General features: G+C 46.1%; 10 non-coding genes and 1 pseudogene across 10 annotated transcripts; 6 read left to right on the plus strand and 5 right to left on the minus strand.

Moving 5' to 3' along the window:
• Positions 1-31,911: 31,911 nt before the first annotated feature.
• Positions 31,912-32,843, minus strand: LOC137302261 (zona pellucida sperm-binding protein 3-like; annotated as a pseudogene).
• A 3,658-nt stretch (positions 32,844-36,501) lies between these two features.
• On the minus strand, positions 36,502-36,575 carry trnak-uuu (transfer RNA lysine (anticodon UUU)). The gene has a single exon. It is a non-coding gene; the product is annotated as a tRNA-Lys (tRNA).
• A 5,449-nt stretch (positions 36,576-42,024) lies between these two features.
• trnah-gug (transfer RNA histidin (anticodon GUG)) lies at positions 42,025-42,096 on the plus strand. The gene has a single exon. It is a non-coding gene; the product is annotated as a tRNA-His (tRNA).
• Positions 42,097-44,545: 2,449 nt separating this feature from the next.
• On the plus strand, positions 44,546-44,618 carry trnaf-gaa (transfer RNA phenylalanine (anticodon GAA)). The gene has a single exon. It is a non-coding gene; the product is annotated as a tRNA-Phe (tRNA).
• A 9,533-nt stretch (positions 44,619-54,151) lies between these two features.
• Positions 54,152-54,224, plus strand: trnaf-gaa (transfer RNA phenylalanine (anticodon GAA)). Its single transcript has one exon. It is a non-coding gene; the product is annotated as a tRNA-Phe (tRNA).
• An 11,873-nt stretch (positions 54,225-66,097) lies between these two features.
• Positions 66,098-66,169, plus strand: trnad-guc (transfer RNA aspartic acid (anticodon GUC)). The gene has a single exon. It is a non-coding gene; the product is annotated as a tRNA-Asp (tRNA).
• A 1,001-nt stretch (positions 66,170-67,170) lies between these two features.
• Positions 67,171-67,242, minus strand: trnad-guc (transfer RNA aspartic acid (anticodon GUC)). Its single transcript has one exon. It is a non-coding gene; the product is annotated as a tRNA-Asp (tRNA).
• A 972-nt stretch (positions 67,243-68,214) lies between these two features.
• trnad-guc (transfer RNA aspartic acid (anticodon GUC)) lies at positions 68,215-68,286 on the plus strand. The gene has a single exon. It is a non-coding gene; the product is annotated as a tRNA-Asp (tRNA).
• A 1,001-nt stretch (positions 68,287-69,287) lies between these two features.
• trnad-guc (transfer RNA aspartic acid (anticodon GUC)) lies at positions 69,288-69,359 on the minus strand. The gene has a single exon. It is a non-coding gene; the product is annotated as a tRNA-Asp (tRNA).
• Positions 69,360-70,331: 972 nt separating this feature from the next.
• On the plus strand, positions 70,332-70,403 carry trnad-guc (transfer RNA aspartic acid (anticodon GUC)). Its single transcript has one exon. It is a non-coding gene; the product is annotated as a tRNA-Asp (tRNA).
• Positions 70,404-71,404: 1,001 nt separating this feature from the next.
• trnad-guc (transfer RNA aspartic acid (anticodon GUC)) lies at positions 71,405-71,476 on the minus strand. The gene has a single exon. It is a non-coding gene; the product is annotated as a tRNA-Asp (tRNA).
• Between the last annotated feature and the right edge of the window lie 253 nt (positions 71,477-71,729).

Genomic DNA, 71,729 nt, shown 5'->3' on the forward strand with positions numbered 1-71,729 from the left:
ACTATGCAATCATCAGCCGAACATCCCCATTTCTGACCCTATGATTGAGGGAAGGTCATTGATGAAGCAGCTGAAGATTGTTGGGTCCAGGACACTGCCCTGAGGAACTCCTGCAGCAATGTCCTGGGGCTGAGATGATTGGCCTCCAACAACCACTATCATCTTCCTTTGTGCTCGGTATGACTCCAGCCACTGGAGAGTTTTCCCCGATTCCCATTGACTTCAATTTTTCTAGGGCCCCTTGGTGCCACACTCGGTCAAATGCTGCCTTGATGTCAAGGGCAGACACTCTCACCTCACCTCTGGAATTCAGCTCTTTTGTCCACATTTGGACTAGGCTGTAATGCGGTCTGGAGCCAAGTGGTCCTGGTGGAAGCCAAACTGAGCATCGGTGAGCAGGTTATTGGTGAGTAAGTGCTGTTTGATAGCACTGTCAACAACACCTTCCATTACTTTGCTTGAGAGTAGACTGATGGGGTGGTAATTGGCCGGATTGGATTTGTCCTGCTTTTTGTGGACAGGACATTCCTGGGCAATTTTCCACTTTGTCGGGTAGATGCTAGTGTTGTAGCTGTACTGGAACAGCTTGGCTGGAGGCGCGGCTAGTTCTGGAGCACAATTCTTCAGCACTACAGCCGGGATGTTGTCGGGGCCCATATCCTTTGCTGTCCCTGAGTTACTTCAATGGCTTAAGGAAATGAGGCTGCACAGGTTTAGGTATAAAATCTGCATTGCATGGTTCCATTATGCTGAGAATGGCAGTCTTTGTTCCAGTCTGACTAAAATGCTCAAAAAATCTTGGAACATCTGCATCATTTGGTGGTGGGATATTGTGAGTTTGCCGTCGTCTCTGTGCAACTGGGTGTGGTACTGTTGGTAGGGAAAGTTGCATCCGGGCATCAAATCTCTTTTTGCCTTTGACAGATGTACAATCAATGTCAGCAATTGGTGAATATGTAACATCTTTTGCAGGAGTTGGAAAATAACCAACATGGCCACCGGAAGTTAAAGAGTGATGTCATTCGAAATACCCTATAGTGCCTTTAATGTAATTATATGTCCCAGAGCACTTCACAGGAGCGATTATCAAACAAAATTTGACACCGAGTCACATAAGGACATATTAGGAGAGGTGACCAAAAGGTTGGCCAAAGAGGTAGGTTTGAAGGAGCGGCTTAAAGGAAGAGAGGTAGAGAGGTTGAGGGAGGGAATTCCAGAGCTAAGGGCCGAGGCAGCTGAAGACACAGCTGCCAATGCTGGAGCGATTAAAATTGGGGATGCGCAAAAGGCCAAAATTGAAGAAGCACAGAGATCCCAAAGGGTTGTGTGGCTGGAGGAGGTCAAAGACAGGAAGGGGTGAGACCATGGAGGGATTTCAAAACAAGGATGAGAATTTCAAAATTGAGGCGTTGCTGGACCGGGAGCCAATGTAGGCCAGCGAGCTCAGGGGTGATGGCTGAACGGGACTTGGTGCGAGTTAGGATACGGGCAGCAGAGTTTTGGATGAGCTCAAGTTAATGGAGGGTGGAAGATGGGAGGCTGGCCAGGAGATTATTGGAATATTCAAGTCTAGAGATAACAAAGGCATGGATGAAAGTTTCAGCAATAGATGAGCTGAGGCAGGGGCGGAGACGGGCGATGTTACTGAGGTGGAAGTAGGTGGTCTTGGTGTTGGAGCGGATTTGCTGTCGGATACTCATCTCAGGATCAAATAGGACGCCAAGGTTGTGTACGCTCTGGTTCAGCCTCAGACAGTGGCCAGGAAGAAGGATGGAGTCGGTGGCTAGGGAATGGTGTTTGTGGTGGGGACCAAAGACAATGGCTTCAGTTTTCCCCATATTTAGTTGGAGGATATTTCTGCTCACCCAGTACTAAATGTCAGACAAGCAGTATGACAAATCAGAGATAGTGGAGGGGTCGAAGGAGTTGGTGGTGAGGTAGAACTGGGTGTTGTCAACGTACATGTGGAACCTGATGTGTTTTCGGATGTTGTTGCCGAGGGGCAGCAGCATGTAGTTGAGGAAAGGGGATTGGCCAAGGATAGGTCCTTGGGGGACTCCAGAGGTAACGATGCGGGAGTGAGAAGAGAAGCCATTGCAGGTGATTCTCTGGGTACGAGTGGTTAGATAGGAATGGAACCAGGTGAGGGCAGTCCCACCCAGCTGGATGGTGGAGGAGAGGCGATGGAGGAGGATGGTGTGATCAACCCTGTCAAGGGCTGCAAACAGGTGGAGAAGGATGAGGAGAGATGGTTTACCACAGTCACAGTCACACAGGATGTCATTTGTGACTTTGATAAGGGCCATTTCAGTACCGTGGCAGAGGCGGAAACCTGATTGGAGGGTTTCAATGAGTTGCAGGAAAGATGGACACGGATTTGGAAAGTAACAACATGTTCAAGGACTTTGGAGAGGAAAGGGAGGTTGGAGATGGGGTGGTAGTTTTCAAGGACATAGGGGTCAAGGGTGGGCTTTTTCAGGAGGGGGTGATGATGACAGGGACACGGGGGTACAGGGCCAGGGACACGGGGTCAGACACAGAGGGATACAATGTCCGACACACGGGGATACAGAGCCAGACACACAGATTTTTAAAAAATAAACAAGGCTCCAGTTAGCTCAGATCCTGTAGACAGCAGGTTGCACACACTGGGCGTTATCACTGATATATGAATAACCCTCTTCGTTACGAAATGACGAATTTCAGGAATTTGTTGGATCCCTTTTGTACAATGTGTGACTTTACCAGTAAGGGTTTGATCTGTGTAAGAAATCTCCATGTTCTGTGTTGATAAAACTCTGCTTCTGGTGTCACTGGGGACCTGCTCTCCATTTACTATAATAAATCTCCAGGTGCTGACACACCCCGTACTGGGTTCATGAAACTCTCCATCCCACTCCAACTGGGGCTCGCTCACTGTTGTTTCCAAAATTTTTTACAAATGTGTACACAGAACGAAACTACACCCCAGACCCTGTAAACTACATTCCATGTCCTATAAGCAAAATTGCAGATCCTCCCAACTAAATCCCAGATCCTGTCACCCTATCGATTGAGCCAAGTCGGAGACAGGCAGAGAGAGACAGACAGGCAAGACACGCAGACAGCTGTGCTCATGCTGCAGGTCAGCCATTCTTTAAGATTATCTGGACTCTGGACACTGCACATGATCCGCTACAGAAAATCGATGAACCTAATTTAGCAAATGAGATCACTTGCAATTCAACATAATAAGTGCCCTGTATCTCAATAAAATGAATCATCTGTGAATCAAAATAGCTGAGATAATCTTAAAGAATGGCTGACCTGCAACATAAGCACAACTGTCTGCGTGTCTGCCTGTCTGTCTGTCTATGACCTTCCCGTTTGCTTCTCTTTCTCTCTCTGATGCGGCCTATACCTGTCTTCATCCCTCCCTGTCTCTCTCTAGTTCCCATTGCCTATCTCACTATTCCTGTTTCCACTGCTTTCTTGCCTCCAACTCCCTGTGTACTTGTGTCTCTCTCGTTCTCCCTGTCTGTTTCACTCAAACGTCATCCCTCTCGACCTTGCTCCCCATCTCCTATTCTATCCCAACCCAGTTCTCCTCTCTGTGTCCACTTCAATGAGTCCCTATCCCTCCCTCTCTCCATTTCTTTTCGTCCTTCTCGATCATCCCCATCAATCGCTGTCTATCCTTTCTCTTCCCCCTCGCTCCATCCCGATACACTTTCTCTCTGTGCCTGGCCCTGCTCTCTCTAATTTCACGGACATTTTTTTCGATGCAATCCCCTCATTTTGGCCCGTCCATCCCGTTCTGCTTAAGTCACTCCCTTTCTTTTTCCACCCTCCCTCTTTCTGACTTTCCGTTTCTGTCTCTCCACATTCCTCCCTCTCCCTACCTGTCTCTCTCTACATATTCCATTTCTCTGCCTTTAACTGCAGCTGCCACCTATTGCTTCACTCACTCCATGGTTGGTGTTCAGAGGTTATATTTTCAGGCTGGTGATACATCAACACAAGTTGCTCAGTTTCCATTAAATTTTAGGGACAGTAAGTTGTAATTGTAATCACAGGGCCTGGGTTCATTATTTATAAACTAAACAAAGATTTGCTGTGTATATTGGAAGATTAAGTGAGTGAAGTTTCATTACTGTTGTAACCATACACCCCAATAGCACCAACATTTTCACCAGTCTGACACTCATTCACTTTTGACACCGGCCATACTCCAGCCTGTCTGAGTGAGATCATTAGTTAAAAGCAATATTTGCTGTGGGCCCATTCCCAGTAAGTAATGGATTGACGCTGCCCAGACTGATTCAATGCAGGATTCTAACAAGCAGCAGGTAGAACAGATTTGCCTCGTCAATGTGGGCTGTGTCCAAACACAGGCATTCGAGGCTGAAATTACCAACATCCAGCCCACAGGAACCCACAGACACCTCCACAAGAACAGAAACTCACACAGTAATAGTCTAAAATACAACAAGAGAAATAGATTGTGTGTCACAACACTATGTGACGTGGATACAACATTAACAATCCTTAGTGTTCGATTGGAAGGATTTCCCCATTGTGTAGTGATATGTGGAATAAATCCTCAGTTAAAGCTGTGACGATTCACTGGATAAATATTGAGGTGGAAATGATATTGAAGATTTCCAAACTGAACCTGAACCATAAACTGACCATAACTACAAAATGACCCAGAACCCGAAACTCATGTAAGACACTTGCACGACAAGGCAAACATATAATGATACAATCCTAAACTGACACTGAAACATAAATTGACCTAAATTCCCAAACTAACCCTTAATCAGATGCTCAATCATTCCCCCAAACTGAAGCAGAACCAGAGCAAGTCACAAACCTAAACTTAACCAGAACCCAACAAAGACTCTGAACAAAACAAGCAACAACTCTCAATCAGATCCTCAAATCTAAACAACACGAAGCCCAACACTGGAAGACCCTAAACTCATATACAAACCTCAAATAAACCAGAAACTGTAAAATGACCCAGAGACAAAAACTCTACCTGAACCCAAACTAAACTGAACTGAACATGAACGCCCAAACCTCTGAACAACCTCAACCTGATCTTAAAGTTAAAAGTGCCCTGGAACCCTGAAGATATGCAGAACTCTCTATGAATAAGAGCCCTTCGCTGTTCTTAAGAGCCTCTGATCCAAAGCATTTCAGAGACCAAGAACACTAAGCTGAGCTGAACCCTAAATTAGCTGACAATCCCACAGTGACTTAGAAACTTAAACTGACCTGGAACTCTAAACTGATCCAGAATCCCAAAAGGGACCAGGTTCCCTGAACTGGCCATCAACCGAGTACTGAGTCAGAACCTCAACATGACCCAGAATCTTACACTGACCATAACTACAAAGTAACCCAGAATCACAAACTCACATTAAGCCCCAAATTAATATGTAAATTGAAATGACTGGATACCCAAAACAACCCGAAACCCAGTGACACAAAACCCTAAATCGACATAAAACCCTAAACCTGTACAGAAACCAAAACTGAACCAGACCCTCAAACTGACACTTTCCGTGGCCTAAATTGTTAAAGCTCCAATGAAACCCTAGTCAATCCAAGAGCTCCGGTCCTCTGGTTTCCCCTCTCACAGTGGAAGAACGTTAAACTGTTCCAGAATCCTAAACCGACCTGGAACCCGGAATCAAAGCAAAACTGCAACCAACTCAGAATCACAGGCTGATCTAAACCCTAAACTGATCCATTATCCTAAACGGACTCAGAATATTAAAATACGGCAAATCCTAAACAGACCCGAAACACCAAGCAGACCTGGAAACCCGACCTGGCCCAGAACCCTCGCTGACTCCACTGGTTCACTTGTTATTTCTGTAGTTTGTTTCAGGCTCTTCTGCTGTTTTTAGATATGATGTAATGTTAGGGGTCATTGAGATCAGTCTGTGAGGATCAGTCTTTGCCGGGGTCCTGTGGAATATTTTGTGGGGCTGGGCGTTTTTGGATGCGTGGAGAATGTTAGTCTTGAGGGTCCTGAGTTAATTGGAGCTCTTGTGGTCAGTTTGTGTGGAGTATGTTACAACCAGATACTGAGCCAGAAACTCAAAACAACACAGAATCTCAAATTGACCAAACTGATCCAGAATATAAAACTGAACTGGGACCACTAACCAATCCTAATTCTGAAGTGACCAACTCATGTAAAATGAATTATAAACATAAAGAAAAGCCAAGAACTCAAATTTGTGTTGAAACTCAAAATAAGCCCAGAATCCAAGACAACCAAAGTCTTACACTGATTCATCAGCCTAAAAATACTCAATGCATGAAACATATCTCGAACCCAGAATGAACCCACATGACGAGGCTGACACCGAAGGCTGAGCGTCAGGGGTTTCTACAATCCCTCAGTGTTGGCATCAGTCTGGGCGTGTTGAGTCATCAGAGATCATTGTCTATGTTTGTTGTTCTGTGTCTGTTTGTGGGTGTTGTGGTTTGGGGTTTCTCTGCTCAGTATTGGGGTAATGTGCACTGTTTAAGGTCCGTTTACAGATGCTGTGGTTTGCTGTGACAGTGCAGTTATCATTTTACAGGAGGCAGAAGCCCAACGTGTGATGCCATCGTTAGCTTTGGGTGTTTGATCAATGTGTGGATGGTGAGGTAAGTGTGTGGGGACTGGGTCAGTTTCTGGGTATTGTGTTTTTTTTTGTGGATGATGTGATCGGTTTGGGGCGTATTGTGGACAGCTTTAGGATGCTGACTCATTTGGGGAGATGGGATAGTCAGTCATTGAACACTGCCTCAGTTATGGTCCCTGAACCCAGTTTGCAGTACCAGAGTCAGTTTCAGGATGCTGTGGTCAGTTTCAGAGATACATGGTATTAGCTTGAGGTGCTGGGCCAGTTAGAGGTACTGTACTACTTGAAGAGCTAGGTTAGGTTAAGGTGCTGGACTAACTTGAGGTGCTAGGTTAGCTTGAAGTGTTGGATTAGTTTGGAGGCTGTATTATTTTGAAGTATTAGGTTATTTTGAGGTTCTGGGCTGGTCTGAGGTGCTGTTTTTGCTTGAGGTATTAGATTATGTTGAGGTGCTGGATTACTTAGGGCAGCAGCTTTAGTTTGAGGTAATCTATTTGCTGCAAGTGCAGTTTTAGCTTAAGTTACTGGGTTAGTTGGAGGTGCTGTATTAGATTGAGCTGCTGGGATAGTTTAAGCTTTTGTAAATGTCTGAGGTTCTTGATCAGCATGTTTCCAGCCTAACGAGGAAGGAAGCAGTGCTGGATCTAGTTCTGGGGAATGAAGTGGGGCAAGTTTCAATGGGAGAGTGTTTTGGAAACGGTGATCACAATATGATTAGGTTTAGAGTAATTATGGAAAAGTACAAGGACAATGAAAGTTGAAGATACTTAACCGGAAGAGGGTTAATTTCAGTGAGTTGAAAAGGGATCTGGCCCTTATGGAATGGGAACAAAGATTATCAGGTAAAACAGTTAAAGAGCAAATGGAGGCCTTCAAGGAGGAGATAGTTCAGGTACTTCATCTAACCCTATCAGCATATCCTTCTATTCTTTTCTATGTTTGACCAGTTTATCAATTATCTCCCCTTTTCTATCATAAATGTCTTTACAACTTTTTTGATTTCTGCTTCTAATGTCTTATCCATCTTGTTCGTGTCAATATTGAGGCAAAGTAATGATTCCACATTTCTGCCGTTACCTGTGAGTTTACCTTGTGCATCCCATAGTGGCCCTACCCCGATCATGATTTTCCTTTTGTTATTTATGTGTCTGTAGAATACTTTACTTTTTAAAAAGTATTTTTTGATAATTTAATTTTGTAATTCCTCTTTGCCTTCCGAATAGGTTTTTTTAAAACTTATTTCCTAACCTCTTCGTATTCCCTTTTGTCATCCTCTTCTTTATTGTCCAGGTGCTGAGTATATGCCTTTTTCTTTAGTTTCAATTCTGATCTTATCTCTTTATTCATCCATGGTATTTCATTATTCGTGTCAGCGTCCGTGGAACAGTATCCCAGTGAGAGACCGTGTCCGTGGAACAGTATCCCAGTGAGTGTCAGTGTCCGTGGAACTGTATCTAGTGAGAGTCAGTGTCCGTGGAACTGTATCCCAGTGAGTGTCAGTGTCCGTGAAACTGTATCCCAGTGTCAGTGTCCACGGAACTGTTCGCAGAGTGTGTCAGGATCCATGGAATAGTATTCGAGTGACAGACAATGTCCATGGAACTGAGAGAGTAGGTCCTCATGGAACTGTTCCCCAGTGAGAGTCAGGTTGCATGGAACTGTTCCCCAGTGAGAGTCAGGGTGCATAGAACTGTTCCCCAGTGAAAGTCAGGGTGCATCGAACTGTTCCCCAGTGAGAGCCAGAGTGCACAGAACTGTACCCCAGTGAGAGTCAGAGTGTACAGAACTGTACCTCAGTGAGAGTAGGTGCCCATGGAAATGTACCCAGTGAGAATCATCGCCCATGGAACTGTACCCCAGTGACTGTCAGGGTCCATGGAACTGTACCCCAGTGACTGTCAGGGTCCATGGAACTGTACCCCAGTGACTGTCAGGGTCCATGGAACTGTACCCCAGTGACTGTCAGGGTCCATGGAACTGTACCCCAGTGACTGTCAGGGTCCATGGAACTGTACCCCAGTGACTGTCAGGGTCCATGGAACTGTACCCCAGTGACTGTCAGGGTCCATGGAACTGTACCCCAGTGACTGTCAGGGTCCATGGAACTGTACCCCAGTGACTGTCAGGGTCCATGGAACTGTACCCCAGTGACTGTCAGGGTCCATGGAACTGTACCCCAGTGACTGTCAGGGTCCATGGAACTGTACCCCAGTGACTGTCAGGGTCCATGGAACTGTACCCCAGTGACTGTCAGGGTCCATGGAACTGTACCCCAGTGACTGTCAGGGTCCATGGAACTGTACCCCAGTGACTGTCAGGGTCCATGGAACTGTACCCCAGTGACTGTCAGGGTCCATGGAACTGTACCCCAGTGACTGTCAGGGTCCATGGAACTGTACCCCAGTGACTGTCAGGGTCCATGGAACTGTACCCCAGTGACTGTCAGGGTCCATGGAACTGTACCCCAGTGACTGTCAGGGTCCATGGAACTGTACCCCAGTGACTGTCAGGGTCCATGGAAGATGGGTTGGTCAGATGGGCGGAACAGTGGCAAATGGAATTTAACCCGGAAAAGTGCGAGGTGATGCACTTTGGAGGGACTAACAAGGCAAGGGAATACACAATGAATGGGAGGACCCTAGGCAAGACAGAGGGTCAGAGGGATCTTGGTGTGCAAGTTCACAGATCCCTGAAGGCGGCGGAACAGGTAGATAAGGTGGTAAAGAAGGCATATGGGATACTTGCCTTTATTAGCCGAGGCATAGAATATAAGAGCAAGGAGGTTATGATGGAGCTGTATAAAACATTGGTTAGGCCACAGCTGGAGTACTGTGTGCAGTTCTGGTCGCCACACTACAGGAAGGATGTGATCGCTTTGGAGAGGGTGCAGAGGAGATTCACCAGGATGTTACCAGGGCTGGAGCGCTTCAGCTATGAAGAGAGACTGGGAAGATTGGGTTTGTTTTCCTTGGAGCAGAGGAGGCTGAGGGGGGACATGATTGAGGTGTACAAAATTATGAGGGGCACAGATAGGATGGATACTAAGGAGCTTTTTCCCTTCGTTGAGGGTTCTATAACAAGGGGACATAGATTGAAGGTAAAAGGCGGGAGGTTTAGAGGGGATTTGAGAAAGAACTTTTTCACCCAGAGGGTGGTTGGAGTCTGGAACTCACTGCCTGAAAGGGTTGTGGAGGCAGGAACCCTCACAACATTCAAGAAGCATTTGGATGAGCACTTGAAATGCCATTGTATACAAGGCTACGGACCAAATGCTGGAATATGGGATTAGAGTAGACAGGGCTGATGGCCGGCGCGGACACGATGGGCCGAAGGGCCTCTATCCGTGCTGTATAACTCTATGACTCTATGACTGTCAGGGTCCATGGAACTGTACCCCAGTGACTGTCAGGGTCCATGGAACTGTACCCCAGTGACTGTCAGGGTCCATGGAACTGTACCCCAGTGACTGTCAGGGTCCATGGAACTGTACCCCAGTGACTGTCAGGGTCCATGGAACTGTACCCCAGTGACTGTCAGGGTCCATGGAATGTACCCCAGTGACTGTCAGGGTCCATGGAATGTACCCCTGTGAATGTAGGCACCATAGAACTGAATCAAGTGAGAGTAAGGGCCCATTGAACTGCACTCTCACCCTCAGGAGTGGATCATTCATTCCCGCGATTCTGTTCTGCCATTCATTTAGATCATGGCTAATCTGTATCTTAACTCTTTTTACCCATCTTGTATATAATGGGCAGCATTTTAGCACCCGCTATCGGGTGCATTCCTGGTGGGGGGGCCCCCGAAAATTGGGAAATCCCGGAGTGGGACCACGCACTTCTGGGTTCCCCACTGATGCGCCAGCGTGCGCGCGCAGCCCCCGCTGGTGGGAATCCCGCAGGCAATTATAGCCAGCGGGATGCCACTTGAACGTATTTATTTTGCTTGTTCAGGTCATTAACTGACCTGATTCAGGGATTATGTGAGGAGGGGTGGGATTTTAAAGGAAACTGGGACTGTTTCCCAAACTGGGGGAAACACTCCCAGTTCAAATGGACCTGTTGCAGCTGTCAGCCTGTGGCAGCTGCAAAGGTCCATTTGACAGGTTGGGGGTGGGGGAGACCCTCACCCATTGCAGGAGGCCACTCAGTCACTTGGGACAAAGTTTGGCCTCCACCACCCTCCTCCTGACAACCAAAGTCACCAACTTGCACACTTACCCCGGGGTCCAGAGATATGTACCTACCTTGCGGACCCCCTCAGATGTACATCTTCCGGATGGGGGCCGCCGTAGCTGCAGTCATGACCTCCTTGGAGGGCGAACAGCATCACCAGCCTCACCGTCCACCTCTGACACGTGGAGCTCCACAACAGTGCGCTGTGACACATCCACCTGTACAGCAGGAGGGAGGACTACCGCAGAGAGAGATGCGTCGCAGAGGGCACTACCCTCGCCACAGGGTCCACAGACCGAGGCTCAGCTTCCTGGACCTCTCTGAGCAGCAGTGCACACGGAGGCTCAGAGCCACTCGACATGTAGTCGTGGACATCTGCAGCCTCCTTCATGCCAAGCTGCTCCTGGCTGGCCCGAGCACCATCTTCTTACCTGTTGCTGTCAAAGTCACCACTGCCCTCAACAACTTCTCCTCCGCATCCTTCCAGGGTGCAACCGGGGACATCGCCGACGTCTCTCAGCCGTCTGCACAAAAGAGCCCTGCAAATGCACCTACACCCACTCTGCAGTGACACAATGGGTGGCATCAGTTGTGGGTCTTAGTGATCCTCAGGAAAGGGCATTATTGCACAAACCAGACAAGATTCGCGAAGACATGGCAGCAGTGGTGCCAATATAATATGTGATGTGAGTTGCTCAGAAATTAAATACAGGTAAACACCATGACAAACCCTCAAACACGCTTGTGCATCCCCTTCATGCTCACGACACGTTTGCCTTATGCTTCCTGCTGCACATATGTGATGCATGCCCTGTGGCTGCAGCACAGGTAGTGGCAGGTTGAGTGAGGCTGACCGTGAAAGAGATGCATGAGAGGGTGAGGATGAGATAGAGCCATGATATTGTATGAGGATTGGGTTGAGTGGTAGTGGCGGGATGAGTACTGGCGAGGTGAGTAGGTGCAGGTAAGATGAGGATGAGGTTTGAGTGGGTATGAGGGGTGATGTGACAGAGTCGTGTTGGCAGTGCAGAAGGAGGTGTGGGCGGTAATGTGGCAGATGGAGTGTAGGGGAATGAGTAAGTGTACTCACTTTGGCTGACCTACTGAGGTCATTGGAGCGCCTCCTGCACTGTATGCAGGTGGGCGATATGTTGGTGGTGCTGGTGACCTCCTCTGCCACCTCGAGCCAGGCCTTCCTGGTGGCAGAGGCAGGCCGCTTCCTCCCGCCCGCCGGGGGTGGGGGGGAAGATCTCTGTCCTCCCCCTCCACCTCACCCCATGTATTGATACCTGGAGTGAGGCAACATTAAACTGGGAGCAGCCTTCCCCCTGGGCTGCTCCATGCTGTAATTTTTTCTATTTGTTGCAGCATCTGTCAGTGGAGGACTGCCCCTTTAAATAGAGCTCCTCCAGCTGACGGATCTGACTGTGCACGCGCAGTCCGCCCGACGCGCAGATCAGCAGTGGGGAACCCGGAAGACCAGGTAAGTGGATCCAATTATGCTACGATCGCGCGGGGAGCTGACTGATTTCACCGGGCGCGTTACCCACGTGCCCGATAGCCCCCCCGCCGAGAACCCGCAGCCCTGATAACACCGGGCCCAATGTATTCGGATTAGATGTCAATTATCTTCAATCTGTTTTTTTCTGGTTATCAACCCTCCTGTCAGTGGAAACAATTTCTCCTTATTTACTCAAAGGTCAGTTTATTTTTTAAACTTACCTCAATGTGTCTTGCAGGCTTCTCGACAGGTTCCCCCTGCGGGGTGGCCTTCCTGCTCAGAAGTGGGTTAAATTTCAGGGGTTACGATGTGACCGAGGAGTCCAGCGGGAGACTCGTTAAAAGCCAAGATGAGTGGCGTTAAAACGGCCGATTGACGGGAATGGAGCAGGAAATGGAGCTGCTCCATTTTAACTGCTCCTGCGATCAGGGAGAGTTAAAATCACCCTGTTTCACATTGCATGATAGTCCACATGTGCCACTGGAGGGAAAGCTATAACTGCAAGTTATTCTTGCAGGTGTTATGAATGAGTTCGGGTCTATTAGTAACTATTCACCACATTACTAGTCAATGAAACAATGCATTACTTTGCTTTTAAGTCATACTCCATCTAAAACAAGGGTACGTTTTAATATCTGCGTCTGTCTCTCCCATGTCTGTCTGTCTGTCTCTCTCTCCCCGTCTGTCTCTCCCGTGTCTCCGTCTGTGTCTCCTGTCACTCACACATATATTGTGGGGAAAGGCCTGTCGCAATTAAGCCTCAGGCCCTCTCCATCCAAAATAGTGCCATGGTATTTGCCACCTTTTCTGAGGGTGCCTCTGTGTATAAATGTGCCAAGGATCACATGCCAGGCACTGTACTTATGTGGCACATCACCTGTTCTCATTATAATGGACACATTTCAGCTGGCAGAAAGGTACAGGGAGAAATATGTGTTGCTAAATCACCCCTCTGCACCAACAATGTTTCAGTGAGTGATGGGGAGATGGGCTGAGATTTATAAATAGACTTGCAGTACATTCTGTCTCTCTCTCTGGTGTATAATAGAAATGAGTCACAGTGACAGAAAACTGCTTGGATAGAGGATCTGACACAACACATTCAAGCTGGCGATGACTGGTGTGGCAGGATTGTAAATTTAAAGGGACATTACCATTTGGCTGGAGAGTTTTTAAGGGAAACGCGACTCCTCGAAGAGTTCACTTCTACCCGCCTGATAAGTTGGCTGCGGTGGACAATTTTCTCCGTGTGGACAATATATTTGCTGAATTGTAAACTACTCCACAGTGATGAACACTGAGCCTCGGTCATTTCTATATCTGAGGCCGTTTCTCCCCTTCTCTGGGTCTTAGACCTCCACCATTGCTGGTCTGAATCCAGCCACGAGAAGAGGGTGTAAGAGCAACCTGGGCAATTCTCCCTTGATCTCCCCCCCACCACCTGTGGAGAGTCCCTGCCTCCCTGGCCCAGCCTTTGTTTGGTATCTTCCCCAGTGGTAAGGTCGGGTTTAGAAACATTGCAGGTGGGTGAAAACCTGTATCTTACTGCTGGACCGGTCTTTTAAATTCAATTATAATTTTTATCCCTCAACCAACATCACTAAAACAGATGATCTGGTCATTATCACATTGCTGTTTGTGGGACCTTACTGTGTTCAATGTACTGCCGTGTTTCCTACAGTAAAGCAGCAACTAGACTTCAAAAGTACTTAATTGGTAGAGGAACCACCAAGGGAACAGGCTATTTTAGATCTCGTATTGTGTAATGAGACAGGGTTAATTAATAAACTTATAGTAAAGGATCCTCTGGGGGAGAATGAACATAATATGATAGAATTTCATATTCAGTTTGAGAGTGATGTGGTTAAGTCCGAAACTCGGGTCTTAAATATAAACAAAGCCAATTATGGAGGTTTGAGGGGCGAGTTGGCTGAGGTAGATTGGGAAATTAGATTAAAAGATATAACGGGAGACAAACAATGGCAAATATTTAAAGAAATGATTCATAATTCTCAACTAATATACATTCCCTTGAGGAATAAAACTCCACGGGAAAAGTGGTACAATTGTGGCTAATTAGAGAATTTAAGGATAATATTAGATGAAAAGCAGAGGCTTACAATGTAGTCAAAAAGCGTAGTTAGCCTGAGGATTGGGAGAGTTTTAGAAATCAGCAAAGGATGACCAAAAATTCATAAAGAGGGAGAAAATTGAATCTGACAGTAAACCAACAAGAAATATAAAAACAGATTGTAAGAGCTTCCACAAGTATGTGAAAAGGAAGAGATGAGTGAAAGTAATCGTGGGTCCCTTAGAGGCAGAGACAGAAGAAATTATAATGGGGAGTAAGGAAATGGCAGAGATGTGAAACAAATATTTTGTATCTGTCTTCACAGCAGATGACACAAAAAACATACCGGAAACAGTGGGGAACCAAGGGCCTAATGAGAGTGAGGAACTTAAAGTAATTAATATTAGTAAAGAAAAAGTACTGGAGAAATTAATGGGACTAAAAGCCGAGAAACCCCCTGGACCTGATGGCCGACATCCTCGGGTTTTAAAAGAGGTGACTGCAGAGATAGTGGATGCATTGGTTGTGATCTTACAGAATTCCCCAGATTCTAGAATGGTCCCTGTGGATTGCAAGGCAGCAAATGTAACCCCGCCATTTAAGAAAGGAGTGAGAGAGAAAAGAGGGAACTATAGGCTAGTTAGCTTGACATCAATAGTAGGGAAAATGCTGGAATCTATTATTAAGGACGTAGTAACAGGGCACCTAGAAAATCAAAATATGATTAGGCAGAGTCATACGGTTTACTCTTCGAGTCATAGAAAGATTACAGCATGGAAGGAGGCCATTCAGCCCATCCAGTCCATGTCAGCTCTGTGCAAGAGCAATCCAGCTAGTCCCATTCCCCCGCCCTATCCCCGTAGCCCTGAAAATTTTTTACTTTCAACTACTTATCCAGTTCCCTTTTAAAGGCCATGATTGAATCTGCCTCCACCACCCCCTCAGGCAGCGCATTCCAGATCATAACCACTCGCTGTGTAAAAAAGTTTTACATCATATCACCTTCGGTTCTTTTGCCAATCACCTTAAATCTATGCCCTCTGGTTCTTGACCCTTCAGCCAATGGGAACAGTTTCTCTCTGGACCCTTTATGATTTTGAATACCTCTATCAACTCTCCTCTCAACCTTCTCTGTTCCAAAGAGAACAACCCCAGCTTCTCCAGTCTATCCACATAATTAAAGTCTTTCATCCCTGGAATCATTCTAGTATATCTCTTCTGCACCCTCTCTAAGGCCTTCACATCTTTACTAAAGTGCAGTGCCCAGAACTGGACACAATATTCCAGTTGTGGTCGAACCAGTATTTTATCAAGGTTCATCATGACTTCCTTACTTTTGTATTCTATGCCTCTATTTATAAAGCCCAGGGCTCATCTGCTTTTTTAACCGCTTTCTCAACCTGCCCTGCCACCTTCAACGATTTGTGCGCAAATACCCCCAGATCTCTCTTTTCCTGTACCCCTTTTAGAATTTTGCCCTCTCGTTTATATTGCCTCTCCTCGTTGCTACCGAAATGTATCACCTCACATTTATCTGGGTTAAATTTCATCTGCCACGTTTCCGCCCATGCCACTAGCCTGTCCATATCCTCTTGAAGTCTATCACTATCCTCTGCACTGTACACTACCCTTCCAAGTCTCGTGTCATCTGCAAATTTGAAAATGTGCCCTGTACATCCAAGTCCAAGTCCTTAATATATATCAAGAAAAGCAGTAGTCCCAGAACCAACTCCTGGGGAACACCACTATGCACCTCCCTCCAGCCCGAAAAACAACCGGTCACCACTACTCTCTGTTTCCTGTCACTTAGCCAATTCTGTGTCCATGTTGTTATTGCCCCCTTTATTCCATGGGCCACAACCTCGATGACAAGCCTACCATGTGGCACTTTATCAAACGCCTTTTGAAAGTCCATATACACAAAATCAACCGCATTTCCCTCATCTACCCTCTCTGTTACATGATCAAAAAACTCCATTAGGTTAGTTAAACACGATTTGCCTTGAACAAATCCGTGTTGGCTTTCTCTGATCAATCCACACTCGTCGAAGTGACTGTTAATTCTGTCCAGTATTATTGTTTCCAGAAGTTTCCCCACCACCGAGATTAAACTGACTGGCCTGTTATTGCTGGGTTTATCCTTACACTCTTTTTTGAACAAGGGTGTAACATTTGCAATTTTCCAATCCTCTGGCACCACTCCCGTATCCAAGGTTGTTTGGAAGATTATGGCCAGTACCTCAGCAATTTCCCCCCTTACTTCCCTCAGCATCCTCGGGTGCATCCCATCCAGACCAGTTGACTTATCTATTTTAAGTACAGCCAGCCTTTCTAGTACCTCTTCTTTATCAATTTTTAGCCCATCCAGTATTTTAACAATATCTTCCTTTACCGAGACTCTGGCAGCATCTTCTTCCTTGGTAAAGACAGATGCAAAGTATTCATTTAATCCCTCAGCCATGCCCACTGCCTCCATGAGTAGATCTCCTTTATGGTCCATAATCAGCCCCACCCCTCCTCTTATTACCTGTTTACTGTTAACATATCTGTAGAAGACTTTTGGATTCCCTTTTATGTTGGTCACCAGTCTATTCTCATACTCTCTCTTTGCTCCTCTTATTTCCTTTTCACTTCCCCTCTGAACTTTCTATATTCTGCCTGGTTCTCACTTGTTTTATCAACCTGATACCTGCCATACACCGCTTTTTTCCGCTTCATCTTATTCTCCATCTCCTTTGTCATCCAGGGAGCTCTGGCTTTAGTTGCCCTACCTTTCTCCCTCGTTGGAATGTACTTTGTCTGTACCCGAATTATCTCCTCTTTAAAGGCCGCCCACTGTTCAATTACAGTTTTCCCTGCCAATCTATGATTCCAATTTACCCGGGCCGGATCTGTTCTCATCCCACTGAAATTGGCCCTCCTCCAGAAAGGGATGGACTGCAGACAGAGAGATCTAGGGACGGGGCAAAACACGGGGATTGGGTAGAAAATGTGTCCGAGAAATTAAAAGGAGAGCAGGGTCAGGCACAGAGAGAAAGTGGATGGGGACGGAGCGGGAGGGAAGAGGGTAAAGAGCGATTGATGGGGGATGACAGAGAGGGATGAGAAGGAATGGAGAGAGAGAGGGGTAAGGAAACAGAGTAAGGTGGACGCAGAGATGAGAACTCGGTTGGGAGAGAATAGGAGATGGGGAGCAAGGGAGAGGGATGTGGAGCAAGTGAAATGGGACAAGGAGGAAGTGAGAGAAACCAGCATGCAGAGACTGGGCGGTACAAAAGCAGGGGAAACAGGAATAGTGAGAGAGGTCAAGGGACGGACCGACCGTGGGTGAGCGAGTGAAGCAAACAGGCAGGTTGGAGACAGAAAGGGAGACAGACAGGTAGATAGACAGACAGGCCCACACACAGCTGTGTTCATGCTGCAGGTCAGCCATTCTTTAAGATTATCTCAGCTATTTTGATTTACAGATTATTCATTTTATTGAGATTCAGGGCATTTATTACGTTGAATTGTAGGTGATCTCATTTGCTAAATCAGTTGATCCATTTTCTGTAGCAGATCACGTGCAACGTCCACAGTAACACTTGGCTCAATTGGTCCCCACCAAAAACACCGTTCCCTCGTCACCGACTCCATCCCTCTCCCCGGTCACTGTCTGAGGCTGAACCAGACCATTCATAACCTTGGTGTCCTATTTGACCCCGAGATGAGTTTCTGACCATATAGCCGCTCCATCACGAAGTCCGCCCACTTCCTCCTCCATAACATCGCCCGTCTCCACACCTGCCTCAGCTCATCTGCTGCTGAAACCCTTATCCATGCCTTTGTTATCTCTAGACTTGACTATTCCAATACTCTCCTGGCTGGCCTCCCATCTTCCATCCTCCATAAACTTCAGCTCGTCCAAAACTCCCGTATTTTATCTCGCACCAAGTCCCGTTCACCCCATCACCCCTGTGCTCGCTGACCTACGTTAGTTCCCAGTCCGGCAACACCTTGATTTTAAAATTCTCATCCTTCTTTTCAAATCTCTCCATGGCCTCACCCCTGCCTATCTCTGTGACCTCCTCCAGCCCTACAACCCTCCAAGATCTCCACGCTCCTCTAATTCTGGCCTCACGCACATCGACGATTTTAATCGTTCCACCATTGGCGGCCGTGTCTTCAGCTGCATTGATCCTAAGCTCTGGAATTCCTTCTCTTTCTCTCCTCCTCTAAGACGTCCCTTAAGCCTATCTCTTTGGTCAAGCTTTTGGTCACCTGTCCTAATACCTCCTTATATGGCTCGGTGTTAAATTTTGATTGATAATCACGCCTGTGAATCACCTGAGGGTGTTTTACGACATTAAAGGCGATATTGGCCAAGGTGCTTACCCTGAGGAAGGGAGGAACCATCACAGGCCGAGTCTCACTGGGCAGCTGTCCGACATCTCCTCGCGGCTGATTAGATTCCAGAATCTGTCACTGGAATACAACAGGACTATTTTTGAGACGATGATTATATTTAATTTGAATATATTTGTCATTAATGGCATTTGATTGATTTACTTTAACATTAAATTGTTCTTTTCTTTCCGCTCTTTACATGGATTAAATTCACTCACAATATCAGCTGCCAACTCCAGTTTGTGAGGGATATCAAGGACAACACTAAAGGTTTTTACAAGTATATTAAGAGAAAGAAGGTGACTCAGAGTAATGTGGTCCCTTAAAGACAGACGCAGGGGATTATAGTAATTGAAAGGGAGAGAGGGTGAAGAATTTGAAAAATTTGTACAGGAGAACTTTCTTAATTAGTATATTTCTAGCCCAACGAGGAAGGAAGCAGTGCTGGATCTAGTTTTAGGGAATGATGTAAGGCAAGTGGAGTGTATTTCAGTGAGAGAACATCTGGGTAATAGTGATCATAATATAATTAGGTTTAAAGTAATTACAGAAAGGGACAAAGAAAAATCAAAGGTGAAAATATCCAACTGAAAGAGAGCCAATTTCAGTGATTTGAGAAGGGATCGAGCACAGGTGGACTGGAAACAAAGATTGGCCAAAAAACAGTAAATGAGCAATGGCAGGTCTTCAAGGTGGAGATAGTTTGGGTATAAACCAAGGATTTTCCCATAAGGAGGAAAGATACGGCATCCAAAGCTCGAGCTCCCTGGATGACAAAGGAAATAGAGCTTAAAATAAAACAGAAAAAGGTTTATGACCACTGTCAGGTACAGAATACAGTACACAACCAGGAGAGTGTGCAGGGGGAAATTGAAAAGGATATAAGAAGGGCAAAGAGAGAATATGAGAAAAGATTAGCAAGTAACATAAATGGGAACCCAAAAACTTTTATAAAAATATGAAAAGGAAAAGGATAAAAGGAATGGTGGGGCCGGTTAGGGATAAAATAGGAAATCTGCTTGTGGAGGCAGAGGGCATGACTGAGGTACTGAATGAGGACTTTGCATCTGTCTTCACAAAAGAAGAGGATGAAGTTAATGTCGCAGTAGAGGAGGAGGGAGTAGAGATATTGGATAGGATCAAAATAGATAGAAAGGAGGTGCTAAATAGGTTGACATCACTCAAAGTGAACAAGTCCCCCGGTCCAGGTGGGGTGCATCCCAGGCTGCTGAGGGAAGCAAGGGTGGTGATAGCAGAAGCTCTGACCACAATCTTTCAATCCTCCTTGGATATGGGAGTGGTGCCAGAGGACTGGAGGATTGCAAATGTTACACCCCTGTTCAAAAAAGGAGAGAGGGATAAAACTGGTCACTACGGGCCAGTCAGTCTAATATCAGTAGTGGGAAAACTACGAGAGACCATTGTCAAGGACAAAATTAATTCTCACTTGGAGAGGCATGGGTTAAGAAGGAACAGCCAGCACAGATTTCTTAAAGGCAAACCATGTCTGACCAACCTGATTGAATTCTTCGATGAAGTAACAGAGAGGGTCGATGGAGGTAGTGCAGTAGCTGTTGTATATATGGACTTTCAAAAGGGATTTGATAAAGAATCACATAACAGACTTATTTGGAAAACAGAGGCCCATGGGATCAAAGGAAAAAATTGGTGGTAACTTGGGTACGTAATTGGCCAGGGGAAAGGAAGCAGAGAGTCGTGGTGAACGGATGTTTTTCGGACTGGACAGAAGTATGCAGTGGGGTCCCCCAGGGGTCAGTATTAGGACCATTACTTTTCTTGTTATATAAAAATGACCTGGATTTGGGTTTCGGGAGCACAGTTTCAAAGTTTGCGACTGATACAGGACTTAGCAACGTAGTAAACAGTGAGGAGGATAGTAGCAGATTTCAGGAGGACATAGACAGACTGGTAAAATGGGCAGACACAGGGCAGATGCAATTTAAGACGGACAAGTGTGAAGTGATGCACTTTGGGAGGAACAAAGCGGACAGGCAGTATAATCTAAATGGGACTATTTTGAGGGGAGTGCAAGAACAGAGGGACCTGGGGTACATAGTCACAAATCTTTGAAGGTGGCAGGGCAAGTTGATAAGGTGGTTAAGAAAGGATATGGGAAACTTGGCTTTGTAAATAGGGGCATTGAATACAAAAACGAGGAAGTCATGCTGAACCTTGACAAATCACTGGTTAGGCCTCAGCTGGAGTATTGTGGACAATTCTGGGCACCACACTTTAGGGAGGATGTCAAGGTCATGGAGAGGGTACAGAGGAGGTTTACCAGTATGGTACCAGGGATGAGGGACATCAGTTATGTGGAGAGGTTGGAGAAGCTGGGATTGTTCTCCTTAGAGCCGGGGATAAGGGGAGATTTAATAGAGGTGTTCAAAATCAAGTGGGGTTTTGATCGTTTCTCCCTACTTGCTCTGTTTCCTCTGGCAAGCGGGTCGGTAACCAGAGGTCGTAGATTTAAAATAATTGGCAAAAGAACTAGAGAGGAAATGAGGAGAAGTTTTTCTTCATACAGAGAGTTGTTAAGATCTGAAACGCACTCCCTGAAAGGGTGGTGGAATCAGATTCCATGGGAATTTTGAAAGGGCAATTAGACATATACTTGAAGAGGACTAATATGCAGGGTTATGGGGAAAGAGTTGGAGTGTGGGACTAAATTGGACAGCTCTTTCAAAGGCACGATGAATGGCCTCCTTCTGTTCTGTAAGTTTCTCTGAAAAGTGGGTAAAATAGTGTGAGAGAGGGAATGAGTCTCGGAGAATCTGTGTGAGAGAGGGAGTGAGTCACAGAGAGTCTGTGTGAGAGAGGGAGTGAGTCACAGAGAGTCTGTGTGAGAGAGGGAGTGAGTCACAGAGAGTCTGTGTGAGAGAGGGAGTGAGTCACAGAGAGTCTGTGTGAGAGAGGGAGTGAGTCACAGAGAGTCTGTGTGAGAGAGGGAATGAGTCTCGGAGAGTCTGAGAGTGTGTCTCGGAGAGTCTGCATCTGGATGAAGGAGAGTCTGAGAGGTAGGGTGGGAGGGAGATAGAGAGGGAGAAAGGGTTTGTGAGAACGGGCAAGAGAGAATATTGGAGACAGGAAAGAGAAACAGTCTGTGTGTAAGAGAGAGAGAGGAAAGGGGAAGAGAGCCTGTTTGTGCATGAGAACTAAGGGATAGAAATGTGAGAAGTTGGAGAGAAATGAGAGATTGCATGGATAAAAGGACAGAAAACTGAGAGTTGTGATTAACAGATGTTTCTTGCACTGGAAGGATTTAAACAGTGGCGATCCCCGGGGTCAGTGTTGGCACCATTGCTTTTCTCAATATCTGTGGATAGAAATGATCAGGACCTGGGTGTAGGGGGCACAATATCAAAATTTGCAGCTGCCACAAAAATAAGGAGTGAGATTAACCATGAAGAGGATTGTCAACAACTTCAGGAGGAGGCAGACAGGTGAGGAGATTGGACAGGTAGATGTGAGATGGAATTTAATGGGGAGAGATGTGAGGTGAGAAGAATAAGGAGAGGAAATAGACACTATACTGTAAAACTGTAAAAGGAGTAGAGCAGCAGAGAGATTTAGGGATTCAGATACACAAATCTTTAAAAAAGTGGGAGGACAAGTTGATAAAGCTGTTTTGCAAAAACCCCCATGGGATCCTAGGATTTATAAATAGGGGCATAGAGTATAAAAGGAAAGAGTTAATGCTACACCTGGACAAATCATGGGTCAGGCCACAGTCAGAATATTGTGTCCAGTTTTTGGTGCATTACTTCAGGAAGAATGTCGCGGCCATGGAGAGGGGCAGAAGAGATTCACTAAGATGATCCCAAGGATGAGTCTTCACATAACTTTTCATGAGAGCAGAGAAGTTTAAATAAGATCAGAGAGAGGGGATCAAAATTATGAGGGGGTTTTGATAAAGTAAATGAGGGAAAACTATTTCCACTCGTACGGGTACGGGAGCACAGTGGTTATGTTACTGGACTAGTAATCCTAGAGGCTCGGACTAATATTCCGGAGTCATGAGATCAAATCTACGGCAGCTGGGAAATTTAAATTCAATTAATTAAATAAAATCTGGAATTTAAAAAAAACTAGTATCAGCAATGGTGGCCATGAAACTACCGGATTGTCGTAAAAACCCATCTGGTTCACTGATGTCCTTTAGGGAAGGAAACCTGCCGTCCTTACCCGGTCTGGCCTATATGTGACTCCAGACCCACAGCAATGTGGCTGATTCTTAATCACCCTCTGAAATGGCCCAGCAAGCCACTCAATTGTTCAAGATAGGTGGCACACCACCACCTTCTCAAGGGCAACTGGGAAGGGCAATAAATGCTGGCCTTGCCAGTGACGCCCACATCCCAGTTCGTGAGTCGGTAACTGGAGGGCATCAAATTAAGAGAGGTTGGTTTTCTTTTTGATGCAGAGAGTTGTTAGGACAATGGAATGTCCGACCAGAAACACTGAGGGAAGCAGAATTTAAAAGGGAAGTGAATCAATATCTGAAGAAGAAAATCTTGAAAGATCTTGAAAGGCCTTCGATGAGGTACCGCATTGTAGATTCATGACCAAGGTCAGAGCTTGTGGAGTCAGGGGACAGGTAGCAGAATGGATAGCAAGCTGATAACAAAACAGAAAACAGAGAGCAGGGGTTAATGAGAGTCACTCAGACTGACAAAAGGTGGGAAGTGGTGTTCCACAGGGATCGGTGCTGGGAACACTGTCGTTCACCATTTGCATCAACGGTTTGGACTTGGGAATCGGAAGAACAATTTCAAAATTTGCGGACAACACCAAATTGAGGGATATCGTTAATAGTGAAGAGGACTGCGATAAAATACAGGAAGACATTAATAAACTTGCAGAATGGGCGTGTAATTGGCAAATGAATTTCAATATAGACAAGTGTGAGGTGGTACAAATTTAGTGGGAAGAATAAGGAGGCCACATACTTCCTGGATAATAAGAGTCCAAATGGGATAGAGGAGCAAATTGGGGTCTAGGGGTACAGATACACAAATCATTAAATGTAGTGACTCAGGTTCATAAGGCCATAAAAAAGTAAACAAAGCACTGGGGTTCATTTCCAGAGGAATAGAATTGAAAAGCAGGGAAGTTATGTTAAACTTGTCCAGCACCTTGGTTAGACCACACTGAGCACTGTGCACAGTTCTGGTCTCCATGTTACAAAAAGGATGTCGAGCCACTGGAGAAGGTGCAAAAAAGATTGACAAGGATGATACCAGAACTGAGAGATTATAACTATCAGGATAAACTCAACAGGCTGGGGCTCTTTTCTCTAGAAAAGAGAAGGCTGAGGGGTGACCTGATAGAGATCTTTAAAATTATGAGGGAGTTTCATAGGGTCGACATAGATGTGTTTCCACTTGTGGGGGAGTCCAAAACTATGGGCCATGAATAGAAGATAGTCACTAATAAATCCAGTAAGGAATTCAGGAGGAACTTATTTACCCAGAGAGTGGTTAGAATGTGGAACTTGCTAACACATGGAGTAATTGAGGCAAATAGCATAGATGCTTTTAAGGGGAAGCTAGATAAGTACATGAGGGAGAAAGGAATAGAAGGATATACAGATAGGGACAGATGAAGAGAGGTGTGAGGAGGCTCGTGTGGAGCATAAACACCAGCACAGACCAGTTGAGCCGAATGGCCTGTTTCTGTGCTGTAAATTCTATGTAATTCTAAACGGTCCATAAATACGGAGAATAAAAGTGGGCCCAGCACTGACCCCTGGGGAAACCACTTCCAACCCTTCTCCAATCACTTCCACACCGCCTGAGGAAGGGGAAAGCCCCCGAAATCTTGTGGGATTAAAAATAAAATCGTTGGACTATAACTTGGTGTTGTAAAATTGTTTACAATTCTCCAATCTCAGCAACTCCCATTAACCCGGACCCTCTGTTTCCTGTCCCCAGACAACTTTCTCCCCACACTGTTCCATTTCCTTTTAAACAGCCCACCTGAACAGACTGGACATTACCCCGGGGATCCCGTAGTTACCTTCACACCGTTGCTCGCCATGTCCCTGATTTCACTTGACATCCTTCACAGTCTCATCGAATTGTCTTGTTGCCTCCCGGCCGTGTGAACATCCAAAGGGGTTTCCAGTCGGCCTCAAGTATTTTCCAACAGATTGATTCAAATCCGGTGCGGTTTTCCTCAAAACTCCTGGAAGTTCAGGCACGAATTCTCCTGTGGAAGAAAGTCACATCGTGTTACGGGACGGAAGAATTAACGACCCTTCTGAAGTACTCGGTGTCGGCCTTGGCTCATTTGTCGCACTCTCTCACCTCCAGAATCATAAAGGTTGCGGGTTAAAGCTCCCCTCCAGAGACCTGAGCACAAAATCTCGGCTCACACTCCAGTGCAGTACTGAGGGAGTGCTGCACTGTCGGAGGGGCCGTCTTTTGCACGAGCCGTTAAACCAGTCCGGCCCCTCAGGTGGATGTAAAAGATCCCACGACACTATTCGAAGAAGAGCAGGGAAGTTCTCTCCGGTGTCCTGGCCAATATTTAATCCTCCACCAACACCTATAAACAGATTATCTGGTCATTTATCACATTGCTGTTTGTGGGATCTTGCTGTGCACAAAATGGCTGCCCACATTACAACAGTGACCTCATTTCCAAAGCCCCCCATTGGCTGCGAGGCTTTGGGGCGTCCTGAGGATGTGACAGGCGCTGGAGAAATGCAAGTTCCCCCTCCCCGGGGCCGCCCTCCGCTCTAATCCCATTGCCCGTCTCTCGGTCCTGACCCCGGGCTCGGGGACTCTCGGCCGGTCCAGGGCCCTTTAAGAGGGACGCGCCACACTGCGCATGTGCGCCGTTTATTTAAATTAAACCGCGCGATTCAAAGGAAAAGTGACGTCAGTTTCCGTCACAATAAAAACCGCTCGTTCTCAACCGAAAAAACGGAAAGTTTGTCTCGCGACACAACAGGAAGCGGTCACTGATCCGGCGGGTGATGTGCGCATGTGCGAACATTCTCCCAGAGTGCAGCGCGGCCCGTCTCACAGATGGGGCCTTTTCTCCGCCGCTCTGCATTGTGGGAGATTCGGCCGCCATGACGGGCCCGGGTCACCGAGTTCATCCAATCACAGGTGAAGCTTCCCGGATTGGTGGAACCGACAGAGTGCAGGTGGTCTGTGGAGCGAGAGAATCTCTGAGAAGAGGGGCAGCCAATTGGGGAAATCACAGGAGGTGGTGACCGGTCATAAACCCAATCGGTGAATGACGGATTGAACCAAGGAAAGGAATGAAGAAACTCGACTGGGACCTGTGGGAACAGGCGGACTAATAAATTTAACCCGTGTCCAGTTCAGGTCACCCCATTACAGGAAAGATGGGATTGGACCAGAGAGGGTGCAGAGGAGATTTACAAGGATGGTCCAGGACTGGAGAATTTTAGCAATGAGGAAGGATTGGATCGGCTGGAGTTGTTTTCATTGGAACAGAGGAGGCTGAGGGGGATTTAATTGAGGTGTTTAAATTATTGAGGGACAGACGAACTGCATCACTTCCAAAACAGCAGCTCACCACCACCTTCTCAAGGGCAATTTCGGATGGGCAATAAATTCTGGCCTTGCCAGAAAAGCCCACATCCCATGAACAAATAAAAAAAGGATATTAAGGTCCTATTTCCCTTAGCAGAGAGGCCAATAACCAGGGGGCATATATTTCAAGTAATTGGTAGAAGGATTAGAGGGGATCTGTGGATAAATTTTTTTCACCCAGAGGGTGGTGTGACTATGGACCTTACTGGCTGAAAGGGTGGTAGAGGCAGAAACCCACATCGCTTTTTAAAAATACTTGGATGTGCACTTGAAGTGCCGTCACCGACAAGGCTGCGGACCAAGACCAAGTGTGCGATTAGGCTGGAGAGCTCTTTTTCAGCTGGCACTGACACAATGGGCCGAATAGCCTCCTTCTGTGCTGTAAATTTCTATCATTCCATAACCACTTGGGTCAAATGTGACATGGCAAAAGATACATGTTTATGGTTCAAAAAAAATCTTTACAGAGAGGGAAGGGACAATGTAGAGTTCTGCCCGACAGTGTTATTGACAGAGACTCCATGAATTATTTTAAACGGGAGTATAGAAACATAGAAAATAGGAGCAAGAGTTGGCTATTCAGCCCTTCGGGCCTGCTCCACCATTCAAAATGATCATGGCTGATCTTCTAACTCAGTATCCTGTTCCCGCTTTTCCCCCTTACCCCTTTACCATTAATAAATATATCTACCTCCTTCTTGAATACATCTAATGACTTGGCCTCCACTGCGTTCTGTGGTCGAGAATTCCACAGGTTCACCACCCTCTGAGTGAAGAAATTTCTCCTCATCTCTGTTCGAAATGGCATACCCCGTATCCTGAGACTGTGACCCCTGGTTCTGGACTCCCCAGCCATCGGGAACATCCTCCCTGCATCTCGTCCTGCTGGAATTTTATATGTTTTGATGAGATCACCTCTCATTCTTCTAAACTCTACTGAATATAGACCTCGTCGACCCAATCTCTCCTCATACGTCAGTCCTGCCATCCCAGGAATCAGTCCGGTAAACCTTCATTGCACTCCTTCCATGGCAAGGACATCCTTCCTCAGATAAGGAGACCAAAACTGCACACAATACTCCAGATGTTGTCTCACCAAGACCCGTATAACTGCAGTAAGACATCCCTGTTCCTATACTCAAATCCTCTTGCAATGAAGGCCAACATACCATTCGCCTTCCTAACTGTTTGCTGCACCTGAATGCTCGCTTTCAGCGACTGGCGGACAAGGACACCCAGGTCTCGTTGCACCTCCCCTTTTCCAAATCTATCTCCATTCAGATATAATCTGCCTTTCTGTTTTTACAACCAAAGTGGATAACCTCACATTTATTCACGTTATATTGCATCTGCCATGTTCTTGCCCATTCACACAACTTGTCTAAATCACATTGGAACCTCTTTCCATCCTCCTCACAGCTCACATTCCACCCCAGCTTTGTGTCGTGTCCAGGGACCTTGGAACAGAGGAACATTAAATTGGATGAGGAGCAAGAGGAAAGTCACCTGTTTCTGTACTGTAAGATCCTAAGCTTCATTGAGAATGAATTCTTTAAGCATTCCTACATAGTATTTTTTTGCAACATTGTAAACAAAATCCCAAAGTAGTTCTCCTGGTGTCCTGGCCAGTATATCTAGTTTGTAAAGTCTCCCTGAAATGTTTACATGTAAATCAGACAACAGTCAGAAGAGGGTAGGATGGACCTACACTGCACTTGAATGTATTGTCATCTATTGGGTTTAAAGTTTCCGAACACTATTTATCAATAGTGTGAGGAAGCTCAGAGTGAAAGTGAGGAGGGGCCGTCTGACTGCAGTTTCCACTGGAAGAAAAATCACCTTCAGTGTGTACAGTGAGCAGAAATGAATTGCTATTGTTAAAAGTTCCCACTAACTTATTGTTATTCTACTTTAACAGAACGAGCCTGGATCTCCTGCTATGTTTAAACACTAAACTTCAGTGATTATAGCTCAAGTAAAATATTACTATGATTTGATTTAAATGGAGAAGTGGTTTCCACCTGCCAAAGAATGTTGTCTGAAGCGAGGGTGTTTACTGCTAACAGCTCCCATCCTGTTTAATAGGCCCCCTGAATGTCTGATTTACCAAAAAGAAAAACCCAGCTCAGTAAAGTTAAACATTCTCTTATTAATCTGAAGAACATTTTATGAACAAATTTCAATATTTCAAAGTAAAGGGTGTCCCAGACATGGATTGGACCCAATTCACTGTAAAGTTATAAAAACAGCCAGTTTAGCAACCACGTGACATAACCTAAAAATTAGAATCAGGACTTTCAGGAGTGAAGTGAAGAGACACTTCTACACGCAAAGAGTGGGAGAAGTTAGGAACACTCTGCCACAAAGAGCAGTTGATGCTCGCTCAATTGTTAAATCTATTATCACAGAATAACATTTTGTTAACCAAAAGGTAAGTGATATGACTAAGGCAGGTATATGGAGTTATAGAGTCATAGAGTTATACAGCACGGATAGAGGCCCTTCGGCCCATCGTGTCCGCGCCGGCCATCAAGCCCTGTCTAATCTAATCCCATATTCCAGCATTTGGTCCGTAGCCTTGTATGCTATGGCATTTCAAGTGCTCATCCAAATGCTTCTTGAATGTTGTGAGGGTTCCTGCCTCCACAACCCTCTCAGGCAGTGAGTTCCAGACTCCAACCACCCTCTGGGTGAAAAAGTTCTTTCTCAAATCCCCTCAAAACCTCCCGCCTTTTACCTTGAATCTATGCCCCCTTGTTATAAAACCCTCAACGAAGGGAAAAATCTCCTTAGTATCCATCCTATCTATGCCCCTCATAATTTTGTACACCTCAATCATGTCCCCCCTCAGCCTCCTCTGCTCCAAGGAAAACAAACCCAATCTTCCCAGTCTCTCTTCATAGCTGTAGCGCTCCAGCCCTGGTAACATCCTGGTGAATCTCCTCTGCACCCTCTCCAAATCGATCACATCCTTCCTGTAGTGCGGCGACCAGAACTGCACACAGTACTCCAGCTGTGGCCTGACCAGTGTTTTATACAGCTCCATCATAACCTCCTTGCTCTTATATTCTATGCCTCGGCTAATAAAGGCAAGTATCCCATATGCCTTCTTTACCACCTTATCTACCTGTTCTGCCGCCTTCAGGGATCTGTGAACTTGCACACCAAGATCCCTCTGACCCTCTGTCTTGCCTAGGGTCTTCCCATTCATTGTGTATTTCCTTGCCTTGTTAGTCCCTCCAAAGTGCATCACCTCGCACTTTTCCGGGTTAAATTCCATTTGCCACTGTTCCGCCCATCTGACCAACCCATTGATATCGTCCTAAGACTGAGGCTATCCTCCTCGCTATTTACCACCCTACCAATTTTTGTATCATCAGCGAACTTACTGATCATACCTTTTACATTCATATCCATGTCGTTAATGTAGACCACAAACAGCAAGGGCCCCAGCACAGATCCCTGTGGTACCCCACTGGCCACAGGCTTCCAGTCACAAAAACAACCTTCGACCATCACCCTCTGCATTCTGCCACTAAGCCAGTTTTGTATCCAAAGTGCCAAGGCACCCTGGATTCCATGGGCTCGTACCTTCTTGACCAGTCTCCTGTGCGGGACTTTATCGAAGGCCTTACTGAAATCCATGTATACCACATCCACTGCGTTACCCTCATCCACACGCCTAGTCACCCCCTCAAAAAATTCAATCAAATTAGTCAGACATGATCTTCCCTTGACAAAGCTATGTTGACTATCCCTGATTAATCCTTGCTTCTCCAAGTGGAGACTAATTTTGTCCTTCAGAATTTTTTCCAATAATTTTCCTACCACTGATGTTAGGCTCACTGGCCTGTAGTTCCCCGGTTTTTCCCTACTCCCCTTCTTGAATAATGGTACTACATTAGCGGTTCTCCAGTCCTCTGGCACCAGAGAGGTTCTGAATATATGTGTTACAGCCCCCCCAATCTCCTCCTTTGCCTCACACAGTAGCCTGGGATACATTTCGTCCGGGCCTGGGGATTTATTCATTTTTAGGCCTGCTAAAACCGCCAATACCTCCTCCCGCTCGATGTTATGTCACAGATCAACCATGATCTCATTGAATGGTGGACCAGGCTCAAGGGGCGAAATGGCCTAATCCTGTTCCTGTGACCACCCCTCAAATACAGTGAACGATAAATAATGTAATCTGAAAATAGGACTAACTACATACAATAAAATCCTGAGGGCCTGTCGTGAGGGGAAGCTGAAGATATCGAAACTTCAGCCTGTGCTCACAAGAAGACAGGTGAAATTCACATCCAACAGAGTTAAAACACAACCGCTGGGCTCCCCATCCCTCACACTCTCACTGTGCCTGTACCCAATGGGCACAACATTGCCTCCGGTGCACACATTTACACTGAGCATTTGAAATCTACCCGGAGTCCCAGCCCCACTAAACAAGAATCTTTACACCAGGGGCAGAGATCTTCAATCTTGGAAGAGAGTTCCAAGGCCACTGACTTTCAATTGTATTGGTGTTTGGACAATTAGATCCGAACGGGAAAGTTTAACTGGAGTTTGGAGCCCGTGTGGGGATTCAAGTGATCAATGACTGCAGAGCACCAAGGGAATGATTGGGCAGTCGACCAGCCGGCACCAGTACCTCAGGCCAGTCCCACTGTCCCTTTAAAGTTCATTGACCTGCACAATGAGGGCCTGGCAAGCCTTCACCCATTGCTGCAGCCATCCCTGGACTGGGTCTGGATACACTATTACCAGCCATTCTGCAACTACTTACATGGACTCATTAAAACCTATTTCACTAACAGGAGGAACTGTGGAGGAGTGCAGAGTGTTACTAACAGTATTGAGCACTCGTTGCATGCTGATTGGAGCCAGATAATGAAAAATGAGCAACCAGAAATTAGAAGATACAAGTAGTCACTGATTTATTGGTCATTTGATAACTAGTTGAACTGGGTGCGCTTGTGTTTTCTGTACAGAAACAAGGCGATCAAAGAGGCAGAGATCAGAGATACAGCGGTCACAGTCAGGGCCAGGATCAGGACCACCTCAGACGCCACACCTAAAAAGGAACAAGAAACCAATGGTCAGTGAGGGAAGGAAATACTGAGGGGAAAATGGAAACTAGCAGTCGGCCAACTCACCACCCGGAGACCTCTCCTGCATCCTTTGCTCAACCTCATTAAGGGGCTCAGTTGCCACATCTGTCACATAAGGATCCAAAATGACCAGGGGTCCAAGTGAGGCCTCACCCTCCCACTTCAATTCAGCATCACTCTCTGCAATATCAAACATTCCAGTTAGAGAGGGTAAAGGGTGACCTCCAACAATCAAGAGGATCAATGTCCTACCAGGTCCAGATACAAGATCCCTCCTTCCTCTGGAATCAAGTAGGAAATCCCTTGTGGCACCGCAGTTGCCCAGATGACAACAGGCGCACACGTCATTGGTCGATTCTTCCAATGGGGTCCAGCTCAACCAGAGAATCAGTTTAGCAACCAGGTTGTCCATCACCCTTTAATACAACACATCCCTGAGCAAGAGGGGGAACTTACATATTCTGGAAAGTACAAGCTTTGTTCATGGAATCTCTCCGATCCACTCCAGCAACTTTCAGGTGACAGGTGATGAAAATCTGAGGGACACATTCAATACAAGTTGTTATTTCGTGACCTCCTCCCAACATGGGGAACCCAATGTTTGGCTTCCTCTTACCAAGGAACGGTCATCTCCAAAGAAGCGGAACGCATCCAGGTCAAACTGGAGTTTGTCCAGCTCACGTTCACCTCTGGGCAACACAAAGGTTGAAAAAGGAGTCCTCAGCTTTGCTGTCCAGGAGGCAACTGAAGAAAGATTAAAAAAAGGGACAAAGTGAATAAAGTGAAACTATTGAGACAGAACCAGCTGGAGAAAGCAGAGAGCTCCTTACCCATGGTAGTCAATGATGTTGTATCTTGGGGTGGAATCCTTGTCTGGGCTCAATGTAGCTGCACAGCTGTCAATGTAGAGCTTCAAGGGCATGTGGTTGGTCATTGAAACAGAGGCCTCAATGTGAATGAGGTCACCCAGGTAGTAGACAGTCGAGGTGCGCTCTGTAAGCCAGTCATCTGAAGTACAAGAGGACAAGGGTTGGAGACAGTGGGTGTAACTCCCAGTGAGAAACGACAGAAAAGCACTCGCCATCCACCCATCACACACCGTTCATGAGACGCAGTGAGAATGACAGAAGCCTTTCTCCAGACTTGGTCGAGCTGAATGGGATCCAGGTGGGCTTGATAGGGTCACTGCTCACATTGCCCTTCCTGGAAGGACAGTAGATAATTTCAGGACAACTTCATAGAACTGCACCTGCTGTAGACCTTATTTGCCACAGAGGAAAGATTCTTACCTGAAATAGTGGCACTCAATGGGAATGATTGCTCCATTAGTTCTCACAATGACAGATCCACGAGCATTTGGGGTGTGGTTCAGGTGGGTGGTGTGGACCAGGAAATCTCCAGCCATCTGAAAGACATCAGGTTCAGGAATGAAGAGCTGGTCTCATTGGACAAAAGCTATTTCTGGTCATTTTCCTGCCCTGTTAAGCAGCAGTTTGAGGAGTTTCAGTTGTTCCTCAATGACACATGATTGAAGCAGCTCCACCATTGGTTGAAGTTGCCTGGAGCAGCCTCTGTTACTCGACTCAGTCCACCTTCTATTACAGGGGACTTCAGGCCTGCAGTCAGAAACCCTGAAATGATTGGCACTGCCAGATTTGATGAGCATTCTTTCCCATATAGAATAGAGCTTTCACCTTAAGGGGCTTCAAGTTACCCCTGATATGGAGCACAAAACACATCACTTTTAAACCTCATCTGTGTCCATTAAAACAAGGGGATTGGCAGGTGCAATAAACAAAAGTGGAGTTCCCCTTTAATACATTGGGATACAATTATTATTCCACTTGTTTCATCATTTAAGAGCAGTCTCAACAGGAACTTCCACACTGAACATTCATTGACCACAAGTTGAGGCAACAGGCCAGAATATCCACAGGAAGGAACAGAAAAGATAAATCAATTGAGGCACAAGAGAACAGAGTGTTTTGGAGAAATGTAGGTGAAGGTTCAAGGTCCATGGAATTGAATCTCAGAGTTAGAGAGTGGTAACGACCCATTTAAGAAAGATGCAGTCCCTCAGTGACAAGTTGAAGTTCTTTTTAAATATAAAGCTAAGATTAACATGTCAATATAAAGAAAGTAGTTTCACACAGGGTGATATTTAACAGTGGGCAAGAATTTATACACTGATTTCATTCAGGGATCTCCTCAGTGGCTGGAATTTCACCTGATGTTAATGAGCTCAGAGTGGGCAGTAATCCACACAGTGAAATTGGAGCAAGAGTTGAGGAATCACATTACCTGCAATCTGCTGCCACATTCATGGAGCCCATAGTCAAAGAAGACAGTGTGGTTCTGAGAGGAGATCCCAGTTGGCCGACAACCTGCTGTCCCCAGGGTCAGGTCAGCAGCTTTAATCAGGTGCCTGGTTCTAAATAAATCCATGTCGACTCTCACCAGCAGGTTCTGCTCTCCACACTGCACCATCACAGTCTGCAGTGGAGACAGACTTCTCCCCTCAGACACACTGAAATGGGAACCAAAGGGAGGAACAGGGTTGGGTTTTACTCTTCTCCATGGAAATCTCTGCCCTCTAAACTGTTGCCAAATATCAGAGCAACAAACCGCTCCAACTAACACCAGCACCGAGAACAAAGCTCTCACTACAAAATCCCCCATGATACCAAATAACTCAACGATCACTTTATCCACCAACCAGCACCTTTTATACACAACCTGCAGTCACCTGACTCCAATTCAATGAGTCGCTGTTGTGATACGATTGGATGTCTTTCAGAAAAAAAACTCAATATCTTTAGAATCCTCCTTCCATTCAATCACTTCCATTGTCCTATTTCATAAGTTTCATTCGAAAGAAAGGAAAAAAAAGAAAAGAAAAAAAGATGGAGATCGTGAGCGGTGTAACTGAGTTCAGAGATACAGAGAGACACCAGCAGAGGGAGGTAGAGAGCGGTGTAACTGAGCACAGAGATACAGAGAGACACCAGCAGAGGGAGGTAGAGAGCGGTGTAACGAGGTGCAGAGATGCAGAGAGACACCAGCAGAGTGTCCAGGAAACCAACCTTTTATCTGAAATCTGAGGCGGGATCTAAACTGCACAGTAGAGGAAGCATTACTGTATATCTAACCCGTGTTGTACCCTCCCTGGGAGTGTTTGATTTGACAGTGTCGAGGGAGCTTTGCTCTCCATCTAACCCGTGTTGTAACTGCCCTTCTACAACTGGAAAGTTTCTCCTTCTTTACCCTATGAAAACTCTTCACAATTTTGAACACCTCTATCAAATCTCCCCTTTACGTTCTGTGCTCTCAGGAGAACAGCCCCAGTTTCTCCAGTCTCTCCACATAACTGAAGTCCCTCATTCCTGGCACCATTCCAGTAAATCTCTTCTGCACCCTCTCGAAGGCCTTGACATCCTTCCTAAAGTTTGGTGTCCAGAATTGAACACAATACTCCAGCTGAGGTCTAACCAGTATTTTATCAAGGTTTAGTATCAATTCCTTGCTTTTGTATTCTATGCCTCAATTAATAAAGCCAAGGGCCCCATTTGCTTTCTTAACAGCCTTCTCAACTTGTCCTGCCACCTTCAAAGATTTGTGTAACGACACCCCCAGGTCTCTCTATTCCTCCACTCCATTTAAAATTGTTCCATTTAGTTTATATTACCTCTCCTCATTCTTCCTACCAAAATGTATCACTTCACAATTCTCTGCATTAAATTTCATCTGCCATGTTTCTGCCCATTTCACCAGTCTGTCTATGTCCTCCTGAAGTCTGTTACTATCCTCAACATTGTTTATTACATTTCTGAGTTTCGTGTCATCTGCAAACTTTGAAATTATACCCTGTACACCCAAGTCCCAGTCATTAATATATATCAAAACGAGCAGTGGTCCTAATACTGAGCCCTGGGGGACACCACTGTATACTTGCCTCCAGTCTGAAAAACAACCGTTCACCACTACTCTCTGTTTTCTGCCCCTTAGCCAGTTTTGTATCCACGCTGCCATTGTCCCTTTAATCCCATGGGCTTCAATTTTTAAAACAAGTCTATTATGTGATACTTTATCCTCCCTTAATCTCTCCCTGAATAGAAACTCCCCAACCCATATTCATGGCCAGCCCCTCGACCTTGCAAACACGTGGCCTCTCTACTCCCGATCGTGTCAATCATGGATAAGGCCATCTCTGATCACTTCCTTGTATCCCTCTCCACCCACATGGAATCATAGAATCATAGAAAGGTTACAGGACGGAAGGAGGCCATTCGGCCCATTGAGTCCATACCAGCTCTATGCAAGAGCAATCCATGTAGTCCCACTCCCCCAATGCACATCACAGAATGAACACAGGAATCCCACTTTCTATGAGCGGTAACAGGCTGCAGTTATGGTGCAGACCGGGACCCAGGGCTGAGGCTGTGCTCATCAGTTACTCTGGGAGTGGCACAGTCTGTTTCATGACCAGGCGGGGGTGAGAGTAACACCAGGGAGTCAGGCTGGTGTTGAGAAGGGTGTGGGTTCCAGCTCCCGTTCCAGGACTGGGACACATGATCCAGACTGACTGTGTCGTGCTGAGAGGGAGCTGCATCGTGAGAGGTGCTGTCCTTTGAATGAGGTGTTTAATGGGGGTCCCTTCTTTCTGCTCCGAGGTGTAAAAGATCCCGTGACAATTTGTGAAGAGCCGTGTCTCGTTCCTTGTCTCACTGAGACTCTCAGTTAATTGGTTTGTTCTCTCCACAGATTCGGCCTGACTCGCTGAGTGTTTCCAGAATATTCTGTGAGTGTTTCACTGAGCCTCGGGTTTTACAGTGAATGATAAAAGGATTGTCGTCAAACACTTGGCCATGAGCTGCTGAGTGACCTGTCTGGACATTGTTGCTTTTAGTGCACTGTCCCTTTAAGAGCTGTGGTCTGCCTCATTTGTCAGTGTGATTGTGGGTCTGACACAGAAGTGAGAGAGGAAGCAGCAGCCACAGCCCGGACTGCAGGCAAATTGCGAGGCTGGGACTAAAAAACTGTTCTGTCCACACCGGGAGTCGAACCCGGGCCGCCTGGGTAAAAGCCAGAAATCCTAACCGCTGGACCACATGAGAACTAAAGGGATGGTCAGCAGGAAGGGCACTGAGACTACACCCAGAAGGTTCAATGGAGGTTCACGATTATGACAGGTTTTGATACAGTAAATAAGGAGAAACTGTTTCCAGTGATGGAAGGGTTAATAACCAGAGGACACAGATTTAAGATCAATGGGCAAAAAAGCCACGGGCGGGGGAATGAGGAGAGATTTTTTTACGCAGCGAGTCTTTATGATCGGGAATGCACTGCCTGAAAGGGCGGTGGAAGTGGGTTCAATCGTAACTTTCAAAAGGGAATTGAGTGAATCGTTGACATGAAAAAATTTGGAGAGATATGGGGAAAGAGCAGGGGAGTGGGACTAACCCACTTCCTTCTGTGTTCATCCCTGGAAAAAACCCTCCCCCAGGTCACTTACAACAGCACTTTCAAATTCCCAACTGTCTGGACTTTGGCCCTCCATTCACCACAACATTTCTGCAGCGACCCATCTGCTCGATCAGACCCTCACCTCCATCTTTGATGCCCTTCTCCCCATTAAAACCATTACTCTTCTCTCACCCTGGTCGATCCTCCTAGTACTGCCCTCATTTCCACTCCTGTGAGCCCAAGGGACGCAGACTTGAACATTTATGGTGGACAACTGGTTAACCATTCATCACCAGATCTGGCTGGACCACATAAAGCACTATCGGGTCCTGCTCTCCTCTGACAAAACTGCTCACTATTCCAGGATCATCCTGGAATGTAAAGATAACCCCTGGCTTCTCTTCTCCACTACAAACCATCTTCTTACACTCCCCTCCCCCCATCTTCTTAAACATCTCAATTAGATCACCCCTTAACCTCCAAAACTCAAGGGAATAAAAGTCTCGTCCACAAGACCTGTCCTCATAATTTAACCCTTTTAGCCCCGGTATCATTCTGGTGAATCTGTTCCACACCCAGTCAAGGCCAATATGTCCCTCCTGGGGTACGGTGCCCAGAACTGAACGCATTTCTCCAAATGTGGCCTAACCAGAGCTTTATGCATCTGTATCATAACTTCCACCCTTTGTATTCCAGCCCCTTCAGATGAAGGCTCACATTCCATTAATTATTTTTTGTACCTGTCCACTAGTTTTTAGTGATTTCTGGAGATGGACCCCTGAACCTCTGTGCTCCTCCATAGTTCCCAGTTTCTCGTCATTTAGAAAATACTCTGATTTATCTTTTTAATGTTCTAAGTGGATTATATCTCACTTCCCCACATTGAACTCCATCTGCCACAGTTTTACCCTCTCATTTAATCATCAATGTTCCTTCACTACTTCCTGCTCCCATCTACACTACTTACTGCGCCACCTAACTTGTTGGTTTAAGGGTGAAAACTGCCCTCCGCTTCACTGTAAGTGCAAGAGACAACTTTGTAGATGCCGTGTCGTGTGACAGACCGGCTCGTTGGACCTGCTCGTTTCATCTCATCTCATTTTCAGCAAACCGGAATATTCCTGAAATAGAGGATGGTGAATCACAGCTCGAAAAACCGATCCCCTCGACCAATGGGGACTGCGCCTTCCAACAAATAGGCATTGATGGGGCAAGGTGAGTCTGCTGCTCAGAAATAATACAGCACAGATCATCACTCGTGCAAGCTTCATACCCTTTAGTTTGGAAAAATAAACTGATGGGAGACAGCTGCTGTCGTGAATGGGTTTCCAAAACTCAAATCAAATGGATTTGTCCTGTGTTGTGAATTACTATTTGTCTGATTCAGGTCATCAGAGCAGTGGGGACTGCATTTTGGACATTCCGAATACCAATGCCCTGTCACGTGAGCCTGTCGTTCTATTCCCGTTCCAAGTCCTCTTTTAAATTTCGATGACTTCCCCGAAATTTGCTTGGGGGACTGTTCGAATCGCAGTCCAGCCCTTCCCACTGTCGCATCCTCTAAATCTCCACCCAGGATTTTCACTGGTGCAACTTTCATCAACTTGAGCTACTTTTTAATTTCAAAAGTAAAGTGCTGCGGATTCTGGAAATCTGAAATATAAACAGAAAATGCTGGATACACTCAGCCGGTCAGGCAGCATCTGTGGAGCGAGTTCTGATGAAAGGTCATCGACCTGAAACGTTCCCTCTGTTTCTCTCTCCACAGAGGCTGTCTGACCTGCTGAGAGTTCGCAACATTTTCTGTTTCTACTTTTTCATTTGTTCTTTGTATCAACTGTGCCGATCCGTGACTCGACCCACTGCGCGGCATCTGGTGGTTTGGATTCAGGGCTCTCACCGCCGCGGTGTGGGTTCGATTCCCGGTCAATGAAATAATTGTCACAAAACAATTGTGAACTTTATTAAATGAACACATGAAACTGTGAAAGATGAAAAATTGTTGTAATCGCCATTAATGAAGCGATAACTTTCTGCAGACTGACTGACGGAAATACTAACATGGTTACCCAGTGACACGTGGGGAAGTTATTGTGTTTTGCATGTGATGAACTTTTATCCGTTCTCATTTTAAAGACTGTTTTTTAAGAGTCTGGTTAAAATGTTCAGTGTTTATGAAAACAGGAATGTGGTGCAGCCGTTGTTCAATTCAACAGGAAAAGCCAATTATCTCCCACTTTTCACAAGAGCAAATTCTCAAATAACATTCCCGCCTGGGGTCGAACCAGAGATCTTTCGTGTGCGAAACGAATGTGATAACCGCCACACTCTGGAAACCGCTGCTCATGTTCATTTCATCGCGTGACTTCTCCGTTAAACAACATCACTTCTGTCCCACACTAAAAGCTCTCAATCCTTCCCTTTCACAAACATTTCACTGATCAAAACTTCACAATTCACACAGGAAAAAGTCTTCATTTCCAAATCATTAAACTCCCGAAGGAGCTGCGGGGACAGACTGAGCAAACCTGCGTTCAGTCGTCAAAGGCGGTGTGTGAAGGGTGTGGGTGTGTTGTCATCCTGAGAGACAGCGACAGGCCCGTGACACAGAGCGAAGGCAGGAACTGAGAAATGTGGCCATTCAGGTCCATAAATAGGCAGACACTCAGACCCAGTCATTCATTCCGACACACGGTCCGGTAGTTAGTCAGTCAGTCGGGTCGGGAGGCCTGCAGACAGCAAACAAAGAGCCAGAGAATGAAGCAGAGACTCAATCAGACGGATAAACCGGCAGACAGACAGACAGACAGTGAAGCGGGCAGGGACTCAGCCTTGTAGATAAGCAGACTGTATCCTTTGCCTTTGACCCTGATTTGTCAGTAATAATTTAAAACCGCTTCTGGTTCGGTCCCTTCCTTTAATCCTGTACAGCAGCAGTGACAAAAACTTTGTGGATTTGAGGGTTGAGCCGAATCCGAGTCAGTTCCCGGTCCCCGGGAGAAATTCCCGAATTCCTGGGCACTTTGTATCAATCAGCAGTTAGCAGCAAAAAGTGTTATTCATGGGAGTAGTGGGACTAAGAAATACTTAAACAGCCGACACCCTGTAAAACAGAACACCAAGTATCGGTTTAAATAAAGTTCTGAACTGACAGAGCGGAGGGCAGATGAGGATTGAATTAAATCCCAATTCACTGAATCTAAACAAGGTTTAAAGAAGTGAATCTGTCCGGAGTGGGATTCCTGGGCCTGTGTGTGAGCTGCACCTGGATCGATCCCGTTCAGTAAAGAGAGACCGGCAGGCGGCTCCCAGACACGGCTCAGGCCGGGACCAGCAGCTCTCGGCCGGCAGCGGCTGGATTAGAGAGCGGGGATCCTGAGCTGTTGTTGAGGCAGAGGTCTGGCTGCTGCTGCTTCCGTCTCTCGCCCTCCGAGAGTCCCGGCGGCGGTCGGTACCGATCTCCCTCCTCTGGATCCGGATCCACCTCCTGTCGCAACTGACAGCTTCTGATTCCCGATCAGAAAACTGCGAGTTCGAATCAGGTCGGGATCACAGCATTTTCACAGTGGCTCAGGGTCCTGGAACTGGTTTTATATCAGTGTTTGAGGGATGGGCTGTTCAGGTTTTATGCTATAATAATGATCAGAATTAAGTTTGATGCTTAAAATACTTTTTTTTCTGTTACTTACTATTTACACACTCACCAGTTTCAGACAGAAACGGGTAACAATGTTTCAGGGATGTGATGTGCAGCCTCATCTCCCATCCTTTAAGTCCAAGGTCGCAGACTTGAAAATTTATGGCGGACGACTGGTTCAGCCATTCATCGCCAGATCTGGCGGGAACACTTAAAACACCATCAGGTCCTGCTCTCTGCCAAAACTGCTCAATATTCCAGGATCATCCTGGAATGTAAAGATAACCCGGGCTTCTCTTCACTGCAAACCGGTTTCTTAAACCCCTCTCCCCTGCCCCTCCCCCCTCACCTCCAACAACAAGTGCGAGGAGCTCATGGACTTCTTCGTCACTAATACTGAGACCATCCGTTCAGCTGCCTCTGCCGTTTCCCTCCCTTCCCCCACCCACAATGCTAAACTTCCCCTAAGGTTCCCCCTGCCCCAGCCCTGAACTCACATCTTTCTCCAGTTTCTCTCCTATCTCCCCTCTTGCCCTCTCGGAGCTCATCTTGACCATGAGACCCACCCCCTACTCCTTCGACCCAATTCACACCAAACTACTGACCACCCAACTTCCCTTCCTGGCCACCATGTTAGCCCAATATTGTTAACGGTTCCCTCTCCTCAGGTACTGTCCCCCTCCCCTTCAAATCTGGCGTCATCACACCCTCCTCAAAAAACTCACCCTTGACCTCTCGGTCCTTGCAAACTACTGCCCCCATCTCCAACCGAGTTGAAAAGTGGGATCATTATATCAAATCGAGAGACTATTCACCTCCCCCTCCAAATATTCAAACCACCGTTCAGGAGGAGAACCCCTCTGCTCGCTGACCGACATTGGTTCCCAGTCCACCAACATCTCAAATTTTAAATTCTCATCCTCGTGTTCAAATCCCTCCATGACCTCGCCCCTCACTTTCTCTGAAACCTCCTCCACCCCTGCAACCCTCCGAGATCTCTGAGCTCCTCCAATTCAGGCCTCTTGCGCATCCACGATTTTCATCGCTCCACCATTGGCGGCCGTGCCTTCAACCGACTGGGCCCAAAGCTCTGGATTTCCCTCCCGAAACCTCCCCGCCTCTCGACCTCTCTCTCCTCCCTTAAGATGCTCCTTAAACGCTCTCTACTTGCTTAAAAACTGTTTAATCTTCAACCTTTTCCAGTTCTGACGAAGGGTCATCGACCTGAAACGTTAACTCTGTTTCTCTCTCCACAGACGCTGCCTGACTTGCTGATTATTTACAGCATTTTCTATTTTTATTTCAGCTTTCCAGCATCTGCAGTATTTTGCTTCTAATATCTCCTTCTGTGGCTCGGTGTCAAATATTGTTTAAAAACGCTCCTATGAAGCGCCTTGGGACGTTTTGCTACCTTAAAGGCGCTATTTAAATAGTTCGGGCAGATCTTTTGCCACAAACGTGTGGCGCCGTGATCGTATAGTGGTTAGTACTCTGCGTTGTGGCCGCAGTAACCTCGGTTCGAATCCGAGTCACGGCATAGTGTGCGCTGCTTCTTTTGTTCTCCCGCGCTTGCGAATATAATACCACAATATATCAATATTTAATAAATGAAAAAAACATTTTTTGGTGGTGTCGAAAACCTATTTATTCCATCAAATCCCAGCACTCTCACATGCCTGTACTTGATGTTCCACAGTTCAAACCCGCCTCTTCTCCCAGCTTTTTCTTCCTTCCACAGTCAATGGGCCGCCATTACTTTCCTCCTTCTATTTCATGGACACTTTCCTGCGGCATTGCCGACTCTAACATTCACTTTCACGATCTCACGCCTTTAAGTTTGTTTGCTCCGACCGCTGTTTCTATTGGGCACATGTCCCATTCGCACCAATGTTCATTTGTGCCTTGAAACCAGTGGATAAATTTCGATCTGCGTGACCGCTCGACAGAAAAACACGACGAAAGCAGGGCTGGTCTCTGGAAAGACAGCCGCCCGATTGTTCACGAAATTTACTTGGGGAATCTTGTGATCCAGGGGATGGTAACTGAAGAACTGGTTTTTGTTTTGATGCTTGTTGGCTCTTTTCTCTCAGCAGTTGAGTTGCGTGAGCGACGGGCAGCGCAACAGAGCTGCGAATGGCGGTTGAAAGGTGCACATTTGGCAAGTTGGGGCGGTGCAGTAAGATCGGAAGTGTTCCGCCTTGATCTTAATAGTTCTGTTGAAACGTGCGATTGAATCGAGTAGAGGATAAATGTAAAGAGCGCCTGTGGGGAAAAAGGAGCGATTACAGGCCATCAGCGAAAGGTCTTTCAAATTCTCGTGGCGCAGGACGCTGTGTGCGGAAACGGCAGATTTTAAAGTGAGTGTGTCGGAAAGTAAAGTGTGATCTTGTGTGTGAGAAGAGCACAAGAAAGTTGTGCTTGAAGCTGCGCCCTTGAGGCAAGTTGCAGGTTGTCACGAAAACTGCGATAGTGAAAGCTCAAAAATAAACCCAGAAACTGCTGGCAACACTCAGCAGGTCAGGTGGTATCTGTGGGGAGATGCTCAAGTATTTATCCAATTCTCCTTTTAATGTTACGATTGAATCGAGCTCCACCATCCTTTAAGGCAGTGCGTTCCAGATCATAACAATTCGCTGTGTCAAAAAAAATCTCCTTATTTCCCTTCTGGTTCTTTTGCCAATTATCTTAAATCTGCGTCCGTTGGTTGCCGACCCTCCCGCCAGTGGGTGAAGTTTCTCCTTATTTACTCGATCAAAACCCCTCTTAATTTTGAACACGTGGATTACTTCTACCCTTAACCTTCATTGCTCGAAGCAGAACAATCCCAGGTTCTCGAGTCTCTCCACACAACTAAACCCCATCCCTGGTATAATTCTGGGAAATCTCCTCTCCATCCTCTCCAAGACCTTGACCTCCTTAATAAATTATAGTGCCCAGAATTGGACACAATACTTCAGATGAGGCCTGAACAATGATTTATAAACGTTTAACATAACTTCCTTGCTTTTGTGCTCTATTTCTCTATTATTAAGCCAAGGAACCGGATGCTGTTTTAACGGTTTCAACAACTTGTGCTGCCACATTCAAAGATGTTGATGAAAATGATCAGCAACACATTGGGTGAGATCAGATAACAGAGCACAGGCCGGGATGGCGGAGAGAGACAGAGACACGAGTTGTGATCTGTAACTTTTTATAAACACTTCAGTTTATTTCACTCCGTGTCCAACACCGTGCGATCTCCCCTGGTGTGTCAGCTTTCTGTGTTCATACAGTGTAATGTATCGAATTGTCTCTTGGATCACACGGGGTGGTAGACGGGGGTCTGTGTGCGGAGGGTTCGGGGGGTGAGCTCTGATTCCCGCCCTCTTCTGGATTGAAAGGAGAAAAGAATGAATGAGAGAGAGAAGCAATGTGGGAGAAGGGATGATGGAAGAATTTGTCCATGAACCTGATTAAAATGGCCCAAAAACAAGATAATATTAAGATATCATCAGCAGAACATTAATACAAGCTGTAAAACAAAAGCAAAATACTGCAGATGCTGGAAATCTGAAGTAAAAACAGAAAATGCTGGAAATACTCAGCAGGTCAGGCAGCATCTGTGGAGAGAGTTCTGATGAAAGGTCATCGACCTGAAAGGATGTTTCTCTCTCCACAGATGCTGCCTGACCTGCTGAGTGTTTCCCGCATTTTCTGTTTTTATTTTTAATATAACCTGAGCTCTGTCGAGCGTTTGTTGGTCGATTCACTGATAAAGCTGGGAATTGAGGGGAAGCTGGTTCATGGCGAACCCCAGCTCTGAATCCCCCCGGCAGAGAGTTCAAGGAATGTTTAATTTAAATGAGATTCAACGACAGGATCAGAAAATCTCTCCTTGATGGTCGGTCTCATTCTCCCGAAGTGAGGAATGAGCGGGAGGGGCAATTCCACTCGGGGTTAGATTTTATTCCAAGAGGATGACTCAAAAACTAGCTTGATGTGGGGCCGAAATAGCTCAGTTGGGAGAGCGTTAGACTGAAGATCTAAAGGTCCCTGGTTCAATCCCGGGTTTCGGCAGTTTTGGGTTATTTTGTTTCTTCTTCTTTGGGCCGATTCTCGAACATTTATTTGCACTGACATTTTTACCCGACACTGAACGGTTGGGGATGGAATAGAGAGACATCAAGGATGTCTGTATTTAGCTTTTATTTCTCTATTTCCTTCTGCCTTTCTCTCTGGTTTTTGTCTCTCTCGGTGCCCGATGAACATTTGATTTGATGCATTTGTCCTAAACTGATGCCTTTTCCACATCTCAGGGCGGTCAGACACGCTCTGTCTGTCTGTTACTGCTTGTGACCATTAACGGGAACAGGCCGCGAGTTAAACATTTATCAGCAAACCGCCAGAGAGATAACACAGCGGGAATAAAACACATTGCCTCACATTGTTAGACACCGAGTGACACAGATTGTAATGTGTGTCAGTAAACAGACCCGGAAAACAGAGTCCGAGAAAGGAAAGAAATAGAGAGATAGAAAAGAGTCATAAAAAGAAAGAAAACCCTTTCTCCACCCCAACAACAACAACTTGCATTTATATCGCGCCTTTAACGGAGTAAAACGTCCCAAGGCGCTTCACAGGAGCGATTATCAAACAAAATGTGACACGGAGCCACATAAAGAGATATTGGGACAGGTGAGGTATGTTTTAAATGTCTTAAGGGAGGAGAGAGAGGTAGAGAGGCGGGGAGGTTTAGGGAGGGAAATCCAGAGCTTTGGGCCCAGTCGGGTGAAGGCACGGCCGCCAATGGTGGAGCGATGAAAATCGTGGATGCGCAAGAGGCCTGAATTGGAGGAGCTCAGAGATCTAGGAGGGTTGTAGGGGTGGAGGAGGTTACAGAGATAGGGAGGGGCGAGGTCATGGAGGGATTTGAACACGAAGATGATAATTTAAAATTTGAGATGTTGGTGGACTGGGAGCCAATGTAGGTCAGCGAGCAGAAGGGGTTCTCCTCCTGAACGGTGGTTTGAATGTTTGGGGGGCGGGGCTGTGATAAATATCTAGATTTAATATAATGATCCCACTTTTCAACTACCCCGAATTATTACAATGCTGACCTGGAACAATCTTGAACATACCGCAAAACAAGACATTATGATCAATGGTCACTTTAGCAAGGAGTTTAAAAGATTCTTCTAAGAAGGAGAAGGCTGAAGAAACGGACTGTGAACATTTCATGACGGCCTATTTATTTGTGTCCAGGGACAGGGATGAGACACATGAAATGTTTCACACATTTCAAATCTCCGCGGTCAGACTGCCGATTGTTTATTGATCAGGAAGATGGCTGGTAATAATCTGAGACCCAGTGAAGAGGTGAGAACAGAGCAGCAGGGAATGATCCCAGAACAATAGGAGCCAGCAGCTCACCGTCTGGTCCCTGTGTCAGGGACAATACACAACACCTCAGCTCCAGACCAGGAACAGAGAGCTGCTGCTAACGTGGCCCAGCCCTCGCAAACTGCTGGAACTGTGGGATGGAAATCAGACTTTGGGTCTTGGAGGCTGCTTTAGGGGCTCCGTGGCTGATCGAAAGAATAATTTCTATTAAAGAGCAGGGCTCTGCTCCATCACAGACTGATACTGTACAGTACATGGCAGAGTAAAGCTCCCTCTACACTGTGTCATCAAACATTCCGGGGGCAGGTGCATCAAGTGTTAGATCAAGATTAAATCTCCCTCTACACTGTCACAGAGGATGTCATTTGTGACTTTGACAAGGACCGTTTCAGGACAGTGGCAGGAGTGGAAACCTGATTGGAGGGATTCAAACATGGTGTTGTGGGAAAGATGGACATGGATTTGGGAGGTGACAAGACTTTGGAGAGGAAAGGGAGGTGGGAGATGGGGTGGTAGTTTACAAGGACACAGGGGTCAAGGGTGGGTCTTTTGAGAAGGAGGGTGATGACGGCAGATTTGATGGGGAGGGGGACAGTACCTGAGGAGAGGAGACCATTAACAATGTCAGCTAACATGGGGCCAGGAAGGGAGGTTGTTTGGTCAGCAGATTGTTGGGAATAGGGTCGAGGGAGCAGGAGGTGGGTCTCATTGTCAAGATGAGCTCAGAGAGGGCATGAGGGGAGATAGGAGAGAAACTTGGTGAGCTCGGGGAAGGGAGGGGAGCGGCAGAGGCAGCTGAATGGATGGTCTCAATCTTAGTGACAAAGAAGTCCATGAGCTCATTGCACTTTTTGTTGGAGGTGAGGATGAAGGAATGATGGGAGAGGGGTTTAAGAAGACGGTTTGTAGTGGAGAAGAGAAGTCGGGGGTTATCTTTACATTCCAGGATGATCCTGGAATAGTGAGCAGTTTTGTCAGAGGAGACAGGACCCGATAGTGCTTTATGTGGTCCAGCCAGATCTGGCGATGAATGGCCAAAGCAGTTGTCCACCATAAACTTTCAAAGCTGTGTCCCTTGGACTTAAGGAAGCAGAAATGAGGGCAGACCCAGGGGGATTGACCAGGGTGAGGGAGAGTGATGGTTTTAATGGGTACAAGAGCGTCAAAGGTGGAGGTGAGGGTGTGATTGAGCAAATCAGTAGCTGCAGAAATGTCGTGGTGAATGGAGGGCCAAAGTCCAGAGAGTTGGGAATTTGAAAGTGCCGTTGTAAGTGACCTGGGGGAGGGTTTTTTCCAGGGATGAACACAGAAGGAAGTGGGTTAGTCCCACTCCCCGGCTCTTTCCCCACAGCCCTGCAATTTATTACACGTCAACTATTTATCCAATTCCCTTTTGAAAGTTACTATTGAACCTGCTTCCACCTCCCTTTCAGGCAGTGCATTCCAGATCATAACAACTCGCTGTGTAAAAAAATCTCTCCAAATCCCCCAATGATTTCTTTCAATTTATCTGAAATCTGTGTCCTCTGGTTATTAACCATTCCATCACTGGAAACAATTTCTCTTTACACACTCTGTCAAAACCTTTCATAATTGTGAATACCTCCTTTGAATCGTCCGTTAACTTTCCGGTTGTAGTCTCAGTGCCCTTCCTGCTGGTGTTTTGTTTCAGTTCCCATGTGGTCTAGCGGTTATGATTCTTGGTTTTCACCCAGGCAGCACGGCTTCGATTCCCGGTGTGGGAATAGTGAACTTTTAGTTTCAGCCTCCCAATTTGCCTGCAGTCCAGGCTGTGGCTGCTGCTTTCTCTCTCACTTCTGTGTCAGTCCCACAATCACACTGAGAAATGAGGCAAACCACGGGTCTTCAGGCGACAGTGCACCAAAAACTGAAGGGAAGCAAGCAACAATGTCACGACAGGTTGGGCAGCAGCTCATGGCCAAGTGTTTGACTACAGTCCTTTTATTATTTACTGTAAAACCCGAGTCTGAGTGAAACACACACAGAACAATCTGGAAACACTCAGTGAGTCGGGCCCCATCTGCGCAGAGAACGGACCAATTAACTGAGAGTCTCAATGAGACGAGGAACGAGACACGGCCCCCTGTGAGAAACAAGGAACTTGCATTTGTATAGCACCTTTCACATCCTCAGGACATCCCAACGCACTTCTCTCGAAGATCAGTCACTATCGTTTTTAAGAGAAGGTAGCAGACAAGTTGTGTACAGCAAGATCCCACAAACAGTGATGAGATATTGAGCCGATCTCCTGTTTGTTGGGTGCTGATGGTCGAGGGAAGAATGTTGGCCAGGACACCGGGAGAACTCCCTGCTCTTCACAAATTGCCACGGGATCTTTTACACCTCGGAGCAGAAAGAAGGGACCCCCATTAAACACCTCATTCAAAGGACAGCACCTCTCACGATGCAGCTCCCTCTCAGCACGACACAGTCAGTCTGGATCATGTGTCCCAGTCCTGGAACGGGAGCTGGAACCCACACCCTTCTGAACACCAGCCTGACTCTCTGGTGTTACTCTCACCCCCGGCTAGTCATGAACCCGACTGTGCCACTCCCAGAGTAACTGATGACCACAGCCTCAGCCCTGGGTCCCGGTCTGCACCATAACCGCAGCCTGTTACCGCTCATAGAAAGTGGCGTGGGATTCCTGAGTTCATTCTATGATGTGCATTGGGGGAGGGGGACCAGCTGGATTGATCTTGCATGGAGCCGGTAAGGACTCGATGTGCCAAATGGCCTCCTTCCATGCTGTGACCTTTCTATGATTTTCTGATTCCATGTGGGTGGAGAGGGTTACAAGGAAGTGATCAGAGATGGCCTTATCCATGATTGACACGATCAGGAGAAGAGAGACCACGTGAGATGGCAAGGTCGAGGGGGTGGCCATGAATATGGGTCGGGGAGTTTCTATGCAGGGAGAGATTAAGGGAGGATAAAGTATCACACAATAGACTTGTTAGAAAAATTGAAGCCCATGGGATTAAACGGACAATGGCAGCATGGATACAAAATTGGCTAAGGAGCAGAAAACAGAGAGTAGTGGTGAACGGTTGTTTTTCAGACTGGAGGCAAGTATACAGTGGTGTCCCCCAGGGCTCGGTATTAGGACCACTGCTCTTTTTGATATATATTAATGACCGGGACTTGGGAGTACAGGGTATAATTTCAAAGTTTGCAGATGACACGAAACTCAGAAATGTAATAAACAATGTTGAGGATGGTAACAGACTTCAGGAGGACAGAGACAGACTGGTGAAATGGGCAGATGAAATTTAATGCAGAGAATTGTGAATTGATACATTTTGGTAGGAAGAATGAGGAGAGGCAATTTAAACGAAATGGCACAATTTTAAAGGGAGTGCAGGAATAGAGAGACCTGGGGGTGTAGTTACACAAATCTTTGAAGGTGGCAGGACAAGTTGAGAAGGCAGTTAAAAAAGCAAATGGGGCCCTTTGCTTTATTAATTGAGGCATTGAATACAAAAGCAAGGAATTGATACAAAACCTTTATAAAACACTGGTGAGGCCTCAGCTGGAGTATTGTGTTTAATTCTGGGCACGAAACATGAAGAAGGATGTCAAGGCCTTAGAGAGGGTGCACAGGAGATTTATTAGAATGGTACCAGGGATGAGGGACTTCAGTTATGTGGAGAGACTGATTAAAGTTCCATCTGAACTGCCCCATCAAACACTCCCAGGACAGGTACAGCACGGGTTATATGCAGAATGAAGCTTCCTCCACACTGTCAAATCAAACACTCCCAGGGCAGGTACAACACGGGTTAGATACACAGTAATGCTTCCTCTACTCTGTGCAGTTTATATCTCGCCTCAGATTTCAGATAAAAGGTTGGTTTCCTGGACACTCTGCTGGTGTCTCGCTGTCTCTCTTTACTCAGTTACACCGCTCTCTACCTCCCTCTGCTGGTGTCTCTCTGTATCTCTGTACCCAGTTACACCGCTCTCTACCTCCCTCTGCTGGTGTCTCTCTGTATCTCTGTACTCAGTTACACCGCTCTCTACCTCCCTCTGCTGGTGTCTGTCTGTATCTCTGTACTCAGTTACACCGCTCTCTATCTCCCTCTGCTGGTGTCTCTCTGTATCTCTGTACTCAGTTACACCGCTCTCTACCTCCCTCTGATGGTGTGTCTCTGTATCTCTGTACTCAGTTACACCGCACTCTACCTCCCTCTGCTGGTGTCTCTCTGTATCTCTGTACTCAGTTACACCGCACTCTACCTCCCTCTGCTGGTGTCTCTCTGTATCTCTGTACTCAGTTACACCGCTCTCTACCTCCCTCTGCTGGTGTCTCTCTGTATCTCTGTACTCAGTTACACCGCTCTCTACCTCCCTCTGCTGGTGTCTCTCTGTATCTCTGTACTCAGTTACACCGCTCTCTACCTCCCTCTGCTGGTGTCTCTCTGTATCTCTGTTCCCAGTTACACCGCTCTCTACCTCCCTCTGCTGGTGTCTCTTTGTATCTCTGGACTCAGTTACACCGCTCAGTCTGTCCCCGCAGCTCCTTCGGGAGTTTAATGATTTTGGAATGAAGTCTTTTTCCTGTGTGAGGAGCTCATGGACTTCTTTGTCACTAATACTGAGACCATCCGTTCAGCTGCCTCTGCCGTTTCCCTCCCTTCCCCCACCCACAATGCTAAACTTCCCCTAAGGTTCCCCCTGCCCCAGCCCTGAACTCACATCTTTCTCCAGTTTCTCTCCTATCTCCCCTCTTGCCATCTCTGAGCTCATCTTGACCATGAGACCCACCCCCTACTCCTTCGACCCTATTCACACCAAACTACTGACCACCCAACTTCCCTTCCTGGCCACCATGTTAGCCCAATATTGTTAACGGTTCCCTCTCCTCAGGTACTGTCCCCCTCCCCTTCAAATCTGGCGTCATCACACCCTCCTCAAAAAACTCACCCTTGACCTCTCGGTCCTTGCAAACTACTGCCCCCATCTCCAACCGAGTTGAAAAGTGGGATCATTATATCAAATCGAGAGACTTTTCACCTCCCCCTCCAAATATTCAAACCACCGTTCAGGAGGAGAACCCCTCTGCTCGCTGACCGACATTGGTTCCCAGTCCACCAACATCTCAAATTTTAAATTCTCATCCTCGTGTTCAAATCCCTCCATGACCTCGCCCCTCACTTTCTCTGAAACCTCCTCCACCCCTGCAACCCTCCGAGATCTCTGAGCTCCTCCAATTCAGGCCTCTTGCGCATCCACGATTTTCATCGCTCCACCATTGGCGGCCGTGCCTTCAACCGACTGGGCCCAAAGCTCTGGATTTCCCTCCCGAAACCTCCCCGCCTCTCGACCTCTCTCTCCTCCCTTAAGATGCTCCTTAAACGCTCTCTACTTGCTTAAAAACTGTTTAATCTTCAACCTTTTCCAGTTCTGACGAAGGGTCATCGACCTGAAACGTTAACTCTGTTTCTCTCTCCACAGACGCTGCCTGACTTGCTGATTATTTACAGCATTTTCTGTTTTTATTTCAGCTTTCCAGCATCTGCAGTATTTTGCTTCTAATATCTCCTTCTGTGGCTCGAGGTCAAATATTGTTTAAAAACGCTCCTGTGAAGCGCCTTGGGACGTTTTGCTACCTTAAAGGCGCTATTTAAATAGTTCGGGCAGATCTTTTGCCACTGACGTGTGGCGCCGTGATCGGAAAGTGGTTAGTACTCTGCGTTGTGGCCGCAGTAACCTCGGTTCGAATCCGAGTCACGGCATAGTGTACGCTGCTTCTTTTATTCTCTCCCGCGCTTGCGAATATAATACAACAATATATCAATATTTAATAAATGAAAAAAACATTTTTTGGTGGTGTCGAAAACCTATTTATTCCATCAAATCCCAGCACTCTCACATGCCTGTACTTGATGTTCCACAGTTCAAACCCGCCTCTTCTCCCAGCTTTTTCTTCCTTCCACAGTCAATGGGCCGCCATTACTTTCCTCCTTCTATTTCATGGACACTTTCCTGCGGCATTGCCGACTCTAACATTCACTTTCACGATCTCACGCCTTTAAGTTTGTTTGCTCCGACCGCTGTTTCTATTGGGCACATGTCCCATTCGCACCAATGTTCATTTGTGCCTTGAAACCAGTGGATAAATTTCGATCTGCGTGACCGCTCGACAGAAAAACACGACGAAAGCAGGGTTGGTCTCTGGAAAGACAGCCGCCCGATTGTTCACGAAATTTACTTGGGGAATCTTGTGATCCAGGGGATGGTAACTGAAGAACTGGTTTTTGTTTTGATGCTTGTTGGCTCTTTTCTCTCAGCAGTTGAGTTGCGTGAGCGACGGGCAGCGCAACAGAGCTGCGAATGGCGGTTGAAAGGTGCACATTTGGCAAGTTGGGGCGGTGCAGTAAGATCGGAAGTGTTCCGCCTTGATCTTAATAGTTCTGTTGAAACGTGCGATTGAATCGAGTAGAGGATAAATGTAAAGAGCGCCTGTGGGGAAAAAGGAGCGATTACAGGCCATCAGCGAAAGGTCTTTCAAATTCTCGTGGCGCAGGACGCTGTGTGCGGAAACGGCAGATTTTAAAGTGAGTGTGTCGGAAAGTAAAGTGTGATCTTGTGTGTGAGAAGAGCACAAGAAAGTTGTGCTTGAAGCTGCGCCCTTGAGGCAAGTTGCAGGTTGTCACGAAAACTGCGATAGTGAAAGCTCAAAAATAAACCCAGAAACTGCTGGCAACACTCAGCAGGTCAGGTGGTATCTGTGGGGAGATGCTCAAGTATTTATCCAATTCTCCTTTTAATGTTACGATTGAATCGAGCTCCACCATCCTTTAAGGCAGTGCGTTCCAGATCATAACAATTCGCTGTGTCAAAAAAAATCTCCTTATTTCCCTTCTGGTTCTTTTGCCAATTATCTTAAATCTGCGTCCGTTGGTTGCCGACCCTCCCGCCAGTGGGTGAAGTTTCTCCTTATTTACTCGATCAAAACCCCTCTTAATTTTGAACACGTGGATTACTTCTACCCTTAACCTTCATTGCTCGAAGCAGAACAATCCCAGGTTCTCGAGTCTCTCCACACAACTAAACCCCATCCCTGGTATAATTCTGGGAAATCTCCTCTCCATCCTCTCCAAGACCTTGACCTCCTTAATAAATTATAGTGCCCAGAATTGGACACAATACTTCAGATGAGGCCTGAACAATGATTTATAAACGTTTAACATAACTTCCTTGCTTTTGTGCTCTATTTCTCTATTATTAAGCCAAGGAACCGGATGCTGTTTTAACGGTTTCAACAACTTGTGCTGCCACATTCAAAGATGTTGATGAAAATGATCAGCAACACATTGAGTGAGATCAGATAACAGAGCACAGGCCGGGATGGCGGAGAGAGACAGAGACACGAGTTGTGATCTGTAACTTTTTATAAACACTTCAGTTTATTTCACTCCGTGTCCAACACCGTGCGATCTCCCCTGGTGTGTCAGCTTTCTGTGTTCATACAGTGTAATGTATCGAATTGTCTCTTGGATCACACGGGGTGGTAGACGGGGGTCTGTGTGCGGAGGGTTCGGGGGGTGAGCTCTGATTCCCGCCCTCTTCTGGATTGAAAGGAGAAAAGAATGAATGAGAGAGAGAAGCAATGTGGGAGAAGGGATGATGGAAGAATTTGTCCATGAACCTGATTAAAATGGCCCAAAAACAAGATAATATTAAGATATCATCAGCAGAACATTAATACAAGCTGTAAAACAAAAGCAAAATACTGCAGATGCTGGAAATCTGAAGTAAAAACAGAAAATGCTGGAAATACTCAGCAGGTCAGGCAGCATCTGTGGAGAGAGTTCTGATGAAAGGTCATCGACCTGAAAGGATGTTTCTCTCTCCACAGATGCTGCCTGACCTGCTGAGTGTTTCCCGCATTTTCTGTTTTTATTTTTAATATAACCTGAGCTCTGTCGAGCGTTTGTTGGTCGATTCACTGATAAAGCTGGGAATTGAGGGGAAGCTGGTTCATGGCGAACCCCAGCTCTGAATCCCCCCGGCAGAGAGTTCAAGGAATGTTTAATTTAAATGAGATTCAACGACAGGATCAGAAAATCTCTCCTTGATGGTCGGTCTCATTCTCCCGAAGTGAGGAATGAGCGGGAGGGGCAATTCCACCCGGGGTTAGATTTTATTCCAAGAGGATGACTCAAAAACTAGCTTGATGTGGGGCCGAAATAGCTCAGTTGGGAGAGCGTTAGACTGAAGATCTAAAGGTCCCTGGTTCAATCCCGGGTTTCGGCAGTTTTGGGTTATTTTGTTTCTTCTTCTTTGGGCCGATTCTCGAACATTTATTTGCACTGACATTTTTACCCGACACTGAACGGTTGGGGATGGAATAGAGAGACATCAAGGATGTCTGTATTTAGCTTTTATTTCTCTATTTCCTTCTGCCTTTCTCTCTGGTTTTTGTCTCTCTCGGTGCCCGATGAACATTTGATTTGATGCATTTGTCCTAAACTGATGCCTTTTCCACATCTCAGGGCGGTCAGACACGCTCTGTCTGTCTGTTACTGCTTGTGACCATTAACGGGAACAGGCCGCGAGTTAAACATTTATCAGCAAACCGCCAGAGAGATAACACAGCGGGAATAAAACACATTGCCTCACATTGTTAGACACCGAGTGACACAGATTGTAATGTGTGTCAGTAAACAGACCCGGAAAACAGAGTCCGAGAAAGGAAAGAAATAGAGAGATAGAAAAGAGTCATAAAAAGAAAGAAAACCCTTTCTCCACCCCAACAACAACAACTTGCATTTATATCGCGCCTTTAACGGAGTAAAACGTCCCAAGGCGCTTCACAGGAGCGATTATCAAACAAAATGTGACACGGAGCCACAAAAAGAGATATTGGGACAGGTGAGGTATGTTTTAAATGTCTTAAGGGAGGAGAGAGAGGTAGAGAGGCGGGGAGGTTTAGGGAGGGAAATCCAGAGCTTTGGGCCCAGTCGGGTGAAGGCACGGCCGCCAATGGTGGAGCGATGAAAATCGTGGATGCGCAAGAGGCCTGAATTGGAGGAGCTCAGAGATCTAGGAGGGTTGTAGGGGTGGAGGAGGTTACAGAGATAGGGAGGGGCGAGGTCATGGAGGGATTTGAACACGAAGATGATAATTTAAAATTTGAGATGTTGGTGGACTGGGAGCCAATGTAGGTCAGCGAGCAGAGGGGTTCTCCTCCTGAACGGTGGTTTGAATGTTTGGGGGGCGGGGCTGTGATAAATATCTAGATTTAATATAATGATCCCACTTTTCAACTACCCCGAATTATTACAATGCTGACCTGGAACAATCTTGAACATACCGCAAAACAAGACATTATGATCAATGGTCACTTTAGCAAGGAGTTTAAAAGATTCTTCTAAGAAGGAGAAGGCTGAAGAAACGGACTGTGAACATTTCATGACGGCCTATTTATTTGTGTCCAGGGACAGGGATGAGACACATGAAATGTTTCACACATTTCAAATCTCCGCGGTCAGACTGCCGATTGTTTATTGATCAGGAAGATGGCTGGTAATAATCTGAGACCCAGTGAAGAGGTGAGAACAGAGCAGCAGGGAATGATCCCAGAACAATAGGAGCCAGCAGCTCACCGTCTGGTCCCTGTGTCAGGGACAATACACAACACCTCAGCTCCAGACCAGGAACAGAGAGCTGCTGCTAACGTGGCCCAGCCCTCGCAAACTGCTGGAACTGTGGGATGGAAATCAGACTTTGGGTCTTGGAGGCTGCTTTAGGGGCTCCGTGGCTGATCGAAAGAATAATTTCTATTAAAGAGCAGGGCTCTGCTCCATCGCAGACTGATACTGTACAGTACATGGCAGAGTAAAGCTCCCTCTACACTGTGTCATCAAACATTCCGGGGGCAGGTGCATCAAGTGTTAGATCAAGATTAAATCTCCCTCTACACAGTCACAGAGGATGTCATTTGTGACTTTGACAAGGGCCGTTTCAGGACAGTGGCAGGAGTGGAAACCTGATTGGAGGGATTCAAACATGGTGTTGTGGGAAAGATGGACATGGATTTGGGAGGTGACAAGACTTTGGAGAGGAAAGGGAGGTGGGAGATGGGGTGGTAGTTTACAAGGACACAGGGGTCAAGGGTGGGTCTTTTGAGAAGGAGGGTGATGACGGCAGATTTGATGGGGAGGGGGACAGTACCTGAGGAGAGGAGACCATTAACAATGTCAGCTAACATGGGGCCAGGAAGGGAGGTTGTTTGGTCAGCAGATTGTTGGGAATAGGGTCGAGGGAGCAGGAGGTGGGTCTCATTGTCAAGATGAGCTCAGAGAGGGCATGAGGGGAGATAGGAGAGAAACTTGGTGAGCTCGGGGAAGGGAGGGGAGCGGCAGAGGCAGCTGAATGGATGGTCTCAATCTTAGTGACAAAGAAGTCCATGAGCTCATTGCACTTTTTGTTGGAGGTGAGGATGAAGGAGTGAGGGGAGTGGGGTTTAAGAAGACGGTTTGTAGTGGAGAAGAGAAGTCGGGGGTTATCTTTACATTCCAGGATGATCCTGGAATAGTGAGCAGTTTTGTCAGAGGAGACAGGACCCGATAGTGCTTTATGTGGTCCAGCCAGATCTGGCGATGAATGGCCAAAGCAGTTGTCCACCATAAACTTTCAAAGCTGTGTCCCTTGGACTTAAGGAAGCAGAAATGAGGGCAGACCCAGGGGGATTGACCAGGGTGAGGGAGAGTGATGGTTTTAATGGGTACAAGAGCGTCAAAGGTGGAGGTGAGGGTGTGATTGAGCAAATCAGTAGCTGCAGAAATGTCGTGGTGAATGGAGGGCCAAAGTCCAGAGAGTTGGGAATTTGAAAGTGCCGTTGTAAGTGACCTGGGGGAGGGTTTTTTCCAGGGATGAACACAGAAGGAAGTGTGTTAGTCCCACTCCCCGGCTCTTTCCCCACAGCCCTGCAATTTATTACACGTCAACTATTTATCCAATTCCCTTTTGAAAGTTACTATTGAACCTGCTTCCACCTCCCTTTCAGGCAGTGCATTCCAGATCATAACAACTCGCTGTGTAAAAAAATCTCTCCAAATCCCCCAATGATTTCTTTCAATTTATCTGAAATCTGTGTCCTCTGGTTATTAACCATTCCATCACTGGAAACAATTTCTCTTTACACACTCTGTCAAAACCTTTCATAATTGTGAATACCTCCTTTGAATCGTCCGTTAACTTTCCGGTTGTAGTCTCAGTGCCCTTCCTGCTGGTGTTTTGTTTCAGTTCCCATGTGGTCTAGCGGTTATGATTCTTGGTTTTCACCCAGGCAGCACGGCTTCGATTCCCGGTGTGGGAATAGTGAACTTTTAGTTTCAGCCTCCCAATTTGCCTGCAGTCCAGGCTGTGGCTGCTGCTTTCTCTCTCACTTCTGTGTCAGTCCCACAATCACACTGAGAAATGAGGCAAACCACGGGTCTTCAGGCGACAGTGCACCAAAAACTGAAGGGAAGCAAGCAACAATGTCACGACAGGTTGGGCAGCAGCTCATGGCCAAGTGTTTGACTACAGTCCTTTTATTATTTACTGTAAAACCCGAGTCTGAGTGAAACACACACAGAACAATCTGGAAACACTCAGTGAGTCGGGCCCCATCTGCGCAGAGAACGGACCAATTAACTGAGAGTCTCAATGAGACGAGGAACGAGACACGGCCCCCTGTGAGAAACAAGGAACTTGCATTTGTATAGCACCTTTCACATCCTCAGGACATCCCAACGCACTTCTCTCGAAGATCAGTCACTATCGTTTTTAAGAGAAGGTAGCAGACAAGTTGTGTACAGCAAGATCCCACAAACAGTGATGAGATATTGAGCCGATCTCCTGTTTGTTGGGTGCTGATGGTCGAGGGAAGAATGTTGGCCAGGACACCGGGAGAACTCCCTGCTCTTCACAAATTGCCACGGGATCTTTTACACCTCGGAGCAGAAAGAAGGGACCCCCATTAAACACCTCATTCAAAGGACAGCACCTCTCACGATGCAGCTCCCTCTCAGCACGACACAGTCAGTCTGGATCATGTGTCCCAGTCCTGGAACGGGAGCTGGAACCCACACCCTTCTGAACACCAGCCTGACTCTCTGGTGTTACTCTCACCCCCGGCTAGTCATGAACCCGACTGTGCCACTCCCAGAGTAACTGATGACCACAGCCTCAGCCCTGGGTCCCGGTCTGCACCATAACCGCAGCCTGTTACCGCTCATAGAAAGTGGCGTGGGATTCCTGAGTTCATTCTATGATGTGCATTGGGGGAGGGGGACCAGCTGGATTGATCTTGCATGGAGCCGGTAAGGACTCGATGTGCCAAATGGCCTCCTTCCATGCTGTGACCTTTCTATGATTCTCTGATTCCATGTGGGTGGAGAGGGTTACAAGGAAGTGATCAGAGATGGCCTTATCCATGATTGACACGATCAGGAGAAGAGAGACCACGTGAGATGGCAAGGTCGAGGGGGTGGCCATGAATATGGGTCGGGGAGTTTCTATGCAGGGAGAGATTAAGGGAGGATAAAGTATCACACAATAGACTTGTTAGAAAAATTGAAGCCCATGGGATTAAACGGACAATGGCAGCATGGATACAAAATTGGCTAAGGAGCAGAAAACAGAGAGTAGTGGTGAACGGTTGTTTTTCAGACTGGAGGCAAGTATACAGTGGTGTCCCCCAGGGCTCGGTATTAGGACCACTGATCTTTTTGATATATATTAATGACCGGGACTTGGGAGTACAGGGTATAATTTCAAAGTTTGCAGATGACACGAAACTCAGAAATGTAATAAACAATGTTGAGGATGGTAACAGACTTCAGGAGGACAGAGACAGACTGGTGAAATGGGCAGATGAAATTTAATGCAGAGAATTGTGAATTGATACATTTTGGTAGGAAGAATGAGGAGAGGCAATTTAAACGAAATGGCACAATTTTAAAGGGAGTGCAGGAATAGAGAGACCTGGGGGTGTAGTTACACAAATCTTTGAAGGTGGCAGGACAAGTTGAGAAGGCAGTTAAAAAAGCAAATGGGGCCCTTTGCTTTATTAATTGAGGCATTGAATACAAAAGCAAGGAATTGATACAAAACCTTTATAAAACACTGGTGAGGCCTCAGCTGGAGTATTGTGTTTAATTCTGGGCACGAAACATGAAGAAGGATGTCAAGGCCTTAGAGAGGGTGCACAGGAGATTTATTAGAATGGTACCAGGGATGAGGGACTTCAGTTATGTGGAGAGACTGATTAAAGTTCCATCTGAACTGCCCCATCAAACACTCCCAGGACAGGTACAGCACGGGTTATATGCAGAATGAAGCTTCCTCCACACTGTCAAATCAAACACTCCCAGGGCAGGTACAACACGGGTTAGATACACAGTAATGCTTCCTCTACTCTGTGCAGTTTATATCTCGCCTCAGATTTCAGATAAAAGGTTGGTTTCCTGGACACTCTGCTGGTGTCTCGCTGTCTCTCTTTACTCAGTTACACCGCTCTCTACCTCCCTCTGCTGGTGTCTCTCTGTATCTCTGTACCCAGTTACACCGCTCTCTACCTCCCTCTGCTGGTGTCTCTCTGTATCTCTGTACTCAGTTACACCGCTCTCTACCTCCCTCTGCTGGTGTCTCTCTGTATCTCTGTACTCAGTTACACCGCTCTCTACCTCCCTCTGATGGTGTGTCTCTGTATCTCTGTACTCAGTTACACCGCTCTCTACCTCCCTCTGATGGTGTGTCTCTGTATCTCTGTACTCAGTTACACCGCACTCTACCTCCCTCTGCTGGTGTCTCTCTGTATCTCTGTACTCAGTTACACCGCACTCTACCTCCCTCTGCTGGTGTCTCTCTGTATCTCTGTACTCAGTTACACCGCTCTCTACCTCCCTCTGCTGGTGTCTCTCTGTATCTCTGTACTCAGTTACACCGCTCTCTATCTCCCTCTGCTGGTGTCTCTCTGTATCTCTGTACTCAGTTACACCGCTCTCTACCTCCCTCTGATGGTGTGTCTCTGTATCTCTGTACTCAGTTACACCGCACTCTACCTCCCTCTGCTGGTGTCTCTCTGTATCTCTGTACTCAGTTACACCGCACTCTACCTCCCTCTGCTGGTGTCTCTCTGTATCTCTGTACTCAGTTACACCGCTCTCTACCTCCCTCTGCTGGTGTCTCTCTGTATCTCTATTCCCAGTTACACCGCTCTCTACCTCCGTCTGCTGGTGTCTCTCTGTATCTCTGTACTCAGTTACACCGCTCTCTACCTCCCTCTGCTGGTTTCTCTCTGTATCTCTGTACTCAGTCACACCGCTCTCTACCTCCCTCTGCTGGTTTCTCTCTGTATCTCTGTACTCAGTCACACCGCTCTCTACCTCCCTCTGCTGGTGTGTCTCTGTATCTCTGTACTCAGTTACACCGCACTCTACCTCCCTCTGCTGGTGTCTCTCTGTATCTCTGTACTCAGTTACACCGCACTCTACCTCCCTCTGCTGGTGTCTCTCTGTATCTCTGTACTCAGTTACACCGCTCTCTACCTCCCTCTGCTGGTGTCTCTCTGTATCTCTGTACTCAGTTACACCGCTCTCTATCTCCCTCTGCTGGTGTCTCTCTGTATCTCTGTACTCAGTTACACCGCTCTCTACCTCCCTCTGATGGTGTGTCTCTGTATCTCTGTACTCAGTTACACCGCACTCTACCTCCCTCTGCTGGTGTCTCTCTGTATCTCTGTACTCAGTTACACCGCACTCTACCTCCCTCTGCTGGTGTCTCTCTGTATCTCTGTACTCAGTTACACCGCTCTCTACCTCCCTCTGCTGGTGTCTCTCTGTATCTCTATTCCCAGTTACACCGCTCTCTACCTCCGTCTGCTGGTGTCTCTCTGTATCTCTGTACTCAGTTACACCGCTCTCTACCTCCCTCTGCTGGTTTCTCTCTGTATCTCTGTACTCAGTTACACCGCTCTCTCCCTCCCTCTGCTGGTGTCTCTCTGTATCTCTGTACTCAGTTACACCGCTCAGTCTGTCCCCGCAGCTCCTTCGGGAGTTTAATGATGTTGAAATTAAGTCTTTTTCCTCTGTGACTTGTGAAGTTTTGATCAGTGAAATGTTTGAGAAAGAGATGGAATGAGAGCTTTAAGTGTGGGACAGAAGTTGTTTAACGGAGAAGGCACACGATGCCTTAAATTGAGCAGTGGTTTCCCTCGTGCAGCGGTTATCATGTTGACATCACTCATGAAAAGTCTCTGATTCAATCCCGGGCGGGACCATTATTTGGGAAATTGCTCCGCGTGAATCTCCAGGATGAGTTTCTTCTCCTGTGAAAAGCGGGCGATAATTGATTTTTCCTGTTAAATTTGGCAACCGCTGCACCACATTCCTTTCAGGGAGAAGGGATGATGGAAGAAAGTGCCCATGAACCTGATTAAATGAGGCCAAACACAAGATAATATTAAGATATCATCAGCTGAACATGAACATAACCTGAGCTCCGAGATCTGACCGGGTCCCATTCCCCCAGAGTGAGGAATGAGCGGGAGGGGAAATTCCACCCGGTTTATATTTTTGTCCAAGGTGATGTCACAAAGTCCAATTTGCAGTGGAGTCGAAATAGTTGAGTTTGGAGAGCGTGAGATTGAAGATCTGAAGGTCTCTGGGTTTGATTCTGTGTTCGGTGATTTTTGTTGCTCTGTTCTCGTTCTTTGAGTCGATTCTCGCATTTATTTACACTGAAATTTTAACCGGCACAGAAAGGTTGGGGAAGAAATAGACAGGCATCAAGAATGGGAAATATTGATAGTGTCTTTATTGAGTTTTTATTTCTCTTTTCTCTTCTGCCTTTTTCTCTGGAATTTCTCTCTCTCGGTGCCGGGAGACCATTTGATTTGAGGCATTTGTCCTAAACTGATGTCTTTTCCACATCTCGGGGCGGTCAGACCCGCTCTGTCTGTTACTACTTGTGATCAATGACGGGAACAGGCCGCGAGTTAAACGTTTATCAACAAACCGACAGAGAGAAAACACAACGGGAATCAAACCCATTGGGCATGATTTTATCGGGGAGGGGGGTCACGGGGGTCAAGAGGTCATGGGTGGGTCACTCATCGGGGGCATCGGCGAGTCAGTCATCGGGGGTCGGGGGTCATCGCGGGGGTCGGAGATCATGGGGTTCGTAGCTCGTGCAGGGGTGTCGGAGATTTGGAGGGGGTCGGCCGATCGCCTGTGTGGAATCACGGCAGGTTGGCTTGTTGGGCCAGGGGGAAGCACTCCTGCTCCTCCGGGCCCACAAGCTGTGCGATAAAGGCATTTACCTGCTGTTTCGGGCCTTCTCGCCTCCTCTCATGTGGTGTGAAGGAGAAGGCCCAGGAATCCCGGCCCCCAAGAGTTTAAAATAAAAAAGCTGTAAAAATGGAGGCCCACATGCTAGCTACATAAACACTCACACACAGACATATACACACAAACATACACACACCAATAACATGAAAGTAACACAGGACTACTTGACAAACAGCATGCTGCAGACAGAGCGAAGCGATCCCACAAACAACGGATCAGATCAAAGCTCTGCAATCCTGCCACACCCATTTGTGAATGATGGTGGATAATTAAACAACTAATGGGAAGAGGCTCTATGAACATCCCCATCCTCAATGATGGTAAAGCCCAGCGTGTGAGTGCAAAGTTTCAGAAACCGTCTTCAGCCAGAAGTGCCGAGTGGATGATCCATCTCGGCCTCCTCCCGAAATCCCCACCATCACAGAAACCAGTCGAACATCGAGGTGAAGAGTGAAGCTGAGAGCAGATTTTAAAACCGCTGGAATGTCAGTGAAATTAAATTGGGGAAAGTGGGAAACTCCGAGTCAGTTTTGCACTGTATATTCCGCATCCAATATTGGAGATAAATGTGAGAAAAAGCTTTTCAAGGCGGCGAAAGTTTAATCTCCCCGTCGGGGAATTGAACCCCGGTCTCTCGCGTAACAGGCAGGAACACTCACCACTATACTAACGAGAAACTGCTGCATTGACTGTGCACTCATCCCAGATGGTGTCAGACATGCTTCACGTATCAGTGCATTTCTTTTAACTATTTATTTGATGACAGTTTGTTTCATTTTCCACGGGCCACTCTTGAAAGAACCATTTACATTTCCATCTCTTTGTTGGACAACGACAACTGACTCTGTCTTTCTTTCGTTCTTTCTTTCTCTCTTCTCGTGAGTTGCCCCACCTTCATCCGGGGTTTAATACCCCGACTGGGAGGTAGCAGTTTTCAGACGCTAACTTTTAATTTTATGTCTTCGCAGAGCTTCTTCCGAAACAAAAACTACAGAGCAAAAAAACAGGTGATTGTCACTTTCAGAATATTATTGTACGGAGACTATTTGAGGACTGGATGCAGAGCAATTGTGATTTTTACCAACTGGTGGGTGAGGTGACAAATTCGAAATTCATTCATTTCCCCCGCGGAGGTTCAAATCTGACAGACTTCAGATCCCGTCATTCATCAACCTGTTTCATCTCTGCGTTTCAAACTTCAACAAGTTTCTTGTAGAATTAATAATTCTTAAGTGAATTAAAATTCCACAGCATTGAGTACCTCGAGTTTTATGCTCATTTTAATTGATCTGCAAGATTTCACGAAATCTACGACAGAAATAGAACAAAAATCAGCCAAATTATCCATATTCTGACTCAGTATTTCTGAGTCAATCCATGTGTATGTGTGTCTGTCTGTCTGTCTGTGTATGTGCCTCATATTTTCTATATTTTCCTGAGAAGATCTGTCTCTGTCTGTCTCACTCTCTCCCGCGTTACCCACATCATGATCCAACATGAGATGGAAAAGTGGTCGGTAATTCTTCTTTCAACAGTGGTCCGTGGAAAGTGAAACAAACCGTCATCAAATGAACAGTTCAAACAGATTCACTGAAACGTGAAGCATCTGTGGTGAATATACGGCAAATATCTATACGAATTCCTCGTTAGTATAGTGGTGAGTATCCCCGCCTGTCACGCGGGCGACCGGGGTTCAATTCGCCGATGAGGAGGTGATTGCTGCTTTCGAAGCTTCACTTTCATTTATCTGCAATATTGGATGTTGAAAATACAATGAAAAACTGACTCGGCCTTTCCCACTTCCACAAATGGATTTCACAGCGATTTTAAATATCTGCTCTCTGCCTCACGCTTCAGCTCGATGTGAGAACCACAATAATGGGCAAGAAATAAAACGCTGAATCGCGCTGTCACCAGCCCGAAACAGAGAGAGACAGGTCTCGGAACAGGCGCAGACATGAAAGATCTCACATACAGCAATGAAAAGGATGCATGTTTCAGTGAATCTATTTTAACTACTTCTTTGATGACAATTTGATTAACTTTCCACATGCCACTGTTGAAAGAAGACTTACTTTCTATCTCTTTGTTAGTCAAGGTCCAGAGAAAAATTATTTGGGGAGCAGGTTAAAAGTGACAGATAGAAAGAAAGAGAGAGACACTCAGAAACGCATATAACAAGTGAGACAGACATAGTCATATTCACACATACACAAACACACACATTCCGAGCTACATAAACACTCGCACACAGACATATACACACACCAATAACCTGAAAGTAACACAGGACTACTTGCCAAACATTGGAAGCAGCATGCTGTAGACAGAGCTAAACGATCCCACAAACAACGGATCAGATCAAAGCTCTGCAGTCCTGCCACACCCATTTGTGAATGATGGTGGATAATTAAACAACTAATGGGAAGAGGCTCTATGAACATCCCCATCCTCAATGATGGTAAAGCCCAGCGTGTGAGTGCAAAGTTTTAGAAACCGTCTTCAGCCAGAAGTGCCGAGTGGATGATCCATCTCGGCCTCCTCCCGAAATCCCCACCATCACAGAAACCAGTCGAACATCGAGGTGAAGAGTGAAGCTGAGAGCAGATTTTAAAACCGCTGGAATATCAGTGAAATTAAATTGGGGAAAGTGGGAAACTCCGAGTCAGTTTTACACTGTATATTCCGCATCCAATATTAGAGATAAATGAGGGAAAAAGCATTAAAAGGCGGCAAAAGTTTAATCTCCCCGTCGGGGAATTGAACCCCGTTCTGCCGCGTGACAGGCAAGGATACTCACCACTATACTAACGAGGAACTGCTGCATTGATTGTGCACTCATCCCAGATGACGTTAGACATGCTTCATGTATCAGTGCATTTCTTTTAACTATTTATTTGATGATAGTTTGTTTCATTTTCCACGGGCCACTCTTGAAAAAACCTTTTACATTTCATTCTCTTTGTTAGACAACGACAACTGACTCTGTCTTTCTTTCGTTCTTTCTTTCTCTCTTATCGTGGTGAGTTGCCCCACCTTCGTCCGGGGTTTAATACCCCGACTGGGAGGTAGCAGTTTTCAGACGCTAACTTTTAATTTTATGTCTTCGCCGAGCTTCTTCCTAAACAAAAACTACAGAGCAAAAAAACAGGTGATTGTCACTTTCAGAATATTATTGTACGGAGACTATTTGAGGACTGGATGCAGAGCAATTGTGATTTTTACTAACTGGTGGGTTAGGTGACAGATTAGAAATTCATTCATTGGTTCAAATCTGACAGACTTCAGATCCCGTCATTCATCAACCTGTTTCATCTCTGCGTTTCAAAATTCAACAAGTTTCTTGTAGAATTAATAATTCTTAAGTGAATTAAAATTCCACAGCATTGAGTACCTCGAGTTTTATGCTCATTTTAATTGATCTGCAAGATTTCACGAAATCTACGACAGAAATAGAACAAAAATCAGCCAAATTATCCATATTCTGACTCTCAGTATTTCTGAGTCAATCCATGTGCATGTGTGTCTGTTTCTGCGTGTCTGTCTGTCTGTCTGTGTATGTGCCTCATATTTTCTATATTTTCCTGAGAAGATCTGTCTCTTTCTGTCTCACTCTCTCCCGCGTTACCCACATCATGATCCAACATGTGATGCAAAAGTGGTCGGTAATTTTTCTTTCAACAGTGGTTCGTGGAAAGTGAAACAAACTGTCATCAAATGAACAGTTCAAACAGATTCACTGAAAAGTGAAGCATCTTTGGTGAATATACGGTAAATGTCTGTACCAATTCCTCGTTAGTATAGTGGTGAGTATCCCCGCCTGTCACGCGGGAGACCGGGGTTCAATTCCCCGACGAGGAGGTTATTGCTGCTTTCGAAGCTTCACTTTCATTTATCTGAAATATTGGATGTTGAAAATACAATGAAAAACTGACTCGGCCTTTCCCACTTCTGCAATTTGATTTCACAGCGATTTTAAATATCTGCTCTCTGCCTCACGCTTCAGCTCGATGTGAGAACCACAATGATGGGCAAGAAATAAAACGCAGAATCGCGCTGTCACCAGCCCGAAACAGAGAGAGACAGGTCTCGGAACAGGCGCAGACATGAAAGATCTTACATACAGCAATGAAAAGGATGCACGTTTCAGTGAATCTATTTTAACGACTTCTTTGATGACAATTTGTTTAACTTTCCACATGCCACTGTTGAAAGAAGACTTACTTTCTATCTCTTTATTAGTCAAGGTCCAGAGAAAAATTATTTGGGGAGCAGGGAAAAAGTGACAGATAGAAAGAAAGAGAGAGACACTCAGAAACGCATATAACAAGTGAGACAGACATAGTCATATTCACACATACACAAACACACACATTCCTAGCTACATAAACACACCAATAACCTGAAAGTAACACAGGACTACTTGACAAACAGTGGAAGCAGCATGCTGTTGAGAGAGCTTAGCGATCCCACAAACAACGGATCAGATCAAAGCTCTGCAGTCCTGCCACACCCATTTGTGAATGATGGTGGATAATTAAACAACTAACGGGAAGAGGCTCTATGAACATCCCCATCCTCAATGATGGTAAAGCCCAGCACGTGAGTGCAAAGTTTTAGAAACCGTCTTCAGCCAGAAGTGCCGAGTGGATGATCCATCTCGGCCTCCTCCCGAAATCCCCACCATCACAGAAGCCAGTCGAACATCGAGGTGAAGAGTGACGCTGAGAGCAGATTTTAAAACCGCTGGAAAATCAGTGAAATTAAATTGGGGAAAGTGGGAAACTCCGAGTCAGTTTTTCACTGTATATTCCGCATCCAATATTGGAGATAAAAGCTTTTGAAGGCGGCGAAAATTTAATCTCCTCGTCGGGGAATTGAACCCCGGTCTCCCGCGTGACAGGCGGGGATACTCACCACTATACTAACGAGGAGCTGCTACATTGACCGTGCACTCATCCCAGATGGCGTTAGACATGCTTCATGTATCAGTGCATTTCTTTTAACTATTTATTTGATGATAGTTTGTTTCATTTTCCACGGGCCACTCTTGAAAGAACCTTTTACATTTCCTTCTCTTTGTTAGACAACGACAACTGACTCTGTCTTTCTTTCGTTCTTTCTTTCTCTCTTATCGTGGTGAGTTGCCCCGCCTTAGTCCGGGGTTTCATTCCCCGACGGGGAGGAAGCATTTATCAGACGCCAACTTTTAATTTTATGTCTTCGCCGAGCTTCTTCCTGAACAAAAACTGCAGAGCAACAAAACAGGTGATTGTCACTTTCAGAATATTATTGTACGGAGACTATTTGAGGACTGGATGCAGAGCAATTGTGATTTTTACTAACTGGTGATTAAGGTGACAGATTAGAAATTCATTCATTGGTTCAAATCTGACAGACTTCAGATCCCGTCATTCATCAACCTGTTTCATCTCTGCGTTTCAAAATTCAACAAGTTTCTTGTAGAATTAATAATTCTTAAGTGAATTAAAATTCCACAGCATTGAGTACCTCGAGTTTTATGCTCATTTTAATTGATCTGCAAGATTTCACGAAATCTACGACAGAAATAGAACAAAAATCAGCCAAATTATCCATATTCTGACTCTCAGTATTTCTGAGTCAATCCATGTGCATGTGTGTCTGTTTCTGCGTGTCTGTCTGTCTGTCTGTGTATGTGCCTCATATTTTCTATATTTTCCTGAGAAGATCTGTCTCTTTCTGTCTCACTCTCTCCCGCGTTACCCACATCATGATCCAACATGTGATGCAAAAGTGGTCGGTAATTTTTCTTTCAACAGTGGTTCGTGGAAAGTGAAACAAACTGTCATCAAATGAACAGTTCAAACAGATTCACTGAAAAGTGAAGCATCTTTGGTGAATATACGGTAAATGTCTGTACCAATTCCTCGTTAGTATAGTGGTGAGTATCCCCGCCTGTCACGCGGGAGACCGGGGTTCAATTCCCCGACGAGGAGGTTATTGCTGCTTTTGAAGCTTCACTTTCATTTATCTGAAATATTGGATGTTGAAAATACAATGAAAAACTGACTCGGCCTTTCCCACTTCTGCAATTTGATTTCACAGCGATTTTAAATATCTGCTCTCTGCCTCACGCTTCAGCTCGATGTGAGAACCACAATGATGGGCAAGAAATAAAACGCAGAATCGCGCTGTCACCAGCCCGAAACAGAGAGAGACAGGTCTCGGAACAGGCGCAGACATGAAAGATCTTACATACAGCAATGAAAAGGATGCACGTTTCAGTGAATCTATTTTAACGACTTCTTTGATGACAATTTGTTTAACTTTCCACATGCCACTGTTGAAAGAAGACTTACTTTCTATCTCTTTATTAGTCAAGGTCCAGAGAAAAATTATTTGGGGAGCAGGGAAAAAGTGACAGATAGAAAGAAAGAGAGAGACACTCAGAAACGCATATAACAAGTGAGACAGACATAGTCATATTCACACATACACAAACACACACATTCCTAGCTACATAAACACACCAATAACCTGAAAGTAACACAGGACTACTTGACAAACAGTGGAAGCAGCATGCTGTTGAGAGAGCTTAGCGATCCCACAAACAACGGATCAGATCAAAGCTCTGCAGTCCTGCCACACCCATTTGTGAATGATGGTGGATAATTAAACAACTAACGGGAAGAGGCTCTATGAACATCCCCATCCTCAATGATGGTAAAGCCCAGCACGTGAGTGCAAAGTTTTAGAAACCGTCTTCAGCCAGAAGTGCCGAGTGGATGATCCATCTCGGCCTCCTCCCGAAATCCCCACCATCACAGAAGCCAGTCGAACATCGAGGTGAAGAGTGACGCTGAGAGCAGATTTTAAAACCGCTGGAAAATCAGTGAAATTAAATTGGGGAAAGTGGGAAACTCCGAGTCAGTTTTTCACTGTATATTCCGCATCCAATATTGGAGATAAAAGCTTTTGAAGGCGGCGAAAATTTAATCTCCTCGTCGGGGAATTGAACCCCGGTCTCCCGCGTGACAGGCGGGGATACTCACCACTATACTAACGAGGAGCTGCTACATTGACCGTGCACTCATCCCAGATGGCGTTAGACATGCTTCATGTATCAGTGCATTTCTTTTAACTATTTATTTGATGATAGTTTGTTTCATTTTCCACGGGCCACTTTTGAAAGAACCTTTTACATTTCCTTCTCTTTGTTAGACAACGACAACTGACTCTGTCTTTCTTTCGTTCTTTCTTTCTCTCTTATCGTGGTGAGTTGCCCCGCCTTAGTCCGGGGTTTCATTCCCCGACGGGGAGGAAGCATTTATCAGACGCCAACTTTTAATTTTATGTGTTCGCCGAGCTTCTTCCTGAACAAAAACTGCAGAGCAACAAAACAGGTGATTGTCACTTTCAGAATATTATTGTACGGAGACTATTTGAGGACTGGATGCAGAGCAATTGTGATTTTTACTAACTGGTGATTAAGGTGACAGATTAGAAATTCATTCATTGGTTCAAATCTGACAGACTTCAGATCCCGTCATTCATCAACCTGTTTCATCTCTGCGTTTCAAAATTCAACAAGTTTCTTGTAGAATTAATAATTCTTAAGTGAATTAAAATTCCACAGCATTGAGTACCTCGAGTTTTATGCTCATTTTAATTGATCTGCAAGATTTCACGAAATCTACGACAGAAATAGAACAAAAATCAGCCAAATTATCCATATTCTGACTCTCAGTATTTCTGAGTCAATCCATGTGCATGTGTGTCTGTTTCTGCGTGTCTGTCTGTCTGTCTGTGTATGTGCCTCATATTTTCTATATTTTCCTGAGAAGATCTGTCTCTTTCTGTCTCACTCTCTCCCGCGTTACCCACATCATGATCCAACATGTGATGCAAAAGTGGTCGGTAATTTTTCTTTCAACAGTGGTTCGTGGAAAGTGAAACAAACTGTCATCAAATGAACAGTTCAAACAGATTCACTGAAAAGTGAAGCATCTTTGGTGAATATACGGTAAATGTCTGTACCAATTCCTCGTTAGTATAGTGGTGAGTATCCCCGCCTGTCACGCGGGAGACCGGGGTTCAATTCCCCGACGAGGAGGTTATTGCTGCTTTCGAAGCTTCACTTTCATTTATCTGAAATATTGGATGTTGAAAATACAATGAAAAACTGACTCGGCCTTTCCCACTTCTGCAATTTGATTTCACAGCGATTTTAAATATCTGCTCTCTGCCTCACGCTTCAGCTCGATGTGAGAACCACAATGATGGGCAAGAAATAAAACGCAGAATCGCGCTGTCACCAGCCCGAAACAGAGAGAGACAGGTCTCGGAACAGGCGCAGACATGAAAGATCTTACATACAGCAATGAAAAGGATGCACGTTTCAGTGAATCTATTTTAACGACTTCTTTGATGACAATTTGTTTAACTTTCCACATGCCACTGTTGAAAGAAGACTTACTTTCTATCTCTTTATTAGTCAAGGTCCAGAGAAAAATTATTTGGGGAGCAGGGAAAAAGTGACAGATAGAAAGAAAGAGAGAGACACTCAGAAACGCATATAACAAGTGAGACAGACATAGTCATATTCACACATACACAAACACACACATTCCTAGCTACATAAACACACCAATAACCTGAAAGTAACACAGGACTACTTGACAAACAGTGGAAGCAGCATGCTGTGGATAGAGCTTAGCGATCCCACAAACAACGGATCAGATCAAAGCTCTGCAGTCCTGCCACACCCATTTGTGAATGATGGTGGATAATTAAACAACTAACGGGAAGAGGCTCTATGAACATCCCCATCCTCAATGATGGTAAAGCCCAGCACGTGAGTGCAAAGTTTTAGAAACCGTCTTCAGCCAGAAGTGCCGAGTGGATGATCCATCTCGGCCTCCTCCCGAAATCCCCACCATCACAGAAGCCAGTCGAACATCGAGGTGAAGAGTGACGCTGAGAGCAGATTTTAAAACCGCTGGAAAATCAGTGAAATTAAATTGGGGAAAGTGGGAAACTCCGAGTCAGTTTTTCACTGTATATTCCGCATCCAATATTGGAGATAAAAGCTTTTGAAGGCGGCGAAAATTTAATCTCCTCGTCGGGGAATTGAACCCCGGTCTCCCGCGTGACAGGCGGGGATACTCACCACTATACTAACGAGGAGCTGCTACATTGACCGTGCACTCATCCCAGATGGCGTTAGACATGCTTCATGTATCAGTGCATTTCTTTTAACTATTTATTTGATGATAGTTTGTTTCATTTTCCACGGGCCACTCTTGAAAGAACCTTTTACATTTCCTTCTCTTTGTTAGACAACGACAACTGACTCTGTCTTTCTTTCGTTCTTTCTTTCTCTCTTATCGTGGTGAGTTGCCCCGCCTTCGTCCGGGGTTTCATTCCCCGACGGGGAGGA

Source organism: Heptranchias perlo, chromosome 35, assembly GCF_035084215.1.
Source record: "Heptranchias perlo isolate sHepPer1 chromosome 35, sHepPer1.hap1, whole genome shotgun sequence".
Lineage (NCBI taxonomy): Eukaryota > Metazoa > Chordata > Chondrichthyes > Hexanchiformes > Hexanchidae > Heptranchias > Heptranchias perlo.